This window comes from Gorilla gorilla, chromosome 1, assembly GCF_029281585.2.
Source record: "Gorilla gorilla gorilla isolate KB3781 chromosome 1, NHGRI_mGorGor1-v2.1_pri, whole genome shotgun sequence".
NCBI classification, from domain to species: domain Eukaryota; kingdom Metazoa; phylum Chordata; class Mammalia; order Primates; family Hominidae; genus Gorilla; species Gorilla gorilla.
This window is the reverse complement of record NC_073224.2, coordinates 74,070,521-74,131,468: the sequence shown is the minus strand read 5'-3', so window position 1 is coordinate 74,131,468 and position 60,948 is coordinate 74,070,521. Positions and strand designations below refer to the sequence as shown.

The 60,948-nt window shown below is 44.3% G+C and overlaps 1 protein-coding gene across 2 annotated transcripts; it reads right to left on the bottom strand.

Moving 5' to 3' along the window:
• Nucleotides 1–1,190: 1,190 nt before the first annotated feature.
• Nucleotides 1,191–43,978, bottom strand: RGS8 (regulator of G protein signaling 8). 2 transcript variants are annotated; one of them, XM_019027591.4, is made up of 7 exons: nucleotides 43,745–43,978; nucleotides 32,207–32,316; nucleotides 31,045–31,118; nucleotides 26,257–26,358; nucleotides 25,354–25,418; nucleotides 7,515–7,681; nucleotides 1,191–6,293 (listed from the first exon to the last, which is right to left on the bottom strand). In XM_019027591.4, the coding sequence occupies exons 2-7, from the start codon at nucleotides 32,210–32,212 to the stop codon at nucleotides 6,111–6,113; spliced, it is 597 nt and encodes a 198-aa protein (XP_018883136.2). In that variant the 5' UTR covers nucleotides 32,213–32,316; nucleotides 43,745–43,978; the 3' UTR covers nucleotides 1,191–6,110. The 2 variants fall into 2 exon arrangements, with proteins under 2 accessions (XP_018883136.2, XP_030866779.1); XM_031010919.3 differs by lacking the exons at nucleotides 32,207–32,316; nucleotides 43,745–43,978 and adding an exon at nucleotides 29,012–29,140 and having other exon boundaries at nucleotides 1,192–6,293; nucleotides 31,045–31,120.
• Between the last annotated feature and the right edge of the window lie 16,970 nt (nucleotides 43,979–60,948).

Sequence of the window (60,948 nt, the reverse complement as noted above, 5' to 3'; positions counted from 1 at the left end):
AAATGGTCCCAGTGGGCCCACTGTGGGCCTCTGGAGAGAAGACTAGCATGAGTTCAACCTAGGACCTGTCCAAGTGGGCAAGCGGACTGCAGCAGAGAGAAGCTGGGGCACTGTCAGGAAGGACCAGTCCACCCGCCAGAGGGAATCATTCACCCTCACTGGGAGACTTGCAGGGAGCAGATTCCCAAGACACACGGTCTCCAATGAACCAGGAAGGACTCCCCTTTCCCCTCTACAGAGTCCTCCAAGGCTGGAGAGCCCACAGCCTATCTCAGATGGCATCTACATCAGGCCTGACCCCCCACCCACACCCCTCATCCCTGACCTCTTATCTTTCCCCTTCCACTCTCTCCTGGAGGGGTCAGGAGCCCCATGTGGGAATAGGGGTAGAATGAGTAGAAGAGCAAAGCCAGAAAGACAGAAACCAGCCACACCCCCTCCCAAGTGGCGGACCCCTGTCTGCAGCAGCCCAACCTGCCACTACTCCTTGCCCAGTCTACAAAATTGGAATTGAGGGTGATCATTTGCTTTACAAAAGGACTTTTCTTTTAACCCAAAGGATTCATCTTTGAAGAAATGTCAGCTTTCCTTTAAAGACAGACCTTTTCCAGAGCATTTTCAATTATTTGGATGGTTAAGGTTTTGCATATCTCTGTCTTATCACCCTACTTTAAGAATGAGCTTTTGTGAGCAGATACAGTGCCTTATTCTCCTTCCATCCCCTCCACAGGACCTGATCACCAGAGGCACTTAAAGATCTGATGACTAATACACACTTTTGGGGGACACACCGATTGTATAAAGTGAGGTACAGCCCTAAGCAGTATGAACCCACTGCATTTCCAGATTGCTCCAGCTGAACAAATACACAAACCATCCCCATCCTTTTTTTCTCTCTGCATTTTCAAGCAGTAGGTGGTAGTAATAAAAACACTACCTCAAGCTGGGCCAGCACTTTACAGTTTCAAAGCCACTTTCATAACCCATAGTCACTCTCCACCCCACGCTCATCCCCAAGCCAGGCCAATCTATTTCCACCCACACCCCTGCTTCTCCTGATGGCCAGCCCTGTGCCAGCCACTGCCAGGTGGGCCCACGTGCCCTCCCTCCAGCGAGTCCATGTGTGATGTGGACAGTTTCCTCATAAAGAGTCAGCTGGGCAGAAATGTGGGCAGAGAGCAGAGAGCAGCTTGTTCAGGTTCTGTTTATTATGTTCTCACAGCCTTGTTTATAGTAAAGGTGAATGACATGATTCCACTTTACACGATAATGAAAAAACTCAATGAGGACTCCATCAGCCAAGCAGTTTATATGGCAGATGAGCTGCTACAAATCTGTTGTGTGCTCGCCGCATGACTCAGCTAATGCTACCGGGGTTGGAGCGCACACCGAGCCCAGCCACCTTTTCCATACCTGGCAGAGGGAAGGGAGTGGAAGGACCAAAAGGGAGTAAGAATCAGGAAAGGAACAGTTTATTGAAAGGACCCAGAGCCCAACCTAGGAAGGCCAGTGGCCCCATCCTGAAATCTCTCATCTTGGTCCACAGCATCTTGTGGAGTCCTGAGAGGCCACAGGGACAGGAAGGCATCTCTGCTCTTGGCTTCTTCCTCCACCATCTCATGCCGAGTGGCATGGTGGGACAGGCTCTCAGTGCCAGGGAGACTTTGCCACCTCTCTTGCTTCTAACCCAAAGGGATGCAGATTTAAAGAGGCCTGACACTTGGAAGAGTGAAGGGTGGCCTGGGATGGAAAACTGTGATGCCTCTGCCTTGCATGGAAGTGGGTGCAGACAGGATCAGGAGAACTCTGGACATTCTTGTTGCTGGGAGACCACCCTGCCTCTGCATTTGCTACTCATCCCTTCTCCTCTGATCCACGGAGAAGTAGACACCATGTTAGCGGCTGGTCTCTCCCACCTGCTCCTTCTTCTTCAGTCTTCCCCATTCTGCCCTCACCCAGCTCTCAGCACAGTTAAGTTTATGGCTTTCCCTCACAGCAGAGCCAGCTGAGCTGCTCAGCTCAAGTGCCCAGGGCCTGCACCCAGAGGCTGGGCCCGCAGCCTGTGCAGAATGCTCTTTCACAGCTTTGGTTTATTCAGAGCAGCAGTTCTGGGGAAAGCACCGGAGATTAAAATCAACTAGGACCTTCCCAGCTGCCCACCCAACCTGGGACCAAAGAGGGAATGGTGAGGGCTTGGAAAGGCCTCACAGATCTTGATATCCCCAGGACGTGACACTCTCCACTGAGAAATTTGGAAGTTGTGTTACTACTATTATTATTACCACGACGCTCTTCACTCACCACTTGAGTGGGGGTTCCAACTACCTTGTCACGTGGCCTTGGGTACAGAGACACAGCCTAATGCAAAAATGGCCAAACACAAGGGCGCAGGAAAACAGACAGGGGAAACAGCCTAGGAGACAAGCTTGGAGGAGACAAGACTCAGAAAGCATGGAAGAGCGTCTTTCAATCAAGGGTCCCTTCAGCTACCACCTTCGGCATGGCCGCTGCCCAGCAATGCACTCAGCTTGGGCCAAAACACCTTTATCTCAAAGGAGCAAGTCAGACGCAGAGGACATAGAGGCAGCCATCCTGAGTCAGGCTGCAGGGCTGGCCAGGTTCCTCGGTATCTACGTGCTTGCATGTGGAGATACACCAGCCCCCTTGGCCCACACAGCTCTGTCTCCCCCCTCCCCCAGCCCCCCGCTGTGTTCCTCCTCACTCCTTAGACTCAATGCTTCCTAAGTTCAGCTGCACATTGGAATCACCTGTGGAGCTTTAAAAATGACTGATGCCTGGGTCTCTACCAAAAGCTTCTGACTTGGCTGTTCTGGGGTGGGACCTGGACATCTGGGTTTTAAAAACTCCCTAGGTGATTCTAAGGAGCAGCCAAGGTTGTGAGACTCTGTCTAAGACCATCTTTTTTCCAAGTCCACAGGCCACTAGCCACCTAGGAACTTATTAAAAATGTAGATTTCTGGGGCCCATCTCAGGTCTATCAGATCAGCATCTCTGGGTGTGCACCTGGGAATTAGCACTTGTCACAGGCTTTCCAGGTGATTCCTGTGCATGCTCAAGTTTAATGAGAAGGACTGCCTCAGAGGATTCTTCCTCACCCCAGAGGTGCCCAAGGCCATGAATGGTTGATACTGACAGTATTCTATTTAGTTTGCCAAGGGCAATGACGAATCTCACACCAGCCCCCAAACAAGTTAGCCCTCCAGTGGGGCAAGATCACTCAGGGATGGAGAGCAATTCTAGAAGTCACAGCTCTGCCTGGACTTGCCTGGACTTGCCCTGCCCTGGCTTGCCTGGAGCCTGCACAGGCCCAGGACTGAGCAAGCCTCAAGTCCAGAAGGCAAGTCCACAGCACAGGCTCGGCTTGAGGAGCAAACGAAGACAGGAAATAAATGGAAGTGATACCCAAGGACATGGGCTTGCGGAAGAGGCAATGGGAGAGAGGGCAGGACTGGGAAACATGGAAGCTCAGGGATGAGGTATGCTTGGATATTGCTCTAGATGTTGTAAACATTTCTCTTTGTTTCATCACAGACCAAAATCTGGGTTGGCACGACCAGAGTGCCTAAAAGTAGGCATCAGAGTGGAGAGCTCTGCGCCTTTTGTGGGAAGCAGGGCATACAAGGTATGAGGAAAGCTCCACCCCACGGGAAGATCATGTCTGCCGTGTACTAGTCTAATGCTCACAATTGTCACACACACACAAACACACAGAGACGCTCCACAGGAGTACCATAAATTTAGCTATCACGTTCCTCTACACATGGACACACGCCCACATACCCTTGCTTAGCTGCAAAATTCAGGATCCCCAAGCTTGGTCTTTCACACCTCCCCATTGTGGGAGGAAGTCACCAGGGCGCCATGACACCACCATCTGCAGCCTTCATTTCCTCAATAGTTGGCAAGAACTCTAGGCCTCTCTATGAGGCCATCGCACGACACTCTTGTTCAGGCTTTTCTCCTTGGGATAGTGGAAGTGGAGAAAAAGCCCCTTTCAGAATGTTTCACATTTCTATAACTCTGTGCAGTTCCAATTTATATGCACCTCATATTCGACAGTAGAGTTGGCAGCAGATGCACATTTCATATGTAAACAATGTTTAAAATACCCTGTTAGAGAATTTAATCATTAAATTAATTCTGGCAGCTTTATCTAAGAAAGAATGATTTGTTTTTTTAAACACAGTTGGGAGGATACTACCTGATCTAACTAGGAACACCCATTTGAGGCTTTGGAGTTCTCAAACACAAAATTCCACAGGTCTTTTCGGCGTCTGTGAGGGCTAGGAGACATGTGTTCTTCTCTCCCCTTGAGGTTCACACAGTCACACCCACCCTCACTCACAGATAACAATGTGCTGTAGCAGTGCACTGGCCCTAGCACTAGTGGGACTCAAGGGCTTTCTTGGCCTGGTCTAGCTATAGATAAAAAAGGAAGAGATTCTCAAAGTTACTGGAGAGGAACACAAGCACTAGAACGCTACCAGCATAACGTTAAAAGGCCCCTCACCCCTTAAAAGGAGAATGGTTCAGCCCAGTTCTCAATCTTCTGCACTCCAGAGCTTATGCCTAATCATGTGCTGTTCCACTTAGTCAAGCTGAACGTTTTGTAGATCTGCAATGAATCCAAATCCATTGGTCGTGAATTATTCCAACAGTAACTCCACTCTGTTATCCTCTCCACCTGGAAACCAGCCTCTTACATGCCCCTCTTTCACTTTCCAGTCTCTCTGCTAAAGGTTCATCTCCTGGGCACTAGTCTTGTGCCAAAGTCAGCTTTTTCCTGGGTGGCTAGAGTAGGTTCCAGGCTGCTCACTCATCCTCCAAGGAAGAATTGCCTGACACATTTCCAAGAGCAGCTGCAGGGTACCATGAAAGCATTTTAGGAAGGTTCTCCACGTCCAGATGTTCACAGTGATCTTCTTAGCCACACCTCCTATTTCATGCTCAATTCCAAAAGGTCAAAGATCAAGAAAGAAGCTGTTTCATAGTATCCACGAGAGAGGTCTTTCTAAGAAAGCATTTTCCCAGGAAGTATGCTGGAAAGAGTTTCAGCCTAAATTCCCATTCTCCCCCATCATAATTACATGACCGGCATGGAAGAGGGGAGGTGGAGATACAGGGAAAGTATTAGGCACCATGGGAGCACTCCATGCTATAGGAATTCACCTCCCTTTGCCAAGCTGTCATCCTAAGACATCAGTGATGTATGATGCTGCAGAGAGGTGAGGGCAGAGAAGACACTGAGCAACAGACAGGTTACATGGTACCCCTTTGAATAGAAGTCTACTGGTGCTACTTGCCCTCGTCTCTTGACTTCTGGAAAAGTTCTTCGTAGAATTGAGGAAGATTTGCAAGCTGTGTCTTTCTTAATGGCAGTTCCACTTCAGAAGTCATGAAGAACATTACCCAAGACTCTTTCTGGAAATGTAAGGTTAGGGTAGTCTTGTGAATTTCCTAGGCCAAGATGGGAAGTAATCACAGTTTTTCACACTGGTCCAATGGAAATGGAAGAAACAAACAACTCCATGGATTTCACTTCTTCTCTGAGAGGTCACCTGTCAATGACAGAACTAGAAACCTGGAATTCCACAGAAACCTCTCTCCTAAGCTGTGAGATCCCAGTGAGCAGAGCTGGCCACTACAAATCACAGAGTTGAGCCCAAGTCTTTCAGCTATTCCTCCCAGGGATTTACAACAAGTGGAGAGTCAGGAATCCTAACCGAGGAGGGTGTGGAGGTGGTGGGAATTGCATTTGCATTATTTACAGATTAGCCTAGCACAGCAAATCTGCCCTCTCAGCAGAGGTGACCCAAGGCATTATATGAAGGGCAAGTTGCTGACCCAGAAAAGGGTGACAGCGGCAAGGCGCTACCACTAACCAAAACACAAACGTGAGTAAATGGAATAGAGTCCAAGCTCCGGCAGCTGGGTCATACTTTGGAATGGCCCTTCATTCCCTCCTCACCCCCAGCCTCCCACCCCCAATGCCACTGCTTTTGAACACCTATGACATTTCACATTAGAATATGATCTTGGCAGCAAGTGGAGGGGAAAGCCGGTGATTTCCAGGAGTCCCCTTCTGAGGTCTAACTGAGCCTCCTCTGGCTTTGGGACAGCAGATCTAAGTACATTTTGGACCTCAGGAACCTGGGGTAAGAGTCTTTCTCCATGAGGCTGTGTACTTTTCCTTGGGCTTGGTCAAAGCAAGTCAGGGATGGCTCCTGCAGGTTCTTCCTCGTGGCTTCTCGGGTCTGGAAGTCAATGTTTACCTAGAGATACAAACAGAGAGCAAGGTCACAGGCCCTCAAGGGCCAAGGTTTCTGGCAGCTGGCCCTAACTATGCAATAATTATTAATGACAGCATCTACATGTGTAAGGTGATTTCTGCTTTTCAAATTGCTTCCATGGAGGTCATCCCTTTTGATCACAGCAAGAATCCTGTGGGGTCTGAAGACCAGATATTCTCAGTCCCAATTTATAGACAACAATACTGGAAAGAAGAGACTAAAAAGCTTGTTTAAAGTAGTATGGAAAGTTAGTAACAGAGCCAAGGCAAAATTCCAAATTACTTGAATCCCTAATCCAGGGAACTTCACCATGGCAGGCAAAGGGATAGATCCAAGCCAGGTGTTAATGCTTAAGTCCCCTGAAGTAAGCTTTCTCTCCTCTCCTTTCTTGTCTACTAAGGAAACAAATGCCCTGTGGAGGGAGGCCCTGGTTAGAATGTACATCTCTGTTCCAACCAGCATTATAAAGGGCCTGTAGCATCCTAGCCAACTGGTAAAGACTTCTCGCATCCCAAGTCAAAGCATAATTGAAGGAATCTAAAAATGCAATGCACCTAAACTTGTAGCAAACATTTTTCTTCATTTAAACCCTCCCCTCCCAAATGAAATTCTGTATTATAACTCACAACAGCAATATAGTAGAAATTCATCCTATTATTACAAATAAGTATAATTAAATAATGTAAATAATTGTAATTACTCATTAATGAGCAGTGGCAAATACTGAACAGGTGCTTTATCTCTCATGTTCTGAAAGGTAGGTATGCTTTTACATTGGGGAAATTGAGACCCAGAGAGGTTTAGTAACTTGACCAAGATCTCATAGCTAGTAAGTGGTGGAGCTAAAATTGAAACAAGATTTCAAAGCAGATCCACATTTCATTAAGCTACGCTGCCTTCCATCAGGAAAATGAACATAGACTCGGTAGCATTTATTCTTGCAAAATCTCTGTAGCAACACAGTTCCTGCTAGCACATGTTTAACTGACAGACAACTAAAACACTCCTAATGGAGCTCCTTTGATGGAAACCCTGGGTTTTAGTTTCTTAAAAATGATCCTTTTTTCATCAAGGGCCACCAGAGTGATGAGGCTCAGTTTAGTATACAAAAGTCCTCATCAAGCCTGGCTCAGATCCTCTCTGAGGAGAGAAATGCAAGCTAGGAGCCATGGATAGACAGGATGGTCGCCGCTGCCAACACACCTCCCGTGGAGCCTGCACATCCACAAACTCCTCAAAGATCCTATGGGCCTTAGAGACCAGTTTTGCAGTTGACCTGGTCTTCTTGAACTCCTCACAGGCCAACCAGAATTCCAGGTTCTCCTCACTGAACTCCGTCTTCAAGAAGGCACGGAATGCAGCCACCCCATCTGTGGATGTGGGAGGAAGAAAAGAAGAGAGATAGGAAGCAGCTTAAGTTTAAGAACTGTAGAAGAAAGAAAGGAAGTAATAGTGTGAGGGTGCCCCTAATTGTCCAAGCTCACTGCTCCTCCACACTCTCTTGAAGACCCCATTCTCATCTGGGTGCAGTGGCTCACGCCTGTAATCTCAGCACTTTGGGAGGCCGAGGTGGGTGGATCACCTGAGGTCATGAGTTCGAGACCAGCCTGGCCAAAATTGTAAAATCCCATCTCTACTAAAAATACAAAAAAAATTAGCTGGGCATGGTAGCACATGTCTATAATCCCAGCTACTTGGCAGGGAGGCAGGAGAATCGCTTGAACCCGGGAGGCAGAGGTTGCAGTGAGCTGAGATCATGCCATTGCACTCCAGCCTGGGTGACAGAGCGAGACTCCATCTCAAAAAAAAAAAAAAAAAAAAGACCCCATTCTCTTAGACACAAAAGTGTCCTCAGAGGCAAGCCATGCTTCGTATTCAAGAGTCATAGGGCCGGACGCAGTGTCTCATGCCTGTAATCCCAGCACTTTGGGAGGCAGAGGCAGGTGGATCATCTGAGGTCAGGAGTTCGAGACCAGCCTGGCCAACATGGCGAAACGTCATCTCTACTAAATACAAAAAATTAGCTGGGTGTGGTGGTGCATGCTTGTAATTCCAGCTACTTGGGAGGCTGAGGTGGGAGAATTGCTTGAACCTGGGGGTCAGAGGTTGCAGTGAGCCGAGATCACGCCACTACACTCCAGCCTGGGCGACGAGAGCAAAAATACGTCTCATAAAAAAAAAATAGAGTCATAGTGATATTACAAAGCCACATTTAGGAAGCTGTAGTAATATATTTGGGGCACAGGTGTCTCTATCCCCTGGGTCTACTGGTGAGCTATGTTGCTATTTAATAATTTGGTCAAATTATTTGTTCTCTAACCTAATCCAAGTCAACCACCCTGAGGAAACACACAACTTGTTACAAGATGAATTAGAGGGAAGTGTGAATGTCTCATCCTTTGCTACTACCAAAAAAAATCTGAAAGTAAACTACCCACTGAAATGCAGTCGGCAGTTTCATTCTGTTACCTGGACGGGGTTGCAAGCCTCTTTTAAAAAAAACCTTTGAGGTGCTGTATTTTGACCTTTTATTCCATGTGTCCTTTATTTTAAAAGATATTGCCTATCAAATTATGTTTTAATTAAGATTGATCATAATTTTTCTGCCAAGTGATTTAACAAATTAATATGGCTTTTCATTTTTATTAATCAATGTCATACATATTGTCAAGCAGTGCTTCCAACCAACACAAGACGAGCAGGGTTACCATGTCAAGTTAGAAAGGGAAATCACATTTATTGATAGCTTATGCATCCAGTTAATGTTTTCATTTAAAAATATTTTTTATTAGTTATTTCAACCTCAACACACTCCCCTTTAATCAAATAACAGCTATAGTTTTCTATAAACTGTCCTCAGGGGAAGGGCACATACAACCTAGAATAAAGAAGTGTTCTACTGGTTATAAAAGACCCTGGCAATAATCTTTTATTTCTTTTCTAAAATTCCCCAGAACAAAATGTTAACAACTCTTTTTTTTTTTTTTTTTTTTTTTTGGGTAGGGGGGATGGAGTCTTGCTCTGTCGCCAGGCTGGAGTGCAGTGGCACAGTTCCGACTCACTGCAACCTGTGCCTCCCGGGTTCAAGCAATTCTCCTGCCTCAGCCTCCCGAATAGCTGGGATTACAGGCGTGCGCCACTATGCCTAGCTAATTTTTGTACTTTTAATAGAGACAGGGTTTCACCATGTTGGCCAGGATGGTCTTGATCTCTTGACCTTGTGATCCACCCGCCTCGGCCTCCCAAAGTGCTGGGATTACAGGCGTGAGCCACCACGCCCGGCCAACAACTCTTAATTCTAGGTGACAGGATGACCTGGGCATCTGACGTCCACCACTATCCACCAGGACCGTGCACTGGCCAGGGTCATTTGATGGATTGCTGGTGCCATGCTGTTGATATATTCAATGCTTACTTTTACTTTCTTGAAATGTTTCCATTTCTCTGAATAAAAAAGTCATTGTATATCTTTGTCCTTCAAAATACATATTTTAATGTCTATACTAGAACAGTATCAAAAAAGCCACATCTTTACTTGCAAGAGCCAGGAACTTAAGAGAAAGGTTTCCGGGTGACTCCCAACACTAAGCTTTAAGTCACAAGGAGATTTAAGTTTGGAAGCCTGAGCTTAAAGTCATTTTAAAAAGTAGGAATGGCCGGGTGCAGTTGCTCATACCTGTAGTCTCAACATTTGGGAGGCTGAGGTGCACAGACTGCTTGAGCCCAGGAGTTCGAGACCAGCCTGAGCAACATGGCAAAACCCTATCTCTACAAAAAATACAAAAATTAGCCAGCTGTGGTGGCATGTGCCCAGCGATTCGGGAAGTTGAGGTGGGAGGATCACCTGAACCCTAGAGGTTGAGACTTATCCAAGTCATGTCATTTTGAGAGTGAAGGCTGCATTACTGTTAATTACATGCAGACAATAATTATAAACCATGACCACCACAGGCAAAACCCAGGACACATGATCACCTTAACTCTAAACCACAAAGCATAGAGAAAGTAGAATATAATGTAAGGTTACTTCCTGTCAGGCAGGTGGAAAATAAAATTTTCCTGTATCAAAAAAGAAGAGGAGAGTAACATACTTTAGACTCAAATGAGAGGTCTGCTCAGGGCACCTCCTGCTCCCATTCCTACACTGGATTCAAAACTCTGGAGGAAGGGAATAGAAACCCGAGATAAACTGAAAATCAAAATGAAACAATGACACGGCAATGTTTAGGCAGAGATGGACTGAGAATCATTCGTTCAATTCAGCAATGTATTTTAAAACAACTACTAATGTAACAAAGTACAGATGCTTCTCAACTTATGATGGAGGTATGTCCTGAAAAACCCATCATAGATTGAAAATACCAAGAGTCAAAAATGCACTTAATAAACCTAACCTACTGAACATCACAGCTCAGCCGAGCCTACCCTAAATGTGCTCAGAACACTTTTGGTACAGTATTTAGTAAATTACATGAGCTATTCAGCACTTTATTATAAAACAGACATTGTGTTAGATTATTTGGCCCAGCATTGCAAGAGAGTATCACATCACATATTGCTAGCCTGGGAAAAGATCCAAATGCAAAATTTGAAGTACTGTTTCCACTGAATATATATATCACTTTCACACCACCCTAAAGTCGAAAAATCATAAGTTGAACCATAGTAAGTCAGAGAAAAAAATCATAAAATCCTTGCCCATGAAATCTCTCAAGGAAACTCTGTCACCCCTCCCTTACTCTGTCCTCTCCACGGAGAAGATCCAGAAGTCTCCACAGGCTCTAGAGGGAACTCGGATTAGACAGCCAGCCTGCCTGCCAGGAGATCCCCACTGCTTGTAGGAGGGACCCCTGAGGCAGAGGCTACAGGCAGAGGTTGGAGGGAAAAACAGCTGGAGCTGTGGAAGCCTCAGTGCTCTTTGAGGAGGTTTTCTCCTTGAAGGAGACCCAGTGCCCTTGAGAACTAAGTGAAGGGCTGGTTTAGCAAGGGGGGGACTCTGAGCAGTGACCAGTCCACGATTTCACTATCAATGGACACAGGGAGGACCTGAGGGTCCGCAGGCCAGAGGTTCCCTCTCTGCCTCCATCTTACCACATTTTCCACTGTATTCAGTGAATGAGGAGGAGAATGAGGGGGCCCTAAAAGACTGTGAATTTGTCTAAAAGAGTAACTGGAAAGTGACTTGGAAAAGCAACTCAGAAGAGCCTGTTGTTGGTTTTAAACCAGAAGAGACTACATTCTTCTAATGGGAGAGTTTAAGGTTGTTTGTGTCAGATTTTAATTTTTAACCAAACAGAAACAGGTGCTTATGAGCAAGGTGAATGCAGTTATGAACAAGGAAAGAATATTATCTTTCTGCCTTCCTTCATGGTACTCGTAAAGATAGCCTTGCTAAGGAAACTGTCTGGCACTGTGGTAGATGAGGTACAGGCATCACCTCCTTAAATCCAGGTTTCAGCTCTGTTGGGTCTTTGTGCGGATGAGTAGAGATAACTTCTGCAAAGTGTTCCCAGGAGCCTTGCTTTACTTCTCATCTTACAGATGAGGAAACCAATGCTAAGAAAAGTGACTTGCCCGATTTCACATAGCTAACAATATGTAGCATTGAAAACTTCATATAAGGTACACTCACCTTCAATCCAACATAGCAATAATGTCATCTTCATTCATTCATTCACTTGTTATGTGACTCAGGCTATGCTATGTGCTAAAAGCAGATATAATCGTGACTTCACAGAACATGCCATCAAGGGGAAGTTTGAGCCAAGAAAACATAATGATGATGATTATGATATAGTGTGATAAGTTACATGATAGAGAAAGCAGAGGGGTCATGAAGGACCCAGGAGGGGTGCCTTTGCCAGCCCTGAGGAGGGAAGGGAAGAGCTGTGGGAGGAAGAGGCTTCTTAGCTGACATGGGAGGTAGAGGAGAGGGCAGCTAAGCAAGGGAAGGAAGGAGAGGAAGGAGAAGAGAATTTCAGCAAGAGGGAACCACAGGAATGAAGGCCTAGAATTAAGAAAGTTTACTTGAGTAATTGGAAGTAGTTCATTAAGACTAGCATTTAATAGTAATACAGCTGAAAATGACTAGGCCTGCTTATAGGATAGCATACACCAAGAGGCCTGTGAAAGAGCCAGAGAGACAGAAGAATTTTGCAGCACCACAAAAGACCAGGAAGAGATCATTTCAAGAAGGAAGTGGTCACTGTGTCTAGTGCTGCCCAGAGGTCAAGCTAGATACAGTCTGAGAAGCAGTCAGTAGATTCAGCAAGCGTTGGCAGGAAGAGTTTTCATGGTGTGATGGGGTTCTAGGTGTCCCATGGTATGTACGGTGGTGAATGAGACTGAATGAAGTGGAAACAGTCATTCAGATGATGCCTGCAACAAATATGGTAGAGAAAAAAGTAGAGAAATAAGACAGCATAGCTGGAAGGAAACATGAAGTGAGGAAAGAGATTTTTTTTTTTTTTTTAAGATAGACTTGGGTAGGGCCAGGCACAGTTGCTCACACCTGTAATCCCAGCACTTTGGGAGGCCGAGGAGAGCAGATTATGAGGTCAGGAGTTCGAGACCAGCCTGACCAACATGGTGAAACCCCATCTCTACTAAAAATACAAAAATTAGCCAGGTGCAGTGGCATGCGCCTGTAATCCCAGCTACTCAGGAGGCTGAGGCAAGAGAATTGCTTGAACCTGGGAGGTGGAGGTCGCAGTGAGCCAAGATCGCACCACTGCATTCCAGCCTGGGCAACAGAGCGAGACTCTGTCTCAAAAATAAAAAAATAGAAATAAAAGAGATAGACTTGGGTATGTGTAAATGTTGATCTGATCAGAAAAGACCAGTTGAGCAGCAGGAGCTGAAGTTCAAGAAAAGAATCTAACTGACAAAATGTTGCACCCAGGAAGGTAGAAGAAATAGGATGAGGAGCAAAAACAGGAGCTATGTATGAATGCAGGAAAGTTTCTCATTTCAGGCAGGAACTTGAAAGTCTGTTTCATGTTAGCTGGAGAAGATGGTAGCGCCTAGGAAAGGTAGGGTGTTGTTTTTACTTATTTATTTAGGATGTGGGGCAAGGAATTTTACTTATTTACTATACACCGTGCTTTTTGCTCAGGACTTTACAAAACATTAGCTCAATTTATTTTCACAAAGCTGATCCATAGATAATATCACTCCACTTTCCACAGGAAGAAACTAAAGCTTAGAGAAGTGGAATACATGGCCCAATTACACAACCAGCAAGAGCAGGGCCAAGATTCCTAGCCAGGTCCATATGACTCCAAAGCAAGGTCTCTCCAGATGTGTGTGCAGACAGAAGGGAAAGGGTACTGAAAATGGGAGATTAAAAGAAGCAAAAGAATAGTATTTGGTGAAGGCAAATTTTAGAGTAGAGGGACCTAGAAAAAGTGAAAGAACTTTTCCTTAAGGACAAAGGCAAAGAAAAAAAGAGAGAGGTAGAGGAAGATAGAGAAAAACAGCAAGAAAAGGGACATATTTGTGATATGTCAAGTCAGACAGCCTTAATCTTTGTTATTAATTTGGGATAAGGTCACTGTGAATGTGGGCTGCACCCACGTGCTAGGTTTTGGGGCTACGGCACAAACGCATGAGATAAAGTCACCACTTCATAGAATTTAGAGGCTAGTCTAGTGTAACCGACATTAAGTGATAATTTAAAATAATCAATTGAGTAATTACAAATGCAGAGTGGGCTATAGTAGGGAACTCTAAGAGTGGGAAGGGTTTGGAACAGCAACCTTGGAAAAGTAAATAAGAATGTGATTAAAAAAAACAGTCAAACAATTGTAAAGGCTTAAACTTAGATTCCTGGAGGAGTTACAATGCACCAAAAAGGGAGCAAGAACTTTTAATTTGATGGTGCATCTATTATTCAAAGAGAGAACCCATCAGTTCCAGGCTGGCAGATGATCCTTGAACCTGGAGAATAGCAAGGATTTAGCAAGCGGCAATTGGGACATAGAGGAAGAGGAGAAAGATAAGCAGGAAGTTAAAAAAAAAAAAAGTTGAAGCCAGAGAAGGAATTTTAAAGTAACATCAGCAAGCATTGATAGCACACTTACTTTGGGCCCAGCACCGCACCGGGTGGTTTATGAATCTTATGGTACTGGCTTCTCATGGCACATCTATAGCTTAGGTCCTGATATTTTCACCACTTTTTAGGAGAAAAAAACAAAGCTTAGAGAAGCCAAATAACTTCCCCAAGGTCACAGTCCATAAGTGGCAAGGATGCTAAACTGCAAAGCCAGCATTCTCATGCATGTAGAAGGACTAGCCTCTAGCTCTGTGTGACAGTAACCTGAGGGATGCCTGTGCCAGTGACCACTGAAGTGGAGGGAGAGGACCCCCACTGTAGGGCAAGACAAGGAGGCCACAAGTGACACCATAGATGGTGACATTTCCAGGTGGGGTGGAGAGAAAATAAGAAAAGTCACTGAGGAAGGCGGAGGGGTATCTGAGCATATGTCAACATAGAAACAGGGTGCGCATGGGCAGGAGAGTTCAACCAAGTTACACCATAAGCAGTTAAGGCCGACTCGGCAGGGATGGAGATTTGGAGTTGGAGATGTGTGGTGAACTCATAGCCAGCTCTCATTACCTGGCAGCCTGCTGAGGCAGAAGCTCCACAAGTCTCAGCTGGGAGCACCAGTTCTGACCAAAATCAGCCCTGTCATTAACTGTGTGACTTTGGACAACACACTCGACTTCACTAGGCCCCAGCATCCTCATCTGCAAACTAAGGGGGTTGGATATGATGAGCTTTCCCAGGTAGAGTTAGCACTCTGTTCGGTGTCCTCATGGCAACTTAAATTAGCCTGTATCAGACACAGCTCTTAGCTGATTGATTTTCACAGCTCCACAATTCCATCCTTCTCCTCATCAATGTCAATGTCAATGTCATCACCGAGTTCTGTGCTGCCCAGTTTATATACATTAACTCAATCCTTACATCAACGCTCCTAAGCAGACAGAGGCTCTGGAGTCACACAGCCTGGCATGACCTTGGAAAAGTGCCTTAACATCTCCAAGCCCAAGCGTTCCCATCTCTAAAATGGGAATAATGAATAATGTCAGGACTTACTGAATTGGGCTGTTATAAGGATTAAATGAGGCAAGCCACGTAAAAGTGCCTAATAGTTCATTATAAGCAGTCAATAAGTGTTAGCTCTTAGCAAAGTGTGTTTTATAAATAAGGAAAGTGAGACATGGAGAGTTACTTTGTAGTCGCTTGGCCAGTAAAAGGTGAGAAGTGACTTTGCACACACGTCTGCGTGACTTCGGAGCCACCCTCCTCTCTCCTCTGGTGACAGCTGGCAGGCCTCCAAAGGAGAGATGGACTGTAAGCCCAAATCAGGCAAACACACCACACACATACCACAGCCCAGCAAGTGTACCATTTAGCTCACAGACCTGGAGATTCTCCACCAAAAGGACACCTGCTGTCGCCTTCTCTGTGGTAAGAACTGAGGCCGTTAGGTGCCACCAATAACTTGGAACCTGCCTAAAGTCTCTTCTCTCCCACAAAACTGATGGCCTGGTGGGGTGGCTTTTTCTTGTCAAAAGAGCTGAAGTGTGAGCAGAAAGGCATCTTTCCCAACCATGGCCAGGGGACGCTGTAACGAAGAACAGCTGAGTGGCCTTGTAAAGATGCCATGTTCTCTCCGGCAGCCTCAGCCCAAAATGTGGTGGCCTGCATTTCCAGGGCAGTCTCAGAAAGAGTGAGAGGAAAACCAAAAGAAACTTGAAAGTTGCCTGGAATTTCAAGGGAAGTGCTTGAGAGATGGGAAAGGAGGGGAGAATGGCCCTCCCTCATGGGCCCTTCCTGTGAGGGTCTGGACCTGAGATGCAACAGAGAACAGATTGTGGCAAAGACACCCCAACAGACACAGATCACAAAGGCTTGTGCAGACTGCACCTGCCGTCACCCCTCCTCCTCTGCTCACCCACTTTGTATGCCTATCCCTCTCAGTCCCAATCTCCCCCAACTCTTTTTATATTCCCAGAGCCTGCACTGAACAAAGAGATACTTTAGTCTGAATAATGGAAGGGAGAAGGTGGTAGAGGGCACTGCTGCAGGAGCCCCTCCTCTTGCCTGGAGCAGATGGCAGCAGCGGGCTTCTGTGGACAGACCACTTGTTCCCCCACCCACCCCCCTGGCCCACCTTTCCTGCTTATGTGACCAAGCAAACAAATCCAAACACAACTGTGTAAAATCCTAGCCTACTGCGTGGAATAGAGCCAGCTCCACACTGTTTCTCCCCTTCCATCCACCTCCCACCTCCTCCCAGCAAGCTTTTCATCTGCTCCTTTCCCTGACTCCTCAGCATCTTTCCCTGCCCCTCTCCCTGTTCTCCTGTTCTCTTTCCTTTTTGCCCTCTTCCTCTATCTTTCCCCTTTCCCTCCACCAGGACCCTCCTGCTTGTCCATGAACTGTAGTTGGTTCCAAATACAGGATGCTGGTTTATTTCTGAAAGGCTCATTCGTGTCTCCCAGCATCTCTCAGGGTGACATGCTTTGCATTAGCTGTGTTTCCTCTGCCGGGGCCCCATGCACCCCAGACCCTGCTCCCTCCCCAAGCCCAGGCAACTGAAGTCCCCCCGCCCCAGTTTCCCCCAACAGATCTCAGGCAGTTGGAAAGAGTGACTACTCTCTAACCCCTGAAGCTGTTCCACCTGGGATTCTGTCCTGGCTCTAACCCACACCAGCTAAGTGTGAGCTTGGGCAAGAGACTTAACCTCTCTGTGCCTCAGTCCCCTCACTTGTAAGGTCCTAACAGCATCTGCTCCATAGGGTTATGGGATGTGGTAAGTTCATACATGTAAACAACATGCAGGCCTGACACATAGACAGTGATTGTTCAATCCAGGTTAGTGACTATTATTCCTTGTACTTCAGTGGCTTAAGGAGTCATCATACAGAACATAACATACCCAATACAAAACAATCCTGAGTAACTGAAAGGCAAGGAGGTGGTGAACAGTTTGGGAAAATGGGAAGAGAAATGACAGAAGGACCTGCTGTTTTGTCATTTCATTTTTATTTCACTTTGGTTTTCTTTGTATGACCCTTCAAGAAGTCAAAGGTGCTAAGAAAATTATAATTTTTTGAGATTGATACACATCTAGTGACAGGAAGGGAAAGGCTTGTGTCCAGAATTCTTGGAACAGTGAGCAGAATATTGGCATCTACCTGAGCATCCACAGAATCTCCAAGAACACACCTCAGCTGTGCATGCTGCCTGCGGCTGGCTTTCTCCCTCTAGTTATTTGATGGAGGATGCTTACATAAGAAAGGAAACTGGGTCACTATGAATGAGCAGTGCAGCTGGTACAGCAGGGAGTGGAGCTTAGGTAACAGTTCAAGGCCCAGGAGCCCTGATGTAGCTGGCATCAGGGTGGGCTTGAGCCTAGCTCAGTTCCCAGGCTTGGAAAAATACAAGAGCACAACAACAAAAACAATTTATTTTAAGTTCTCTATTTATGAAAATGCTGTCCTAAAAACCAGAGTCCTCTTGTATCCCTGAACAACTGGAGAAAATAAGCTGGTGAATGGGTTCCAAGACCAGATAGAGGAAAAGAATGGAAATTACATTCTAAAATCCAGGATACATATACTAATAGTGATGCCAAAACTTCTTTGATCCAGAAACAAATCACTGCTTTGAAATTCATGATGAGAATAGCATCAGGATCACAGCTCTTCTTTTGTGAAATCTGTGAAATAAATTGTTTTTAAACAAATAACTGGAGGTGGCCACAGTTGTTTGCACCTGTAATTCCAAATATTCAGGAGGCCAAGGCAGGAGGATCTCTTGAGCCCAGGAGTTCAGGGCTGCAGTGAGCTATGATCATGCTACTGCACTCCAGCCCCGGCAACAGAGCAAGACCCTGTCTCTAAAAAATTTTTAAAATAACTGGGACTAAGTAATATTTATGTAGAGAGATTACGTAGAGAACAAACTATTTCCAGTTGTGACATTTTATTGGCAACCATTTGATATGCTAATTATACTTCAGTAGTGTGATTAACGTAATTTTCTTCAATGATCTCTACTTCATTAGTATATATGTAGCAAGATGATTTATTATAGTTGTATTAGGACTTGAAGATTGTTAAAGTCTTTGCACCAGAAAGGACATGAGAGAGCCTATGATCAAACCCTACACAGGACACAAAAATGGTGAGCTGTGAGGTTGCATGGCTTCTTATTCTTAGGATGTGATAGCAGAAGAGTAAGGAGAGCCTGGGTTTACAACTCCTATTCCAATGTTCTTTCCTATTTTATCAAGGAGAAGCTGAGTTAGGTAACCAGAAAATCAAGGTGGAGCCTGTATCTGCAACTATTATAAGAAATCAGCAAGAAATTTCCATTAAGGGGTAGACAAAAGAAGTGTCCCCCTAACAGGGTGAAGGTTTAGCATTCACGAAGGAATCCTTTAATACAGGAGAAGTATTATAAAACCTCATGTAGCCGGGCGCGGTGGCTCACGCCTATAATCTCAGCACTCTGGGAGACTGAGGCAGGCAGATCGCGAGGTCAGGAGTTTGAGACTGGCCTGACCAACATGGTGAAACCCCGTCTCTACTAAAAATGCAAAAATTAGCTGGGCATGGTGGCAGGCACTTGTAATCCCAGCTACTTAGGAGGCTGAGGCAGGAGAATCGCTTGAACCCGGGAGGCAGAGGTTGCAGTGAGCCAGGATTGTGCCACTGCACTCCAGCTTGGGCAACAGAGTGAGACTCCGTACCCCGCCCCCTGGAAAGAAAACCCTCATGAACACCAGTCCATAGCCTAAAAGATTTTGAAAATCAAGTATCCAGAAATATTGGTCTAGTTAATTTGATGTGGAAATACTGCAGGGACTCACAAAAAAAAAAAGGGGGGGAATATATCAAATTTACCTTCTGGGCTTTTAAAAACTACATCCTCAATGGAATTCCCTCACATGCATGGGGAGGTTTGAAGAGGGCCTGCCAAAAGCTCATGAGGCAAAGGGGACAAGTATTATGGGATTCAAAGAAACCCTATTGGCAATTCTAATACTACCTCCAATCCACAAACTCAAGCTGCCTGTGGGATCAAGAAGCTGACACCATCTCTGGCATATAACAGGCATGAAATGCATGTTTTCTCAAAGAATTTAATATTATGTTAGAGCAAAAATAATTAGAATAGTTATTTTTTATTGAGTTCCTCTATGGAGAAGTCACTATGCTTAGCATTTCAGAACCATGATCACACTGAACTCTCACAACTGTACAAGGTAAGCCTCATCATTCCCCTTCTACAGATGAGGAAAGTGAGGTTCACAGAGGTTAAGTAATCTGAATACAGTCACATCGCTGGTAAGTGACAGAATGGGTTAGAAGCCTGTCCAGTTGTTTTCATTCATACCTTTCTCAACAGGCTTTTAATAGTTGCCTAATATATTCCAGGCATTCCTTCAATAAAGACCAAATGCACCCACATTTCTGGGTCCAAGTACAAACTACAACAATGTGAAGATGACAGCAAGGAAGCAAAGACATTTATTTTCCACCCATCTCTACTTTGCACATCTTTTTCTAGCTCTTATCCTCAATATATCCAGAAAGTACACCTGCCATATTTGTTTATTTACTGTGGAACCCTCCTCCCTACATATGTGGAAACTGGGATTCACAATGTATTGCTAGGGATGCGCTGTCTGAGCACTTTGGAAAGCTTCCATACGAGATACAGTCTTCAGTATGTTTCTTGGAAAGCACAGGCCACCTGCCCCACCAGGATGCTCCAGATTCCTGGTTTTACTCATGTGCCTTTGAGAACAGGGCTTCTCAAGCTGAGATGTGCATAAACCTTCCTGGAGGGTTTGTGAGAAAAAGATCCCCAGGCCCCAGCCCCAGGGATCCTGACTCAGTAGGTCTGAGAGGACCCGCAGATTTTTATTTCTCACAAGCTCCCAGTAGATATTGGTGCTGCCTCCCTTGGACGCCACTTGGAGTAATGCTGTTCTAGAACCTTTTGGCTTGGAGAGGGATGTGGGGAGGGCTGTGCAGTGAATGGAAGCCTGACTGTTCAACTGTATGTTCTAGAGCTACAGGCCATTTAGATGAATAGTTTAAGAAATTTCATGAATTGATAATTTTAATGTTTGTTTATTTGATTGTTTGGGGTCTTCTGCTTGGTTGCTGTGTGACCAGCTCCAGTCATTATATTTTTATATCTCAACCATTATCTCAAAAGGGGCTAATTTTTAAAAACTAAAAGTTTCTCTGTGGGTATCCTGTTCTCAGAGATAGATAACAACTCTGCAAATGCAGAAGAGCTTTTAACTGTACTATCCATTAACCCAGCATTCCCTGGGCCTGGTGGGATAGGTCAGGGAGACCCTCCATGCCCTGTGCAAACAGCAAAACAAGGCTAAACACCACATAAATGCCTGGGGTGAGGTGCTCATTCACCCAGGTGTGTGGTCACACATAAGAAGTGAGAGGAAAGGTGAGGGAACCCTGCCTTCACCGTCACCTTAAAACTGGAATAAATCTAACTTTTTATGTTCAAAAAGTATCAAAGGACAGAGGGAGGCAAGAAGGAAGGGAGAAATAAGGGAAGGAAGGGAGGGAGGAAGGGAGGAAGGAAAGAAAGAGAGAGAATGAAGGAGACGAAGGGAGCACCAACTCAGAGTTCAGGACTTAATGTTCCACTAAAAGCTAAACAAATAAAAACACGTTTGCATGAACCTTGTGAGGAATAAAGAAGAATACACATGATTTTGTGCCTGTTTCCCAGAGACCTGTCAGAAAAGATCTTCCACAAATGAGGAAACTTTGCTCTCTTGGGTATGAGCTGCAGAGCAGAAAGTCTCCTGAGTGTACACACATTCACACACACACACACACACACACACACACACACACACACACCCTCTTGGGGCCAGACTACATGCACAACTCACAGACATGGAGCCTAATTGTTACTGGTGAACAGGAAAAAGATGACAAATTAATGCACATTAGAAATCCTTCCCTATTTAATGAAGCCATCAGCAATTTCAATTTCATTGTTCATTTGTTAGTGTTTGTTTTTTTGTTTTTAAGAGTGCTTAGCTAGTGGTTACTTCCTGGACCCCCATGGGTGCTTCTTCCACTTTGTATGGCATTTGTAAACAAATACAATTGGAAATAAAATGGCTCCAAACATTTGCCCTCCAGATTTTTTAAATTCTAAGGTTTAAAAAATAGCAGAGTTGCTTTCTTTTCCCGAGATTTCAGCCTATGAGGTGCTCAGCCAAGGAGAGGAGAAGCTTTTTAACACAGGCACCATAGCCCCTCTTCTGGTGCTGGAGCCATTTCAGCTCTGAAGCAGTATTTTACATAACCCTGCAGGCAGCGCTGAGTCAAACTACCTGCCAAAGGTGATTGGTTATTGCCCAGCCTCTCTGTTTGCTACAGAGAGCATCCTGGATCCAGCTTCTGACACCTCCTCCTACTCCGGATCCTTCATTGTATAGATGAAGAAACAGAATTTCTAAGAGATTGAGAGATCCTATCCCGATCATCCAGATATCCAGTAATAGAGCTGGGTCAAAATCGAGAACACAGATCTGACTACCAGACAATGCTCTTCGCTTAATTGTCCAAAAGCACGTTCCCCAATTAAGTGGAAACCATGCTGTAAACCAAAAGCAGCCTCTGCCCCGAGATCAGTTAGGTCTTCTAATATTGACAAGACGGAATTGAAGAGGAGCACTGATGTCAGGATTCTATTTGGAATCTTGAGGCCACCCAGCGTGTAGTCAGCACACTGCATTGTTTCCTGTGTTATTGGTATGCATGCCTGTTCGCTCAGAGGCTGCATTCTCCACCAGAGATGGACTGTGCCTTGTTCATCTTTGTGCTTCCCCTCCTCCAGCTGCTTACCATAGATTTTGCACATCATGAGCACTTGGTACATCTTTTTAAACATAAATGAGTGCCCAAAACACCCAACGGAACAGGGATGGCAAAGATGTCCTGTAGATTGAGAATGGCGGGGGGGAATAATCATCTGTGTTTTCTGAAATAGAAATCTTAAGGGGGACAGCTGCCTACATGTAGAGAATTACCAGGGAGTGGGTTCTAGACTCATGTACATTTTTCTTGGAGCCCAGTCATTCAGGGATTCTTCACTCTTCACTTCTTAGGACATGTTATTGTCTTAATTGCAAGCTCCACAAACCTCTGATCAACACTGCCCCTCCTAAGAGACCAGCACACGTGCAATCCCTTTGGAAAAGCTTAACTAGCCCTAATTGAGTCACAATACCAACTCAAATTAATTAGACTTTCAGAAAGTTGTCAACATCCTTCAAGATAACCTGGGCTGACTGCTCCATAGCTTTCACAGGGGAGTACATGTTCAAATTCTAAAAGCTTGAAATTCTACCAGTGACTCCTGAATAAAGACCCCTTCTTTTCGAAGACATTCACTCCACTGACTTTTTACTTCTATACTAAACAGAAATATAAACAGAACATCAGACTCCAAGAAGGATCACAAAACTTCAAAGTTCAAAAAGCCTATTTCTGCAGTAGTTTTACAAAGAAGCAATCTGGTGTCAGCTTGTTGTTTTGTTTTTTAAGAAACAGGGTCTCACTCTGTCACCCAGGCTGGAGTATAGTGGTGTGATCAGAGATCACTGCAGCCTCAACCTCCTGGGCTTTAGCAAAATCCTCCTGCCTCAGCCTCCCGAGTAGCTAGGACTGCAGACATTCACCATCGCACTCCACTAATTTTTTATTTTAGTACAGACAGGGTCTCACTATGTTTCCCAAGCTGGCCCTGAACTCCTAAGCTCAAGTGATCCTGCCACTTCAGCCTCCTAGGTAGCTGGGACTACAGGCACATGCCACCACATCCAGATAATTTGTTAGAATTATTATTTTTTTAGAGATGGGGTCTTGCCATGTTGCCCAGGCTGGCCTTGAACCCCTGGCCTCAAGTGATCCTCCTGCCTCAGCCTCTAAAATGCTGGAATTATAGGTCTGACCCACTGGACCTGTCAGCTTGTAACTCCTTATCAGAGTCTCCATCTCAGAAAAGTGTCATTGCATTCCCAAAAACCAAAAGCATCCCTGTCAGAAGCAGAAACAAGTGTCTTCAGATTTAAAAGTCATCAAGTCAGACAAATAAAATTAAACCTCTTACATTTCTAGGTCTTGCTACTGCAGCAATCTAAATATATCCTAAGCTTCCTATCACTAATTTCACCACCATAAACTCTGACCATAATGGCTTAATATTAATAATTGGCAGCAAAATTTGTAATATTATTCTCAAGGCACATTTATTTTGCATTTGATAAATAAAAGTATCATTTAAAAAAAAACCCACCATATCCTTACAAAATAACTTTAAGTAGAGAACCTTTAAGTAGAGAACCCGAAATCAACGAAAGGTGTCCTCTTATTAAATTTCTCATATTCAGTGACAGGTAGCAAGCATCTCCATCACTATTTTAGAATGAGGAAACAGCCTCAGGGACTTGAACTAAGTGAGTCAGTTGTGAGGCTAAAATAGAAACCAAACTTCAAGATGACCTTGAATAAATCCAGCCAGAAAAGAAGGTGTACATTGGTAGTGACACTTGTTTAGCCTAATGTGACTCCAGGAAAAAAGTCAGAATAGCCTCATTAAAAAAAATAGCATTACTGCAAATCCTAAATATTATTATACATTTGTCATTACCTTGGCAAATTCATCACATAAGCTTGCTGTTTGGGGTGTAGCCATATGTTACATATGCTATATCTATGCTGTCTTATTTTCCTTCCTAAGTGCAATCCACAGAATACTAAAGTGACTGTTTGTCTCACAAAACTGCTTGCTACAATATGTACTTATTCTTAGATTTTGCATTTCATTTTAAAATCTATTCAAACGTATTTATTAATTAGTTTATCCAGATCAGCAGCATAGCTGGAGGGAACTGCTCATCAAATTGAAAGCAAAATCACTTCTAAAGACATCCAAGACTGAGAGTTTCTGTCAAGACCACCCAACTACTTAGTAACAACGCTGAGTCAAAATCAAGAACGCAGGTCTGACTCCCACCCAGTGCCTTTCATTTAATTGTACCAAACCATTTTCTCCAATTAAGTGGAAACCCTACTCCCAACTAAAAGCAGCCCTCTGTTCCCAGATCAGTTAGGGCTTCTAATATCACTGCGACATATTTAAGAGGAGCAGGAAATGTCTATTTGAAGCCTTCTTTCTCTTCACAAAACCCCTCCCTCTTCCTCAACCCTGCTCTGCCATGCCCAGGTATTAAATGCCACTAGTTTCAAAGCCCATTAATTTGAACTTGCACATAATGAGAAAAAGCAAGAGATGAAAAGTTAGGCTGACATCAAATTGCCCTCTCCACACCACAATATGCACAACTATTTCTGCCTTTGTGGGAAACAAAAGGCGTTACAGATGAGGAAGAGAAAAATGGAAAAGGAAGGATAGCAGAAGTTGTATTCCAGTAAAATGTATACTCAGTAAGAAATTGAGGGGTAAAATGCAGCTGGGATAGCAAACCCTCAAAACAAAAAGCAACAATAAAACTCAAAAACTGTCAACTCAAGTGAATAATAAAATGCACAAAATATTCATTTGACTGATGCATAGCCCAAGACTCTCCCATAATTTGCGGGGAGGCCATTCAATTCTACAAACAAGATCTGGCTGGAACCTAGCTTCTCTCATTCCCAAGTGAGCCCATCATTCCAAACCCCTAAGCTAAACTCTCTCTTGCTAAAACTGCTGAGAATACGAAGGCTTCTTGGGATCATACTTTGAACCCAGAAAGCAGAAAAGAAGGCCCTCATCTCACTGCATTTAAATCATTCATTTTCTTTTCTATATGCTCCTCTAGGCAGGAGGCTCTGTGAGAGCAGGGCCCACAGAGGTCTGGAACACCTAGTACATACCTGCCTGGATCATCACAGGCCTTTGGTACATCTCTCACTAAATAGATGATTTGCCATGTCATGATACGACCTGAATTCTACTTACACTTATGAGAGAGAAGCACATCAAAGGAATCTGCCCACCTCGTAGCTTCTTCTGTGGATAATCTCCTAGAAAAAAAGAAACATCTGTCTTGAATGTTTCTGAAATAACCTCCTTGCCCTCAACAACCGCTAAGATTTGCTCAAGAAAACAAATTGGAAAAATGTGGGAGGGGTGCAGGTAGCAAATGAAGACTATACCTGGATTCCTGCAATTCTGTCACTGTAAATTTGTACATTCTTAAGTAACTGATGAAAAAAAACCTCAAGACTGGAATTCAGTGAATTTTGTCTGTTGGCTTTTAGTCTAAAGAACAAAGCTAAGTAAGTACATGATTTAAAGGTATTGAGGTAACAATGGAAAGAAACTGGTCTTAGAGCCAGAAAAGTTAGACTCAGCTCCTGACTCCATTCTTACTGTCACCTAAATGTCTGCACTTCTGAAATGGGGATAATGATGCCCATTACATAGTTGTGTGAGGGTCACACAAGGTAACATCCATGATATTTAATACAGCACCAGCACAGAAGAGGTGCTGAATTCAGGTTACTTGAATCTAAGCATATTTTTAGAGTAAATTTGAACAGTTATTTCCAAATTGAGAGCTCAGATTGACAACTAAGTAGAACCAAGAAGTATCCTTTGCCACCCACAGTTTTATGAGAGATGGATGATATGGCTTTCTTAGGCAAAAAAAAAAAAAAGAGGATTCCCATTCTGAGATCACTAAGCTATACGTTTTGAAAAGGAAAATAAACATTCCTTTCACTCACGTCCAGGGATATAAAAGGAGCTGCCAAGAGACAGGATTTTTCCAGTGGCTCATCTGGTCAGCAACTCACTAAAGAAGTGAGCTATATGACTTGCTGTATTACCCAGGGAATGGCACGTGGCCGTACTACTCACTTGAGAGCGCGGTTGGGTTTGTCTGGAAGAATAGCTGTGAAATCACTACACGAGTCTGACTTGTGAGACAGGCATCCCAGTCGAGTCCTCATCCCTTTGTTCCTGCAACAAGCACAGGGGCAGAAGGACGGGAAACTCTCATGATCACAGCTGTCAGCTCTATACAGGGCCCCTGGAGCTGCTGCTACGGGAGCCAGCACTGCCCCCACCCTTCCCCAGGTGGTCTCTGAAGACTTCATGATCAGGAAGAGACCACCTAGAGAATCAATAACTACCTGAACAGTCATAGGTACCCTACCCGACCCCCTAGAGGCTTAATGCTTTTCAAAGCTGACACAGCAAGTTGACGGTAAGTCAATGAAGGTCATTAGCTTGGAAGAATTTCTAAATTAGGATTCTCTGTAGGGAAAGAAAATACAGTGACAACAAAATAACAATCCACATTTTGCTTTTCCACAAGGAGGGCAAAGTAACAGCAGCAGCAGCAGCTCCTGATTGCAAAGACCCAGAAGGGGTACCAACACCAGGAGCAGAGGGATGTTTGCGGGGTGCAGGGTGCATATCAGAGTCTTAAGCACAAAGCAGGGGGCCTCAAGGCAGGCCAGTTCCAACTCAAGTTCTCCCCACTCATCCCACAAATCTAGCTATACTCAACCCATAGGATTGATGCCTGTAGGGGGAGAAGAGTAATTGGTACAATCAGCAATTAAGAACCAATGTCCCCTTTCTCAGTTCTTATGCTTGCCTAACTAAGCTCATGTATTCCTATTTACATTTTGGCTTATCTCAATAAGCATAATTAAATTTTTAACATGTATGTTTACATTTCTCATATGTTTTATTTTCCAAAGGACCTATATAATGACATCAGGCACTTAAATAGTTATCTCTTATAACAGATCCAGTGAGAAGTTACTCTAATGTCTCTTTCTGACTCCCAACATTAGTCTCCGTTTACCACTTTACCTTTTTTTAATATGTTTAATTTTTTTTTTAGAGAAACGGTCTTGCTATATTACCCAGGCTGGTCTCAAGCTCCTGGCCTCAAGTGATCTTCCTGCCTCAGCCTCCTGAGTAGCCGGGATTACAGGCCCAAGCCACCATGCCCAGCTAGCCTCTGCTAACCTTTAATCGGAGGTTGACAAACTATAGCCCTGAAAAGGTGCCTGTCTGTGTAAATAAAACTTTATTGGAACACAACCACACCATTTGTTTACGAATTGTCTAAAGCTGCTTTCAACTACAAGGGCAGAGTTGGGTAGTTGCAGCACAGACCATATGGCCCACAAACCCAAAAATATTTACTCTCTAGCCCTTGACAGAATAAGTTTGCTGACCCCTCACCTTTAACTATGACAACTCCTTGTGTTGAGGGCAAAGGTAAGTGGGACGGGTTTAGTATAATCAAATCAGGATTAAGAGTGACTTAGAAAAAGGAAGTGCCGCTTGCACATTTGCAACAATTTGCCACAGAAATAGTCCTAGAAGATGCCATTCTGCATGTTGAAAGGAGTCCTTCTGGCCTAGCTTTCTTTCCTCTTTTTCCTAGGGGTGGGAAGAGACCTTAGAGGTCATCCAATTCAATCTCTTTTACTTCAAATGGATTTTCATCCCTGGTAATTGTCTTTGTTCACAGAAATCTTATCCAAGAAATTTCTGCTGGGATGGTATTATATTTGGCAGGGATGGACAGCATTTGTATTCCACAGCACATCTCTGAAGAGCCTCCTAGGGCTGGAACATCCAAGTTCCCAGAAATATCCTCTCTCCTGCAAAAAATTGGGCCTGCACGTCCCCTGCTCCCACCTTGAATCTCAGCCAGGCCGCATTGTGAAGCCATCCATTTCATGGCATTTCCAAACATTGGCTACTGCTATTCTCTCTCCTGCAACAGCGGGCATCTTACGTGTCCACTCGCGCTTGCAAATCGCAGGGTGTCTGACAGCACACCTTGCAAGCAGCTGATTGAGGGCCCTCGAGTCATCACATTCCATGAATTCAAGTTAAGGTCCTGCTCAGGCTGCCCCACAGACCAAAGTCCAACTTTCAGTGAGTTGGTTCATTCCTCGTGCCTCAGGATCATCAATCATAAAATATTCAGGTCACTGCCCTCAAAGAGCAATCAAGAGGACTTTCAAAAAATCGCAAATCCACGCAAGCCATTTAACAAGGTTTAGCAGGGACCAGTGTAAAGGATACTACTTGTTACCAAGACAACTGCGATTCTCCCAAATAGTTTGCAAAAATCTTCAACAAAATATTCTTTGGGACAAAATGGTTTTTATTTTTCATCTTTCTAGCTAAGACCTCAATTATAATCTTCTTAGCTGGGTCTGAAATAATGAGGGTAGAAGTAGGAGTCAAAGGTTAAGGATACTTTTTTAAAAATAACGAGGCTTTCCCTCATCTGTCTCCTTTCTACAGCCCCTATCCCAGTAACTCACAGAGATCCCTAAATTGTTCCATACAAGCTCATGCACAGTCCCTCATCCCACCCCACAAGTCACTGCCAAGCTGTCTCAACAGTCAATGGGAGGGCTTCAGCTAAGACAGGTCCTGCTTGCAAGGCCACAACTTTGCAAGAGGCATACAGACAAGAACCGTGCAGTTCACACAGGAGGCCTATGGGGACAGATGAAAGTAGACCATGCATGGGCTAAGAAGGCTTGGGCCAGACTCAAATAACGGAGGGTGTGACAAGGTGGAGAAAAGAGGAAAGGGTCAGGGGCAAGAAAACAGGCCATTGATTCATTACCTGCGTGGCATCAGTAAGGCCGCCATACAGGCATCCGCTTACGGTTAACCCTTGGGCTGGTATGCAGGGACGTCAGGGCAGGAAATAAGACTGCGGTGCTCAGGAATTTACCCTTGCACGTCCTCTCACCTAAAATCAAAGAACCTGCTGTAAGAGGGGCCACCCTCTCTCATCTGACTGCACTACATTTCCTCTCAGACGGGTTTCCGCCAGCGGAACACCTCCCCACACACATCCCCCCAGCCCCACAAATGTCCACTTGTCCTTAGCAGGGGCGACAAACCAAGGATGGACAAGAACAAATTGTTGGTGGCTTCATGTTGTTGATTATTGGTTAGGAGTTCCTGATTCCCCAACCACTGGCCATCAAATATAAAGTGGGACGTGTGCCTCAGGGGAGGCGTGGGCCTAGCAAACCAAAAATTACTGCTCTCTTTCTCTTACTAAAGTGGGGCCCAAGTGACCAGCAAGCGGGGTTGGAGGAGGGGGTCGGCACTTGCTCCAAAATAATCTGATTGGATGCTGCTCTGATTCTCGCCTCCCTCCAAGGGCACCTGTCCCAGGTGGGAGTGCGTGGAGACTCGGGAAATTGGGAGTGGGAGGGAGGTTGGAGGAACTCCAAGAGAGGCTTGTCAGGCACCATCACCGCACAGGCTTGCTCCTCTGCAGGGATCACAGGTGCAGGCTGAAGAAATGAATATGCAAGTTACCCTTTCTTGCCCATATGGAGCCTACATGACCTTCCTCAGCCTGGGGCCTGGCCTATTCTTGACGCGAAGCAGGAAGGACATGAGTGTGGGAAGACAGGGGTCATTGAGGTTGAAAGCTGATTGACTTACAGTCTTCCTCTCCTGAGGGTCCCATTCTCAGTGCTTCAAACCCTTTGTTCCCACAGAAGACCTCTGATAGGAAGAAACACGTGAGGAGAGCAGCCTATCCATAAAGGGCTCCCCTGGGGAACTCTGACATCAAACATACAACCCATTTTAAAAGGAACCTAATTTAGATAGATAAGACTCCTATGTGAGCTACACCATTTAAATTATTTTTATATTACCGCGACTGTTTCACAAGTACTTTTTAAAAATAGCTTCTTTAATAATACTATAATTAATAAAATTAAAAGATTGCTTTGTTAAAACTAGAAAAAAAAATTAGTTAGACTGTGTATGAAGGTCCATTGTCACGGATTGTGTTCCCTGGCTGCAGGGACATTTCCTTAATCTTTCTCCTAACCGGGCTTACACCTGCTTCCCCAGAAGTCATGAAATCAAAGCTTTTGCAGCTGTGCCGGTCCCTAGAAGTCATGTTTGGGGCACCTAGGCCTCTTGCTGTGGGATATGGCCCCAGGGGAAGGGGAAACTCATGCAGGGACCTTTATTATCCTAGAGCCAAGTGGAACCAGAGACAACTACCCACCTACATTGCAGGCAAGGTCATTTGGGGCAGGGCATCACCCACCCTTCTGTCCCCGCCTTGTCTCTCTTCCCATTCCACTGCCAGCCCACACTGGCTTGCCCATGCTGTTCAGATGCCTGTCCCTCTCCTTCAAATCCAGCGCTGCCCAAATTGCTGCTCAGACCCTCCACTACCCATTTGATGCTCTCAACCACAGATGCCAATAAATAAGAATCAGCAGGACACTCTGACCCAGCTGCCTTACCCATCCCAGCACCTCAGGGCTTTTATCCCATTTGGCCCTGGACTTCTGAGAGTTAGAAGTTATCCAAAGCCCAGGAAGTTCAAAGATGTGATTGCCCCCACAGTGCATGTGCCCTCATAGGTGGGCATCAAGTCACAGGTGTGTCTGGGGCAGACAGGATGAGACATAATGGGAAGAGAGGATACTCAAAGAAAAAATGAAAGTTAAAAGCAAAGAGCAAAGATTTACAAAGAGGGGGAGAGAAACTAGAGCCTCCGAGGGAAGAAAGCAATCAATATGCATGAAGAGGCAAGTTAATTAAATATGGATAATGCAATCGGTGCACACAGACACCCCGGAGAAGAAAGAGAAAAGCAAAGGCAATACTCACTGTCTTTGGCCAGTCCTCATGGCCTGAGGGTCTTTGCCAACTGGATGGTCAGAGAGGTTGCAGGTTAAGGTGCTCTGGGGAAAAAGTAGATCTTTCTTTTAGCAGTCAAATCCTCGGCAAGTGAAGGGCATGTGTGCATGAACACATAGGGGCACACACACACATATACACACACAGGCATGCACAACACACCTCCCACCACTTGAGCCAGGCAGCAAGCGGCCCCGCTGAAAGCTCTTCTCTCTGCTTGTCACATCCAGTAAATACTGAAGCAGCCTACACCCAGCGGGCGGCGGCTCAGCTCCCGGGCACAGTCTGCACGCCCATCCTCATTGGCAGGATGCAGAAGGTGCCCCTGAGCTGAGCTCAGCCTCACTAACCTGAGGCTCCTCTGGCTGCAGCTCAGGGAGAAGTCCCCACAGCCCACAGCTGCCTCCCTCTGCACCCAGAGGCTGTGCGGGGGGCAGCAAAGAATAGGTATTAACTCTTTCCAGTCACCAGTGAGCTGAAAATCAAGTGTCCAGGGGGCCCTCTTCTAATGAGCCCCGCTGCTGGCTGAAGGTTGGCTGCTGCACCGGGAGTGGGGAGCGTAAAGATCTTGCCCCAGACAGCTGCTGACAGCAGGAGCCACTCCAAATCAAATCTCCTAATGAGCCAGGAGGAGGGGGGCTGTCTTGCTGGGTGTGATGTGATGTGATAAATGCAGAGAGCAAGAAAGCTACAGGGCAGGTCACACATCTAAATTCCACCCCCTTTCTCCCAATTTCTATTGTGCTGCACTACCAAGCCAAACCACACAGCCCTGAAATTAGCCCTCTCTGCCACATCTCAGCTGTGCCCCTTACTCTACAGAGGCATTTCTCCCCCAGCTCATCTCCACTCCCACCCTAACCAGTGCCAACCACACCACTCCCCACTTCTTAATGAGAAATTGCCACCTCCTCTGCCTTCCCAAACATGCATATTTCCAACTCTGTGCTCCTGCCTCTCACCTGGTTTTTCCTACAGTAGAAACTCACCTCTCTCCCTCATCCATCACCTAGCAACTTCCCCCTACTTGCATTTGTTATGGAGTGAGACTTTTCCTTTTGTTCTGCCCGATCTGCACATGATCCCTATTTTTCTGTCTTTTCCATTTCTTTCTTCTTTCAAACCTCCTTACCCACATGGGTCTTCACACTGCCTGCTTCAGTTCCAGAAGCTTCTCTTCCTGCTTGCCCTAGTGTAGTGGTTCTCCAAGCGTGGTCCCTGAACCAGCAGTGTCAGCATCACCTGAGAAGTATCAGAAATGCAAATGTTCAGGCCCCACCCCTAGATCTACAGAATCAGAAACTCCGGGGACAGTAATCAGCCTTCCAGGTGACTGTGATGCATGCTAAAGTTTGCAAACCGCTGCCCTGGGAGGAAGCTTGTCTTCTCGTTATGCTCTAGGTCCCTAAGGTTGAGTCTACACTCCCACTCAGGAACTAGCTCCAAAAACACATAGCCTTTGCTGCAAACCGTTTCTGAAACCCAGAAGGCAGGAGAAATCTCGACAGAAAGTGATGGCTTTATAATAATGGAAATGAATTCGATTTTTTAAACCTTTTTAAATGTATAAAGCATTTTCATGTATTGTCACTCAACAATCCTATGCCACAGTCAGAGAGGGTATTATTATTCCCATGTTACAGATGAAAAAACTGAGGCCAGAAAAGGTGATGTACCTTTATCAAAGCAACCCAACATGCCAGAGGAGGCACAAGGACCAGAATTTGAGTCTTAAGACTCTAACAGCAGAGCTCTTTCTACTATATCATACCAGGACCCAGTCTTTCTGGGCAGATCTATTGGTGCATAACCTGAATTCTCTCAGTGAAATGATTCTGCCACAACTACTCATTGTCTGATGATAAGATGAAATAAAAATTCTGATGCTGCCTCCACAGTGACTCATTGTCTCTTTCTGATATCGTCCACAGTGCCCCTCTATTAAAGAAAGGGAACTTTGTGTTATAAAATAAGATGCAAAAGAAAAGTTTCTCATTTCTTATTACCCCTTTCTTGAACCCTGTTGCTAATTGGGGTTTAGAACTTAAGCAGAAAGAGAACCCTTCATTTCTGGACATTTTCTTGGTACACGGCACCATAAGAAACTTGTACACAGATAAACTGGTGAATAAAAGCCCATTGATAAGCACTCCCCTAATTCAAGATATGTTTATAGAATAAGGTGAATCCACACAGCTAATGTTTAATGAGCAGTTAGTATGTGCCAGACACTATGCCTAACATCGCATTTGAGTTATCTATTTAATTTTCAGAACAAATTTACAAAGCCAACACCTTTATCATCTCCCTTTTACAGATGGAGAAAGAGAGACGCGTCATTTAAAAGTGGCAGAGCTGGTATCTAGCACCAAACCTGATGCTTCCAGCCTCTGCTCTACTCCTTGCTTTAACACAAAGGTAGTGCCATCATAGGACACTTCCTACCAGCACTAAAACAGTGGAACAAAGGCCTCCTCCAAATCTCACGCTGCCCCGGCCAGTATCCACGGGGTAAAGGCCCCAAGGAAAGAGAGCAGGGCTGCAAATGGGCCTGAGTCGCAAGTGGAAGCTAATCAATATTAACCAGGCATCAGAATCTTCAATTAGCCTTTGGGAAAATAATATAGTCACAAGAAGTCAATAAGTCCAATGTTTAAAAAGAGCTATAGTAAACAAGAAAAATGTAAAAGAAAGAACAGGAATATAAAGAGCAGAGGGACAAAAGTGTGTGGACATGAATAACACAAGGAAACGGAACATTAAAACTAGTCCAAGCTTTTTTTTTTCTAATCAAAACACTCCTAAATGCCAAAAAGTAATCACAGAGGACCATAGTTTGAGAAGCACAGACCTAGTGCAGGCCCCGCTTACAAGAGGACACCAGCATAATCTTCCAAAGAGGCCAGGGCATAATTTCAGGGAGGAGAATTAAGCTGAACCTAAAGTAAAGCATTCTAGCATTGTCTTCTTTCCTGAAACAAATAAACAGAAAAGGCAAGCAGAGTTAAGTGCTCGTGAGATAGGAATTCATCACCTTGGACTCTACATTCCCCAGGCTTAGAGCTCTGGCCCAGGAATGTAGAGCTCTGGGTTCTTTTCCAGCTACTGCTCCTGACTTGCTAGCTGCAGTTGGCACAGGACATCTCAACTGGCCACAACTCACGTTTCTTACAGGAACACAGTGATTGCAAGCCCTGCTCCTGCCTCTGGGCTGTCCTGCCCCCCTCTGAACTTCCCAGTCTATACTCACTCCTCTTGGGAAGCCCTGCCCTCTCCAGGCACCCACCACTCCTCTCCAGAATCGTGCTTCAATCTTGCCTCTTCAGCTCTAGGCCGCTTTTCCAGAGGTTTGCTGGACAGTTCCTCACATCTCAGACCCTGCACGCTATACTATCTCTAAACAGACCCTGCATGCTGTACTGTCTCTAAACAATCACGTCTCCCCCATCCTCCATTCCTGCTGGGCTCCCTGTGCTTACTTGTGACATTACTCTGCCCAAGTCCCACAAGGGACCCTAAGCCTAACCCTAACCCCAACAAGTACAGACATTTCTGGCTTCTTTTTCTCCATTCCCTTCCTAAATTGGCTTTTAAATCTTGTCATATTTTTGAAGTATTTCTCAACTTCATTTCCTCCCATCCATTGATGCTGCCATATGAGAGGTTATTCAACCCCCAGCACCTGCACAACCTCCTGCCCTCTCTTAAATAACTGATCTCCCTACCCTCATTTCTTTCTCTGCCCACCCACAAACCATCTTGCACACTACACTACCACCAGAGTACCACTGAACAGATACCATAAAGTGGATCATCTGTGCAATCATCTTTGATGGGCTCCATTGCAGCTCCTTGTCCTGCCTGACAATGAGTTTGTCCCATTTGCCTATCCAGGTTTTCTATCCCACACACATGCATGATTCCTCTGCTGTCCCTTCTGTCCGGAATGTCCCCACCCTTGATCTGCCTATTAACTCTCAGCTTCTTCCCTAAACCCATTACCTCAAGCTAAAAATTCTCCTTTCCAAACCTTTTTCAGAATTCTCCCAATCAGAAGGAACCCCCTCCATCCCAATAGCACCACCTTGCTGTAAGGCCCTCTGACAGCCCACATCACAGGCATAGTTTATTCTTGAGATTTATATTTTCTGAGCCTCTCAACTGACTGTGTGCTCCAAAAAGACAGACTCTTTTACTTACTCTCCTTACTATTAATTCTCATTAACTCGCAGAGAGCAGGTGTTGAGTAAATGTCGGCTAAATTTGATTTTGAGTTCGTGAAAAAAAAATCTGAAAAATCACCGAGGATTCTTTATGGTAGAAACATTTTAGACTTCTGCAGCCTTCTGGTCAAGACTGAAGTCAACAGAATGCTAATGACACTCAGGGTCAGCTGCACAGGTACATAAGGCATTTGCAAACTAACCCAATAGCCTGGTCAGGGCAGTGTGGAATTCATCAAGAGCAAAAGGATCACCTGGCATTGTCACACAGGCCATGAGAATGTAATTAAATTGAAGATAAAGGGAGTTTAAATTTGCAATATAATATTTTAAAAAGCCACGAGAGTGGAGGAGGTTTATTGCCAAATGCCCCTGTGTGTTTATGTAATCAACATACCACCTAGGATAATACCACATTTAAAGCTTTTAATAAAACAGTCATTTGGATATTAGATTTGAATTCTGGTCAGCATGCTAAAGCTCTTCCGTAAATCTTTTAAAAGCAATTTCCACTTCGTAGCTTCCTAGTAACAGTAGAAACATGAATCAACATATGCTGCATTGATTTAGGGTTTCCATGGAAACCGGAAGGACACAGGGAAGGGCAGGACAGAAGGAGGTCACTTGGCCCAAAATTCTACTTTAAAAAATGCACCTCTATCTCATTCCTCTGAGCATTAGCAGCCTCATTTCCTGTTCATCAGTTCAAGCATCCACATATTTAATTTGTAATAACGCTGCTCAACTCCTCATAAGGAACATCAGAGGGGATATGGAGAAAAGTCAGCAGCTGAAGCTGTGTGCCCATGAGGTTTTCAAAGAAAACCAAGAAGCACAGGATTTGGAATCAGAAGAAAGGGCCTTTGGTACTAACTCTGCAATTAATTAGCTCCATGACACTAACTACTTCTACTAGCTCTGTGACCACCAACGAACATCACCAAGACATTTCAACTTCAATTTCCTCATCTGTAAAACACAAATTAACACAACTGCCCGGTCTGTTTCTCAGGGTGATTATATGCAAAGAAATGAGAAAGTCTATGGGGGAAATGCCCTGTAAATTCCAGTACATCACACCCTATTATTATATTTGAAGATGATCTTGGCTTCCCTTTAAATGGAATTTTGCCAGTGAGCAAGGAGATGAAAAAAACAAAAAAAAAAGTTTCCTAATTTAGTGGAAATTAGACTGACTGGAAAAGAAAGTGTGGTGGATTTGACAGCCCTGAGCTTCAACCCCAACTCTGTAATTTTCCAGATTAAGGGCAGATCCAGAACTGTGGGCAAGCTACTCGCCTTGTCTGAGTATCATTTTCATCGTGGATAAAATGAAGATAATAACAATAGCAATGTCATAGTCTCGTTATAAGGATTGAATTAGATAATGTAATGCAGTCTTCATCACAATTCTTGACAAACGGCAAATAGCTGTTCTGTGTGAGCCACTTTTACCATTATTCGTAGTCTTTTCAACTACATTTTATCATCTGTAAAATGGGAATTAAATTTCCTACTACTTCCTCATTTTACATAGAGGATTACTTAGATGTCTGTTCAGCTATTTAATAAGCTGTTTGGGGAAAGGTGCTATATAAATAGAATGCCATTATTTAAAGATTCATTTTTTTACCACCTGCTCAGCGAGGTGAGACAAAAATGTATAAGATAGCACATCTGTAATGATTCTCGAGCTGCTCAGTGGCTGGGGGTTACGTAAGTCTCTGTTACCTTTCTCATTTCCTTTTGTTCCTCTTGAGCATTCATTTGTCTCCTCACCACTCACTGCAGGGTTTTCCTCTTGCCAGCCTCTTTTCTTTATTCACTATCTTTATACTCCCCCTTCTAAGTGTGTCTAGAAAGAAATTTCAAAGTTAAATTTTGGAGGCTTTGGTGTCTAAGCCTGCGATTCTTCCTTAGGTCTCCTCAAATGAAATGGTATAGCAACAGCAAGGGAAATGAAACAAAATCAGGAGATGTTAGAGGATTACACAGTGCCGCCTCGCAGACAATGGCCATCAGGGTTAAAAATAAAGCTTAAGAAACACCTCAGCCAAATGTAATACATGGACTTTGTGTTGAATCCTGATTCAAATGTAAAATTTTAAAAATAATACAGTGCAATTGAGAAAATCTAAACACTGATTAGATATTTAATAGTAGTAAGACATTATCGTTATTTTTTAGTGCAATTTTGATATTGAGGCTTTTTTAAGAGACCTTATCTTTTAGAGGTATACTCTGAAATATTTATAGTTGAAATGATATGCTATCATGAACGGCTTCAACATCATCTTGGGTGGGAAGCTGGGTGGTAGGTACATAGGGACTCATTGTTCTCTTCTCTTGACTTGTGTATATTTGAAATTGTGCCTACAATGTATGGCTTCAGTAAAATAAGCCAACAAAGTACAAGAAAACTGAAATACAGAAGGAGGAGACTATTTGAATGGAACTTGATTTTCTGTACATTTTCCATTGTAAGTTTTTCTCCCCTTGAATAAATCCATTTTAAGAAAAGTCTATTATTTTATGCCTAGGGAGCAGGTGCTAAAATTCACAGAGGTTTAGAGTGGGTATAACTCCTAGACATCACCTACAGAAACTAAACTTTGAAGACTTTGTCCAATGTCACATTTCTTAGAGGCATAGCCAGGACTCCAACTCAGAGTTCCTGGGTGGAATCCAGCCACATCCTTTGTTCCCACTGCTGAGCTGCCCATCTATACAGGCAGAATTCAGGGCCATATGTTAACACTGGACAAGGAGAGAAATGATGGCCTGTTTGCTCACCTCCACAGCCCTTCTCTGTTCCTACTATGATCACAGCCTTAAACACTGAACTCAGGTTTTACAAATGACCTTTCCAGTGGCCAACTAGTTTCTGTGAGGGCAGCTGAAGGGCAGGAAGGTAGAGTGGAGAGAGAGAGCTCATGCAACATACACAACTCTTCACACCCTCACAACCTGATCTCCTGTCCCATCAAGATCATCAAGGCCTCAGGTATGAAATACCTGGACCTCTTTTCACTTACTAACAACTCCTACTAATCTATCCATATTACACACACCCTGACCTCCTTCCGGCTGCCCTCAGATGTGTCTATTTAAGGTGAATTCTTCCTCCTGTGGCCTTCCACCTATTCTTTCCCATGGACCCTCCTTTATGAACTCTTTATTTTCTCTTTCTCACATGTTATTCTGCACTTAACAAAAACAATGTTCATCTCTTTTATTTAAAAAAATTCCCCTTGGGAAACACCCTTGGGTGTTTCTCGTTTTATCAGCAAAACTGCTTGAAAGAGTCTCCTCTGCTTCCTCACTTCCTATCCCCTCCTAACCCCTTTGCCATTTGGCTTCCATTCCCACCATTCCCCCGAAACACAGCCTCCATACTGTGAGGTTCAAGTGGAAATGTTCCAGTACTTGTCTTTATGAACCTCTTTGCTGCCTTTGCCATGGTGACCATTCATTTCTTGGATCTCTCTCTTTTGACTTCCCAACATTACACTCCCCTGGCTGCCCTTCCCCTTGGTCTCCTTTGCTGGCTCCTCCTCCTCTGTCCACCCCATAAACACTGGTATTTTCCTTCCTCTCTAATCTTAGCTTCCTGCCTCTCTCACCTTGCATGCTACTTGGGCAATCTCATCCTTGCCCATAGTCCTAACTACATTGGGTATATTGACCATTTCTAAATATTTTTGTCCAACTCTAGCCCCTCTCCCAACATGTAGACACCAATAGCTCCCAATCATGTAGACTCCGATAGTCCTTGGGTTGCTGAACATACCCCTCAGATATCCTACAGGCCCAACAACTGCAAATATATCTAAATAATGGACACATCATATTCCCATCTTTTCTTGGCCCATTTTATCCGCCGCCCTCACCACACCCACCTCCCACCCCACCCGCACCCCCTACACACACATATAAACCTTGGCTTCCTCTGGAATTGCTGATCTCAGTTTCTGGCACCACCATCTACTGAGTAACTCAAGCCAGAAATAGGAAAGTAATTACAGGCAACTCCCTTTCTCTCATCTCCTGTCGACAACCAATTACCAAATCATACTGATTAAATCTTTCATAGTTTTCAAATGTGTCTCCTCCCCTCCATCCTCGCTACCACTGCTGTGGCTCATGTCCTTATGGTCCTGGTTCATGTCCTCACAGTCTCTGGTCCCCATGAGACAGCCTATTTTCTTAAATTCAGCTCCAATCTGCAGCCATAATCACCTGGTTAGTCACAAACATGACTGCATTTCCTTCTCCTCAAAACCTTTAAGCCCTCCTACTCTAGGGATAAAGTTCCAGCTTAAGAAGGATCCTGATACACAAACACCCCAAGGTCTGGCTACCTTGAGAGTCACCTACCACTTCCCTGGCTTGTCCTTCAGGCCCCAATAACTCTACACTTTCCGCAATCATGAGCACATATCACAGGGTTCCATGGCTTTGGGCCTCCTTTATTTCATTTCCTCTGCCCAGAATGTCCTTGATCTGAGTGAGCCCTGCTCATCCTCAAGCCGCACTTCAGGACGACTTCTCCAAAAGCCTCACCTGAACACCCAAGTTCAGGAAGTGCCCTCTGTGCTCCTATGGCTTCCAGGCACACTTCTCTATGTCAGCACCTGGCATAGCTAGGTACCTGCAACTCTCTTCTCCTAACCAGACCCTAAGTTCATCAAGGGCAGGAAGCATGGGTTCATTCATTCATTCATTCAGTCAGTCATCTGACTAACATTTAAGTGTCTCCTATGTGCCAAGCAAGGTCCCAGGCATGGGTACATTACATTCTCTATGTACATTGCCTAGGTAAAAAATGTATTTTTCATCTCTACACCTCCAAAATGTAGCACAGTCCCCGGCAACAGGAAGAGGCTCAGTTAATGTATGTTGAGCTGACACGAGCCCCCCAGCAGGTAGGTGAGGAAACTGTGTTTGGTGTAGGATGCTGGCCAACAGAGACAGTGTGGAGTCACAGAGTGGCACAGGCTCCAGGGTCAGCAACAAGGGTTCAAGCTCCAACTCTGCCCCTTTATGGCAGGCTCTCCTTGGCTTAGGACCTTGCCTTCTCATCTCTGAAATCAGAATTACTAAGGCAATGCCCACTTCCTGTGTTACTGCAAGAATTCAGTGAAATATATAAGTAAACATGGGCTGTAAATCACTTAGGCTTATGAAAACATTAAGTCACAGGGAGAACATCAGAGTCCGAGAAGGCAGAAGCCCCACACCCAGTGGGGAGAGGTGTGGAGGCTGCATGGATGGGACAGGAGGGCCAAAGGTGGAGAAGCAGAGGGATGTAGTTTTCAAAGCCATGGAGCTGAGAGGCAAGCATGAAACCCTGCCACAACTGAAATGTGGCTTTCCCTCCTATCGCTCAGTGCCAGGGTGCTGGTTATCAATCTCTTCCCCTTCTCAGATAGTAACAAAAGCTTTACCATTTGCCATCAGAGTCTACAGCTGTGGGCAGAGAGCAGCTTCAGCACTCTCCCCCTTCTCTGAATATAAAATAAGCTCTTTCTAATCCTCCATTTTTAATGACTTCAGGCAATGGCTTTCATGTCCTCACTCCTAGCTCCATTCTAGCCAGACACCTAGAATCACGCAGCAAGGAGAATCCACAGCCATCAGACCCAGGAGTGGGGTTCAGCCACAGCAACAGCAGCAGGGAATAGTGGAGTGGAGCCTGGGACTCTGGGGACAGTTCTCCCACTGGTATTTGCTCCGAAATTCACACAGAACTGGGAACTGAGAGCACTCAGTGAGACGCCTTGCTTGCGGGCATGTGCTGGTGCACGTTAATGTCTGAGCTGGAGGCGGGAGGAGGGACGAGGGCTGTGTGGGTGCACTCTGATGCACGGAGATGCTGAGCAAATTCCCCCTGACACTTTTCCTTGAGAGACAAGGCCCTGGGAGGAATCAACCTTAAGCCACTCAGCTTTTCTGAGACCCTCTTCCTTCTAGAACCTTTTACTGCTGAATTCAAAAGCCTTTGGGAAATTCCATACAGAGAACACTGACAAATTCCATGCAGAGAACACTGGCAAAGGTTCTGATGATGATGCTGATATTTCTTGGACAATGAAAAATACCCCCAGGCACAGAGGGGAAGCAAGAAAGCATTTCTGACATCTCTAGAAATGTAGGTGTTTGGACAAAGAAGAAACCAGAAAGCATAAAACAGAGAGCCTGGAATAGAATAGACAGGAAAATTGTTCTAAGTCATAAAGTCATTATATGTAACAAAACTTACATTTGTATAGCGCAGTCACAAGTTGGGTTGTGCTATACAAATGTGAGTTTTGTTACTTATAATCACAAGTCACAAGTTGGAGCTGGGATTGAGAAAGGAAGATGGAGAACAAAAAGGACATTTGAGGCTTAGCACCTGCTAAGTTGGAAGAACAGGCATATTTCTGCACCCTTGCTCCTGGCAAGAGTGGTGGGCTTAAAGGTTCTGAAGAGTCTGTTAGAGAGTAAATGGGGATGATGATACAAGGACAGGTGCTTTCACTTCTCTGGCTGAACTTCATCGAGTTTTTTTTACCCCCCTTGAGCCTCAATTTGTTCCAGGAAGTTGGGAGAATTAAACAGCATCATGTGGGCAAGCACCTGGCAAAGTTGTTCAGCACATCTTGACCACTGGGAGCTATCATTCCTTTCAGCTGATCCTCACAAGCTCCTTTGAAAGTGAGCCAGACCCTTGTTATCACTCATTTTACAGATGAAGCTGCTCGGTGGCCCTGAGTGGAGGGCCCAGGGTAATTCAATTAATGGCCCTAGGAAGACTTGAACCCAGGACCTCCAGTATTTTTTCCGCCCCGTCTCTGCCTATTCAGCTCATGCTGCTGCTGACCCATGGCTGAGATCCACACTTGGAGGGGTTTTCTTAACAGAAAGATGAGGGTTTGGCTCAGCTGTCCATCCACACTCTTGCTCTGTCCTCTAAGAGCCCCTTGCTGTAGCGGCATGGCTGTTGTGACTAAGGAACCATGTTCTCCAGGTCAGAGTTCACTGACCCACAGGAGAAAGACCTTCACCTAACTGGCATGTTTCATTCACCTGGACAAGAATAAGAGCAAGTTTTCAGATCCCTTTTTGTGTTAGACACTATGTGGAAAAAATCTTTAAACAAAGAAGAAGCTAGAAGGATGTGATACCCAAGGGAGGCTTACCTTGACCTGGCCATGGTGAGATGTGGGCCACACTACACACTCTACTCCCCACTCACTTATCAACTTTCCAGTCTAACACACACTTCTTTCAGGAAAGCTGCTCTAAGGATGGGTGGAGAGCAAACAGTTAATAAAGACTAGTTTACTGGAGTGATTGCTCACCGGACTCTCATTCTCAAAATAATAACAGCCATCATCAGCGTAATACCATGTTGCATGTTCAGAGCTTTTAACTGTAACCAAGAACTACTATAATCTCATGAATACAGTTATCTCACTCCCACTTGCCAGCACCTCCTCCATTTTCCAGGAAAACTCTAAAGTTCTTCAAATCTGTAGGAACAAACAATCCAGAATTAACCCAGACTTCAGGATGGGGTAAGCTTTCCTTCATTATTTCATTAGACTCTAAGCACCCCAAGGTCAGGACCTACAAACACTTGCAAGCCAGGTTCTCAGTATGTAGTTCAACAATAGGTTGATATTGAGTCACCATTCTATCACAGAAAGAGAAGAGCAACCCTCTTCCCAGTGCTCAAAAAAAAAAAAAAAAAAAAAAGAAGTCACTGACTAGACAGTGCTGAGAAGGACCCATTTAGCTGATGCCACGGATTCTTCAGTCCCTGTAGGACGCAACTGTGCCCTCAACTCACTGCTTAGAAATTGGTGACCTCCAATTTTAATCTCCCTCCAACTCATTGTGATTGTGAGTTCTTCTGCATCGGAATGTGTCACCAACGTTAGTCACCAGCAACACCAAAGACCTGCACATGTACTGGAAACAAAACAGATTCTGTGTGCTGCCAGACTGCTGTGCAAGCAACCCATTTAAAACAACAGCAGAAAAAGACATGAATGAAACTAAAAATAAAGAGACAGTGTTATCGTCCAGATATCAACCTACAATATTTTCAGAGCCCCCTAAGGGAGCTGAGGGTAGAAACAGGATCACCTTTGAGGAGAAAGCAGGTTTTAGGGGACCTGAGGAGTTAGGGTTGAGGAAGGAGGATGGAGAACAAAAAGGACATTTGAGGCTTAGCACCTGCTAACTGGGAAGAACAGGCATATTTCTACACCCTTGCTCCTGGCGGAGGTGGCGGGCTTAATAGCTCTGAGGAGTCAGAGAGTAAATGGGGACAATGACAGGAGGCCAGAACCTTTTCTGCCCTGCAGTGTCCTGCACCTCTCAGCAAGACTTATAGCCTGGGCTGACCTGCCCAGGGACCCACTCAGGCCCTGATGGAAGCAGCTGCTCTTTCTTACCTGCCTGGCGGTGGGCAGCGCAGCTGGGAAGGTGTGGCTGGTGCGGGCCCCAGCTGGGCATGGTTCAGTGAGGCCCTGAGTGAGAGTCAGCCACCTCCTCCTGGCACCTGGGAGAGGGTGGCAGAGGGCAGCCCACTTCACCCAGCGCCCCTAGAATAGCGGCTGCAACATGCTGCTCCTGCCGGCTCTGCTCCTCTCCAGGCTCTGCATCTCATGAAAAGGGAAAGAGCGAGTGAGCGGCAGGGGAGGGGGTGGGGAAGCAGAGGGAGGGGAGAGGGGCACTCTGACAGATGATGCGCACTGCCACGCAGAGTCGGGGGAGGACCGCAGGCTCCAGCAGGATGGCACTGCCTGTGTGGCTCTCCCGCTCCCAGCTCGCTCACAGACAGCTGCCTCCGAGGGGCTGGTGGCTCTCCAGAATTCAGGGAGAGGCAGAGTTCAGAGGGGATGGCAGAGGGGAAGGTGAGGGAGGGAGGAGATCACCTGGGACACAAGGAGGCGAAACGGGGTAACTGGCTTGTGGGAGAAAGGATAACCTGCTTTTGCTCAAAACATTCCAGGGTGAAAGTGGTTGCTTTATGAGAGATGGAGAAGGGGGAAAGATAAAGCCCCATATTCCTGGCCTGACTTCAAGGTTGTCGCTCTCCTTTCCTAACCAACAAGGCCACTTTTGCTTAGGATTTCAGCAATGGCTAAGGCAATTTATATCACGCACACCTCCAACTTTCTCAAAGAGGCAAAAAAAAAAAAATTAGACATGAAAGAGTGTAAAGCATGAAATGTTCTGTGTCATTTGTCACCCTCTGCTGCAAACAAGCCTGACTGTCCCCTCGACCACCTGCCCATCCTGTGGCCAGGGGGTGGTGGTGGCAAGAACAGGAGCAAGAGGAAGCATCATGGAGAAATGAGGAGAATGTGACGCTTCTGTCTGTAAAGGTCCATTTGGAGAGTCAGGACAAAACCTCTTGGACAGCTTGGGCCAGAGCCCAGAGCAGCTTTGGAGTGGAGAGGTGACCGTTCACATGGATCCCACAGTCTCCTGGACCTGCCATGCACATGAGGCAGGTTCACTGCGCAGGCCAGAGCTTACAGTCATCAGCTCTATTTACAACCACAGCCAGAGAAAGAGGCTGACAGGGAAGTAAATCAACAAACCATGGAAGACAGAGAAGACCAAAGGAAGCTGCAGCTGGGGAACTCTCCACAAACACAGCTAATGATGGGAAGAGCAATCTCAAGCAAGGGCCTTCTCTGGAGCGAGGGAACAGGAGGCAGAGGGAGGGCAGAACACGACTGTTGCAGGTTTCCAGTGAACTGTCCTTCCCTGCTGCACTCTGGGCGTTCTCAGTCAAGCCTGACTCCTGAGGTCCTGACAAGCACTGACCCACGAGATGACCCCTCAGGGGACAGGTCACCATTTCACTGCTGCACCATTTCGACAATATCAGGCCGATTCAGCAGACAACTTGGGAACCTAGTATGTGCTGTGGGGGATGCAGTGACGACTAAGACCTCCTTGTCATGTATTAGGTGACCCAGTGGAGGAGAGAGAGATTTAAATAGCTGACTCCAATGCATGGAGAAGTGAGTTAAGCACTCACAGAGCTCTGCGGAAATGCTGGGGGAGCACAGAGGAAGAGGGATTAAGTCCAACTGGGAAGTCAGGGAAATCCCCTCAGAGGAGGCGTCCTCTGGACACAACCTGCACCCTGAAAGTTACATGTGGATGTCGACAAGCAGAGTCGACAGGGCTAGAGAAAGCAAGGCTGAGGAACAGCCCGGGCAATGGCATGGAGTCTAGAGGTACCTGGTATGTTTGGGAAACAGTGAGTGTTCTTTCTAGGGAGGCAGGAGAAAAAAGTAGAGTGTGATAGGATGCCACAGTGGTGAATGCAATGTAAAGGGTCCATTGGGACTACACGGTAAAAACTTTAAACAAAGAAGTGTTGATCAAATATTTTTTTTTATCATCAGATCTGTGTTTTGAGAAGATACTAAGTGGAGAGGGATTGGAGGCAAGTAAAGCCCATCAAAACTTGTTACAAATTCCTAGGTGAGAGAAGATGAGAGCCAAAAAAAGACAATGGGCTTGAGAGGAAAGGACAAAGTACAGAGATTTGGGGAGACAGAATTAGCATGACGAGATCCTCTGTGAAGGATAGGGTGAGCTCAGAATGTGGGGCTTGGGGATGGGAAGGAGCTGAGAATGACTCTACAATCCATTTGAGAACTAGTTTTTAAGGCTAAGGGACCTAGGAGGAAAAGCAGACTTTGACCTGCAAATGAAAACTAATTGTGTGTTTGCCTGAGCTCTGTTGATAGGCCAGGGCAGAAGCGGAAGAGGAGTTGGAAATACAGCATTGGATCTTAGCAGAGAGGTAGGAGTTGGGAGCTCTCCACCTGAAGAAAAGAGATGAGGGGAGTAAATGGAATCACCCAAGGACAGCAAGAGAAGAGGGGCTGAGGGCAGGACTTTGAGAAGTGACTACATTTACAGGAGGAGCAGAGAAAGAGGAGCCAACCAAAGATACTGAGAAAAATCATCTGAGAGAGAGAGAGTAGGAGGACCAGAGGAATGAAGTGTCACAGGAGCCAGGAAAGATGAGCTTTTGAGAAGAGTCAAATACGGCAGAGAAATTAATGTGGGTGAGAACAGAGATGAAAATGGCAAAAAGAATTTTCGTCATAGGTGACCACCAGGAACGTGGCTTAGTGCAGTGCATCTCAGAGTTTAAGGATCGTGAGAATCCTCCAGAGTACTTATTAAAATATGGATTTCTGGCCCCCACTCCCAGAGTTTCCAATTCAACAGGTCTAGGATGGGGTCTGGGAATTCGCATTTATTTCTTTTTCTGTGTTTTTCCCCCAAAGATGGGGTCTCACTATGTTGCCCAGGCTGGACTCAAACTCTTGGCCCCTCAAGGGATCCTTGGGCCTCAGCCTCTGAAGAAGGTGGGACTATAAGCCTGAGGGCTCCAGGAATTTGGATTTCTAACAACTTTCCAAAGATGCCAGTGTTGCTGGTCTGGGTACTACACTTGACAACTATTGGCTTAGAGTATTGCTTCTCAGATTTTTAAATTATGGCACACATGGAAAATAATTTTTGTATGGAACACCAGAGTAAATGGAACCCAGGGCTCTGCCAGACTGCCCAAGGGCTGAGGGAAGAAATATCTCAGCACATGGCAGTGTACACTAACCAAACAGATTGGGGAGGTTTGGCTGAGAGGGATAAAAGGGGAAAAGGTCAAATACCAAAATGTGAGTGGATCTCTAGGCTGTCAAAACAACAGAAATGGATTTTGCTTTCAAGAACAGGGACTCTCTTTCATCTTTGTACCTCCAGCACCAAGTAAGTATCTAGCATATATAGGGACTCTGTATTTGTTAGAATAAATTGAATTAAGAAGTTTGGCTGAGAAGGAAAAGGGAGACATTGTTGCCTGCAAAAAATACAGAACCAACTGAACGAATACAGAAAATACAGAAATAAAGAAGAAAGAAACCCAGGTTTAAGAAGGCAGAAACATTTCTTTACCTATCCCTGACCAAGGAACTCCACCATTTCCTTAGTGAAGAGGGATGGGAAGACATCTCAGACTGCATGGAGTTTATGGTACATTTACACTGACTTATGATAAACTGCATAGCTTTTAAACTGCGTATGTCCTATTGTCTGGTAGAGGTAAGGCTTTAGAAACCTTCTGCCATTTTGCAAATCTCTTTATTAATTCACTTGCCAGTATTTAGTTAGAGTGTTTATTCTTAGGATAAGAAGATCTGAATATTCAGAGGAAGAGATTAAAGAGATTAAATGTATAAGAAAGGTATACCACCTAATACCTTGTCTTGATTTTTATCTTTTATTGAAATGAATTCTCCCAATAAATTGTAAGCTCTCTGAGAGCAGAGGCTATAACTAATTCATCTTTTTTAGCCAGTGCCCTGTGCAGTGCCTGTTACTTAGTAGACAGTACACACACACACTTTCTCTCTCTCTCTCGCTCTCTCTCTGTCATCTTCATTTTTTAAGAAGGAAGGAAAGAATGAAAGGGAGAAGAAAGATGAGGAGGAAGAAAAAGAGGGAAAAGAAGAAAAAGAGGCAAAGTGTTATATGTAATGGCCCCAGAAAATGTCCACGCCCTAATCCTTGGAACCTGTGACTATGTTGTCTTGGCAAAGGGACTTTGCAGATACGGTTAAGCTTAAAGACCTTGAGATGAAAATATTATCCTGGGTTATCTAGGCAGACTCAATCAAATCATATGAATCCTTAAAAGTGAAAGAGGAAGACAGAAGAGTGAGTCAGAGATAAAGCCAAAGGAGAGATTCAAACTATGAGAGGGACTCAACCCATGTTTGCTAGCTTTGAAATGGAGAAAGAAGGCCAGGAGCCCAGGAATACAGTTGCCACTAGAAGCTGGAGACCAACCCAGCTGAAGTTCATCAAGGACAGAGGACATCAGTTCTGTAATCACAAGGAATTGAATGCAGCACAACAACCCAAATGAGCAGGGAAACAGAACCTCCCCTCCAGCCTCCAGAAGGGAATGCAGACCCGGCAACACTGATTTTAGCCCAATGAGACCCCTGTGGGAATTTCAACCTACAGAGCTGTAAGATAATAAATCTATGCTGTTTAAGTCACTGTGTCCGTGGTAATTTGTTATGGTAGTAACCGAAAACTAACATAGAGGGGCTGTTCTTGGTTGTAGTAAGGACATGTCTTTGCATTTCAAAAGGATCAAAAAGCAAAAAACAATATAGAGATATAGAAGACTGTTGAAAAACCAAAATCAGAAACTAGATGGCCTTTGCCTTTTAGTAAAATGTAAGATCTAAATCTCTCCCTAACAGCATCTCTCTCTCTCTCTCTCTCATGCACGTGCACGCACACACACACAGACACACACACAGACACACACACACACACACACACACACACACACACATACCACAAGTGAATATCTGAGCTCAATCTTAAATAATTTATTAGGATCCCTTTCCTTCCCTGGTATATCTTACTTCCAGTAAAAATAGCTTTATCTCTCTGATTGATTAGCTACTGTTGAGGAAGTCTTTCTTTGCTCTCCTATACAGTGTTATCTGTCACAGGGAACACAACAAATGCCTAAGGTATAGGAGGAGAAAAGTAGAGAGGGGCCATCTCCCCTGGCAAGAGAAGAGAGCCTCTGGTGATGAGAATGCAGAGCCCACTAACAGAAGGAAAGAAAGTAAATAGACAGCAGAAACACAATCAAAATCACCCAGTCCTGGGATAGGAAGGAGTCAGAAGATTCCAGGTAGACAGAAAATAGGATGGATGAATGGATGGATATGGATATAGATATAGTTAATGGTCAAAGGAACAAAGAAAGCTGCTGAACTCCACCATATGGAACAATTTATATATAGAGCCATGAAAGTTCAACTCTCCCTAGACTTGGGCGCAGATGGGCACAGGCCAGCATGTGAGCACATGCACATACACAATGACACTCATCACTCACAGAGTTTAAATCTTGTGATATCTCAAGGTCACTTCTAGGGAATAGAATTTAAAATATCTGTCTGGAGATCCTGTTCTTGGCCTGATCAACCTGTCTGAATAATCCTTGGACTTCATTCATTTTTCTTATTCCATTTCCATAGGCAGAATGTGGGCTCTAGGGTCAGAGAGGTACTCTGAGGACAAATCCCAGCTCAGCCACTTACCAGTTCTGTGACCTTGAGCAAGTCACTTAACCTCTCTATGCCACAGGGTCTTTTCCTGGAAAAGAGGGATACTCATCATACCTGTCTCATAGGGTTGTAAAGAGAATTAATAAGTTTATGTGTGAAAAGCCTTGACAACTAATGGATAGCCCCTCTGCTCCTTCATAATTCATGCCCCTCTGACATCTCATAACATCCTGTACTTCTCTGGTACAACAATAGCACACTACTTTTCAATTACCCATTTTCTTGTCTGTGTCACCTGGCTAGACCATAAGCTCCATGAAGACAGGGACTGAATCTGTCTTGTTTCACTCTGCTATCCTCACCTTATCCCAGGTATTCAAATATCAGTGATGGAGTTGTACCTCTCACCCTAGGTTATTAAATTCTTAGCCTATAGGCATGGATGTTTAAAATATTTATCAGTACCTAGCTCTGTCCCTTTGGGCAAGTCATTTAAATTCTTTGGGTCCCCATTTTCTTTTCATTAAATGACAGGGCTAGACTAGGTCATCTGTAAATTTGTTTCCAACTCTACAATTCTACAATTCTATGCTTCATTTATACTTCTGGTCTCATCTGAAATAAATTGTTAAGCAGTTTGGACAAAAAACACCTCGTGATTTGATAAAACCATTACTAGGATATTATCAACAGCTGTGGCAGATTGTTGAAGTGATGGCCCTTCATTTGTTCACAGCTCTCTCTATCCATGACCTCTCTATCCATTCCATGGTACTCTCTCCCACCCTGACTCTAGGTTTAGCTATGTAACTTGCTTTGGCCTACAGGACAATAGCAAACAGGATGCAAGTAGACTTGAAAAGCACTTACAAATTGGGGCTTGCTTTCTCTTGCCACTCTTGGAATACTGTAGCTTCCTCATGAGGAACCCTGCACTAACTTGCTTCATGAATGAAAACATTTGATCCAGTCCCCTGTATTGTACCAACCCACAGCCAGTCTGCTGCCAGACATGTGAGTGAGTTCATATTAGATAATCTAGCCACCAGCCAATCCACCAGCTGACTGTTGATATAAGAGTGAGCCCAGCCAAAATTAGCTAAACTAGCTCCAAACTAGAAGAATTGCCCAACTGACTCACAGAATTATGACCTAATAAATGGTTGTTGTTTTAAACCACTAAGTTTTAGGATGTTTTGTTACACACCAAAAGCTCACTGATACATCATGGAGTAGCCCAAATTTTAGCTCTCTTCCTTGAACACCAACTATTTTTAATTTACCCTTCCCAACTTCATTTCTAGTATCAAAGAGCAAAACTGACAAAGGCAACTAAATGAAATCTGGGCTTTATTAGAAAGTTTACTTGTGAGAATCTGAATCCAGCAGCATGTCAAAAAAGTTAATCTACCATGATTAAGTAGGCTTTATTCTTGGGATGCAAGTTTGGTGTAACATATGCGAGTCAATAAATATGATCCATCACATAAAGAGGACTAAAAACAAAAACCACATGATCATCTCAATAGATGCAGAAAAGGCTTTCAATAAAACTCAACATCCCTTCATGTTAAAAAGAAAAAAAAAACCTCAACAAACCAGGCATCAAAAGTGCATACCTCAAAATAATAAGAGCTATCTATTTCAAACCCACAGCCTACGTCATACTGGATGGGCAAAAGCTGGAAGCTTTCCCCTTGAAAGCTGGAACAAGACAATGATGCCTGCTCTCACCACTCCTATCCAACATAGTACTAGAAGTCCTAGCCAGAGCAATCAGGCAAGAGAAAGAAATAAAAGGCATCCAAATAGAAATAGAGGATATCTCTCTTCACAGACAATATAATACTATACCTAGAAAACGCCAGTCTTTGCCCAAAGGCTCCTAAATCTAATAAACAACTTCAGCAAAGTTTCAGGATACAAAATCAATGTATGAAAATTAGTAGTTAGCATTTTTTTTTTTTGAGATAGAGTCTTGCTCTGTTGCCCAGGCTGGAGTGCAGTGGCACAATCTCAACTCACTGCAACATCTGCCTCCTGGGTTCAAGCGATTCTCCTGCCTCAGCCTCCTGAGTAGCTGGGATTACAGGCATGTGCCACCACACCAGCTAATTTTTGTATTTTTAGTAGAGACAGGCTTTCAGCATGTTGGTCAGGCTGGTCTCGAACCCCTGACCTCGTGATCTGCCCACCTCGGCCTCCCAAAGTGCTGGGATTACAGGCATGAACCACTGGACCCAGCAGTTAGTAGCATTTCTATACACCAATAATGTCCAAGCTGAGAACCAAATCAACAATGCAATCCTATTTACAATAGCCACAAAAAGAATAAAATATCTAGGAATTTAACTAACCAGGGAGGTGAAAGATCTCTACAATAGGAATTACAAAACACTACTGAAAGAAATCATAGATGACACAAACAAATGGAAAAACATTCCATGCTCATGGATAGGAAGAATCAATATTGTTAAAATAACCATACTGATGAAAGCTATTTACAGATTCAGTGCTATACCTATAAAACTACCAATGATATTTTTCACAGAATTAAAAAAAATTCTAAAATTCATTTGGAACCAAAAGAGAGCCAAATAGTCCAAGCAATCCTAAGCAAAAAAAAAAAAAAAAAAAAAAGCTGGAGGTATCACACTACCCAACTTCAAACTGTACAAGGCCACAGTAAATAAAACAGCATGGTCCTGGTATGAAAATAGACACATAGACCAATAGAACAGGTTAGAGAACCCAGAAATAAAGCTGCACACCCACAACCTTCTGATCTTTGACAAAGCCCACAAAAACAAGCAACGGGGAAAGGATTCCCTATTCAGTAAATGCTGCTGGAATAACTGACTAACCATATACAGAAGATTGAAACCAGACCCCTTTCTTACACCATATACACAAATCAACCAATGTGGATTAAAGACTTAAATATAAAACCTAAAACTATAACCACCCTTGGAGAAAATCTAGGAAATATCATTCTGGGCATTGGCCAAGGCAAATACTTTATGGGGAAGACTCCAAAAGCACTTACAACAAAAACAAAAATAGACAAGTGAGGCCTAATTAAAGAGCTTCTACACAGCAAAAGCAACTATCAACAGGATAAACAGACAACATAAAGAATGGGAGAAAATATTTGCAAACTACGCATCCAACAAAGGTTTAATATCTGGAACCTATAAGGAACATAAACAAATTTACAAGAAAAAACAATCCTATTAAAAAACGGGCAAAGGACATGAACAGACACTTTTCAAAAGAAGACATACACATGGCTGACAAGCATATGAGAAAATGCTCAACATCACTAATCATTAGAGAAATACAAATCAAAACCACAATGAGATACCATCTCACACCAGTCAGAATGGCTATTATTAAGACATCAAAAAAATAATAGATGTTAGCAACATTGTGGAGAAAAGGGAACACTTACACACAATTGGTGGGAGTGTAAATTAGTTCAGCCACTGTGGAAAGCCATCTGGAGATTTCTCAAAGAACTTAAGACAGAATTATCATTTGACCCAGCATTTTCATTGTTTGGTATATACCCAAATGAATAGAAATCATTCTGCCATAAGACACATGCACATGTGTGTTCATTGCAGCACTATTCACAATAGCAAAGACATGGAATTAACCTAGACACCCATCAATGGGTGGACTGGATAAAGAAAATGTGGTACATGTACACCATTGAATACTACACAGCTATTAAAAAATGAGATCATGGCCTCTGCAGCAACATGGATGGTGCTGGAGGTCATTATCCTAAGCAAATTAATGCAGGAACAAAAAAACCAAGTGCCACGTGTTCTCAATTACGAGTAGGTGCTAAACATTGAGTACACATGGACATAAAGAGAAGAACAAACACACAGGGCCATATTTGAGAGGGGAAGGTGGGAGGACAGTGAGGATAGTATCCAGTACCCTACTGGGTACTGTGCTTATTACATGGGTGACAAAATTACCTATACACCAAACCCCCACGACACACAGTTTACCTATATAATAAACCTTCGCATGTACCCCTGAACCTAAAATAAAATGTGGAAAGAAAAAAAGAAAAGAAAGTTTACTTGTATTTGTTTCTTCTGAAATTTTGGTCAACCTTTCTTTACCTCAGGATGGTAAATTTTTTTGAATATGTTTATTAAATTACACCTATCATGACATCTCCCACTTATCTAATACAGCTTTGCAAGCTAACTCTCTGCTAGCTATTTTGCTCAAATGTCTAATCTTCCCAAAGGAAGTGCTTAGTCTTGGAGAGAAGGAGCCGTCCTTGTTTGTCCTTCACTGTGTCCACTGTGGCCTTGCTTTCTGTGATTTCCAGACTTGAAAAGCTTGGCCTAGTCAACTTTTTAAAAATTCTGATGCAGCATCCACAGGATCATCAATTGTTTATTTTTCCAAGTAAGAACATTAAAAAATGCTTATCTATGGCTGGGCACAGTGGCTTACGCCCGTAATCCCAGCACTTCGGGAGGCCGAGGTGGGAAGATCACTTGAGGTCAGGAGCTCGGGACCAGCCTGGCTAACATGGTGAAACCCTGTCTCTACTAAAAATACAAAAAATTAGCCAGATGTGGTGGCACACACCTGTAATCCCAGCTACTTGGGAGGCTGAGGCATGAGAATCACTTGAACCCAGGAGACAGAGGTTGCAGTGAACCGAGATAGAGCCACTGCACTCCAGCCTGGGTGATAGAGCAAGACTCCTACTCAAAAAAAAAAAAAAAAAAAAAAGCTATCTACTATTGCCATCACTTTATAAAATAAAGAAAATTTTAATGTCAGAAAAGTATGAAACACATAATTGCAGAATGAAGGATAAGTCTTCACACAAAAGCACAGCTGGCGAACTTGCACCCACATATAGGTACACAGAAATTGATATGAAGAAACATATACACACTACACTGCATTGGGTTGTTGTTTTTTTCTCTCATTTTTCTGTGTTCAGTGATGACTTTTTCTTTGACTGCTACCTATTGATAGACTGTATTTGGGAATCACTGACCTACATCATTGCATACATGAAACAATAACTGAGAATACCAGAAGACCACAATCAGAAAAAGGTATTTGGCAAGAACACCTAAGAAATATCTTAGCATTCATAACTTCTGCTAAAGCGGTTAGTCTTTTTTCAGATTGACTCTGGAAACCTACGCCGGAAAAGGCTTTGGCCCCTCCTACCACTGTAGCAGATCCAAGTAAGACAAGTTTTTGGCGCCACAAAAAATGGACACGTAATAAATAGCCACAATTCACATTTTGCAGAACACTTTGAAGAAAAACAAACCTTCCTCCATTTTAGCACACTCAGAGCTATTGGAGCTCAGGAATCCTATTGAAGGGGACTCTGCAGGCCAAGTCTAAATTTTGAGCCACTGTAAAACTATCGCAATCACTTAAAAAAAAAATTAAGAGATAGGGTCTTGCTATGTTGCCCAGGCTGGATTCGAACCCCTGGGCTCAAGCAAATCTCCCACCTCAGCCTTCTGAGTAGCTGGGACTACAGGCACATGCTGATGCACCTGGCTCTACAATTGCTCTTAGCCGTTTAAGAAAGTATTTCCTCCAACCCAGGCTAATACCTGATACGAACAGCAAGGGATACAGAAGTGGTTGATAGACAATGCAGAAGCAAGATAAAACAGAACAGCCATTTCTTAGTGCATACCAACTGCATCATTTACTCAGTCTTTAGAGAGGAGAGATTGGAGGTCAATACACTACAGCTTAATGTACATGTGCATATGCTTAAGATAAATATTGGGTTATATACATTCTGTATCTGGTAGATGTGGAATTTCAAAACTTCCACAGAATCGTGCACCTACACCTGCCCATTTACAAGCTTCTGTACCCATATATAGTGCTCAATATAAATTTTGATTAAAGGATGAATGAACATCTAAACCTTCTGCTGGGGAGAGGATTTATTAATTTAATTAACATATTTATTTTGTACCTTTTATAGGCCAGACATTGTACTAAGGATACATTTGCTAGGGCTACTCCCGCAAAAGAAACAATCTTGGTTTCTTCTCTAGTTCTCATTCTCCTTACCCTGCCTCTATCGCTCTGTAAGAACCCATCCAATTTAGGAATTCACCAACTACTCAACTTTTAGACATCCCAAAGCCATTCTCAACAATCGCCCTCCAAGCCTGTCTTTTGTTTCTGAACTGCTATTGCTCCAAACCTAGTCTCTGTCTAGCTTTTTTATTTTTTATTTTATTTTATATTTTATTTTTGAGTTGGAGTCTGGCTCAATAACTGCTCAGAGACTTTTTGTATGTCTGGCTCTGTCACCCAGGCTGGAATGTAGTGTCATGATCTTGGCTCACTGCAACCTCTGCCTCTTGGGTTCAAGTGATTCTCATGCCCCAGCCCCCCGAATAGCTGGGATTACAGGCACCCACCACCACACCTGGCTAATTTTTGTATTTTTAGTAGAGATGGGATTTCACCAGGCTGTTCTCAAACTCCTGACCTCAAGTGATCTATCCTACCCCAGCCTCTCAAAGTGCTGGGATTATAGGCGTGAGCCACCGTGCCCAGCCTCTGTTTAACTTTAAACCTTGGATCTGGTGCCCTGATTTCAATCCTGTCTTTGTGCCTTGTAGCTATTGCTGTGTAACCACTCAAAAGCTTTGTGGCTTCAAATAATCACCATTTGTTATTGATCATCAATCTCTGAGTCATTTAGCTGATTTGGCTTATCTGGGGCAGGCTTGGTTGATCTTTGCTGGGCTGGCTTATGAACCTGAAGGGAGTTGGTGGATCAGCTGAGACTGGTTGGTCTAGAATGCTCTCACTCATGTGCCTGACATTGGGCTGTCTGCTGGCTAGGGTGCTAGGGGTGGCTGGGCCACATGTTTCTTATCATCTGTCTGGCTAAGCAAGCTTTTCTATTTGTATGGCAGAAGTAGGAGTCCCAAGAGAAACAGCAGAAGTGCAAAGACATTTTCAAGCCCAGGTTTGGATCTACTGCAACCTCACTCTGCCACATTTTACTGGCCAACCCAAGCCATAAAGCCAGCCCAGATTCAAGAGGCAGAGAAACTCCACATCTTGATGAGAAAAGTTGCAGTCATGTTATAAAGGCATGGATATGGGGAGAGGTAGAGAACTGGGGCCATTTTAATGCTGAATCTACCACAATCTTGGTACTTGAATTTATTTCTAGAGTTTGAAATACTTGACTCTTCCTGTTGATATCAGACCTGGCTCATGTCTCTGACTTTTCCAACCCTGCTACCTCAAGTAAGAATCTCCACTCAATTTTCGCCCCTTAGGGGGCACTCTCTGAAGACAGCCCCTTGCTAACAAGAAGGAAATTCAGACCCCGTTCATGAATCAGTTCCCTTATTCTTAAGTAATCTTTCTCTTGTCTTGAATAAAAGAACCCCTTCGGCTATTGTTAAAAATAGATATCTGAACCAGGCTGAACTCCGGCTGACAACTGTAATCAAAATTCTGACACCCAGAGAGGGCAGACCACATAAGAAGAACCCTTACAAGATGCTACCGTAACAAGGCTGAATCCTTATTGAAAGACAGAAATAAAATAGTGTATTTTCTCAATTCTAAAACACTTTTTTTTTTCACATTTTCACATTTCTAAAGCTGAGATGTCTTATAATCAGTGTGTATCTATAATGTGGTAAGGTCGGTGACTATCCCTCACCCCAGCCAATCCTCCTGAAAAAATAAAGCTGAATTAAAAACATAATTCATCTTTCAATTGATAGAATATTGTAACTGTGGTGGGCCACCACTCTTCGTTGCAAATGCCAATTGAGTGCTTACTAGAATGATTTAAACTGAAGCAGGAGAAAAGTAAGGCCATGAGAACCGGTAGGGTTTCCAAAAGCTTTGGCGTGTTAATGTTTCCAATTCAGGGACTTAGAGGGAATACTAGCAATACCAGGCAGGACGACACAAACAGGCGATTGCTGTCCTCCCTTGACTTTTTCTAGAATGATGATTATTGAAAGGGAACAGATGTGAGTTTCCCCTGTTTCTCCCTTCCCCTGCTACCTTCTGGCACAGTGGCTGCTGGCCACTAGAATGGAGAGAAAGGTAAAATCAAGGAGAAGAAAGAAGCCAAAGCCACAAACCGGTTGGTGGTCTTTCTGTAAGGAGCTGGCATCATCTGGTCATTGCTTGATTTGTTTCATTTGGTTGGTTTCTTTTATTGTGTCCATCATAGTAGTTAAGCAGGCAGGCTCTAGAGCCAGACTGCCTTGGTTTAAATCCCAGCTCTACTATTTTAAAGTGCTGTGACTTTAGGCAAGTAATAACCCTGCCGTGCCTCGGTTTCTGCTCTGTAAAACAGGGGTCAAAAATTAGTTGATATTTGTACACTTACAATAATATCTGCCACATAGAAACATGAAATAATTTGTTATTATTGCCTCCTACTTGAAATTCCCTTGGAGAAGAAGAATCTCCTTTCTCTGGAAAGCCAAATATAATTCTTTAAAGTCCTAGAAGCAACCTTAAGTCCCTCTCTGATGCTTATTTTCCCCCTAAGATTAAAGCCACATAGCCCTTTCCCCAAGAGGTTTGCTTTTTTGTGGGTGAAAAAAATCAGCAATATTATCATGATGAGAGTGAATTTGCTATTGAGCATATTCCTTTTTTGGTGTTCCAAACTCCACCAGTCCTAAAAAAAGGGCAGAGTTGCCCCAGCTAGAGTCAGGTGCTTATCATCATTTTGTTTAACCTTGAAATAATTCTTACTTCGTAAGCACAGAATTCACTGCATAAATTAGACCAAGGGGAATTAGAACAATGTGTGTGTAACTGTGTGCACACATGTCTCCGTAATGAATGTGGAGTTACATATATTCAGCACGTCTGTGTAAGCGCCCAGAGACTTATTCTATGCCTGAAAAATAGAGCCCAGAGAGGCATAAAGCTATTTATTTGGAAGAAATTAGACTGTTTTTTATGATTCTGAAAAAGTTAAGGCAGAAGATAGGTGGCTGCGTAGAGGGAGTTATGACTTGCGCATTTTGATTCATCTTTTCTTATTAACAGCCGCCTCTCCAGCTGCTGTACTTTCATCACCCTGCATGCCTCCATCCCTGGGCCAGAGAGATTTCCACATCACCACAGAGGCAGGGCTTCCTTCATTTTATTTATTCCATTTGGGATTAAACACATTGAAAGGGGGCCATGGCTAAATGGATGTTTCTCACCTGGCTCGGTACTTAGAAATCAAAGAAGGAGCTTCATGGTGTATGTGGAAGGGGATGGAGTGTAGAGAGGAGGAGGTGGTTTCTGCAGACAGGCAGCTCTTCCCATCTTCCCAGGAGCAAAGATTAGTTCCCAGGGCCCAGGCCTCAGTGGCAGGGGGCCAAGGAAAGCAGGCCCAAGGCCTTTCCTAACTCTTAGCCCCCAGGGATTGGCACATGCCACGGGGACAGTGAAAAACATTTAACAAAACAGGCTAGACACGTGCCACATGGCTGTGTCCTTAGAAACTTCCACACAGATCCCTGTTGGAGGCTCTTCTCCCTGTGCTGTGGCTCCCCAAAGCCTGCTTCGTTGCTGCAGGGACCTTAAGAATCCGAGGGGATTCACAGAGCCCTGGGGATTGCAACGGGATTACCGGGGAGGGATACAGGCAAAATCCCCTGAGAGGCCTGCAATGTGCTGCAGGCCTGGGGCCTTCCTGGCAGGATGGATATCTCTATTCCTGGAGCCAAAAGTTCTGGGATCTGCAGAAAGGGATCCCTCGGGGACTATAATGAATGCCGTGTTCCAGCAGTGCCAGCTCGCTTCAGCTGCTTGATTAATGACATATGAGAAGGCTCACGGCAAATTTAACAGAAGGGCGCACCCTCACACAGTGCCTGCCCTGGATAAGATCCGGCACCTCACACCCTACAGGAGACTGCAGAGGGGCTCACAGAACTCCTTCCCGAGCTCGGGATCCAGGGCGAAGCCTGTGAAGAGCCCGCCTGGGTCTCAGGTTCTGAGTCTTGAGTGCATAACAATGCGCCCCAGAGCCCGCCGAGGGGAGGACTAGCTCCATCTGCTCCTTCCCAATTCTCGGCTCCGGCGAGGGGGAGGGGGATCCCTCGGCGGTTAGGCCGGGTCCTGCACCGTTATTGGCTGACACATTTTCAAAGCTACTCTCAAAGGCTTTTATGAAAATGCTGTTGCCGGGCAGCAGCTGAAGCCATTTGCCCTAGAAAACGGATGGAAGCAGGTGTAACCACTCACCCCAACATGACCCCCAAAACATTCCCCGCGACACACACGCTAGTCTACAGTGTGTTACTTTGTCCCTGTATATTTCAATAAGGGCACCAATCTGACACCTCAGCATTCCTCCCCGAAAACGTAACCATGAGCATTGTTCTTCATGGTTTCTCTTTCAAGAGAAAGGAGGTGCCAGTCCAGGGTGGTATTCCAAGAGACACCCCAGGTTCAGCCTCGGGCTGCCTCTGGCGGCAGAAGACACAGGGTGCATCTTCCGTCTTCTAATTCCCATAGCTTTCAGGAGATAGCAGAATTGCTGGAAGTCATGAGTGTCTTAGAAAGACTGAATGCTTTTTGTTAGAGTTCTCATTCTACTAAGTACACAAAACCGAACAGCATTTAAAAATTAATGCAATGTCTAATTTTTGTTAACTGATGAAATTTCATATTTCAAAGTGCTTTGAATTTGAAGCTTTGTATTCAAAAGGACTCTTACAATCATCTAATTTGGTCATCATGATAGTCCAGTGGACTACTTACATTGGAGGAAATTAAGACACCAGAAAAAAGTAATTATTTAAGGATTCATCATGTGTAACATAGCAGAACTGGGATTCAAGTGCAAGTTTTCCAAATCCCAGTCCAATATTCTAAGCTTCCCCATTGTAATGAATGAGTTACATATATTATGAATCATTGTAACAAATTCATCATATAAATTTACCCAACATGTTTGTCATGTTTTCTTGAGAAGGTTTTAAATGTGTCAAATGTGACATTTAGGTCCTCTTCTTCACCTACTTGTAGCTCCATCCCAAATGAGGCAAATAAGTGAAATTAATGGCATGGGGCGGAATAGCAGGGTTTTGAGTTGATGGACAATAGGCAACCATTGCATTTCTTTGAGCAGAATTGTGACATCATAAATCGGCATTTTAGGAAACCTCATTGGGCAGCAGGCATCAGATGACTTCTGCGACTTCCTAAGTAGATATTACATGTATCCATGACTTCCTAAAGAAATTCAGTTCTTCAATATTGTTATCCAACCCCTAAGTGATAATAGCAATGGGAATTTCAGGCCAGGTCAAAGGCACAGGTCACTGAGAGATGACACCAAGGAAAGGCAGGGTGGAGTTATCAGCTCCCTTGAGTCATATCCATGTCCAGCTTTCCTTTGAGACAAATGTAACTTTTTGTCCCTTAAATGCAACTTTTTGTCCCTTAAGGAGTACCGTAAAGGAGGTTCTTACACCACTTAGATCAGA

Excerpts from the sequence above, each read along its gene's own strand:
- RGS8 (XM_019027591.4), bottom strand. Across the intron at positions 26,359-31,044 it reads ATGAGGACTGGCCAAAGACA|GAACAAAGGGATGAGGACTC; the intron begins GTGAGTATTGCC and ends TGCTTGTTGCAG. Across the intron at positions 25,419-26,256 it reads AAACCCAACCGCGCTCTCAA|GAGATTATCCACAGAAGAAG; the intron begins GTGAGTAGTACG and ends CTTTTTTTCTAG.